A 72,089-nucleotide genomic window follows, 5' to 3' on the forward strand; every position below is an offset into this window, starting at 1 on the left:
ATATTTTTTTTACTTAGCTAAAAGTCTTAGAAGAACATTTCTTTTCCAAATACTAAGTATTTTACAAGGTATTTTTCAAGGTATGTCTAAACATTTTTTCCAAAATCTTTTTCAAATATACCTAAGTACTCTGGTTTCTCCGTTTTACTCTCTTTTTATTTTTATGTATGGCAAAGGGCGAGAGTAGCATAAAATTCAAATAAAATTCAAATGAAAGCTCTAAATAAGGGGGAACCTTAGCTCTAATTAAGGGGGAGCCTTACACTTTAAAGTTTTAGCTTAAGGTTTGTTTGCGTCTACTTATGCTAGCTTATACTAAAACTTTAAAAATTGTTACTTATGCATCTATTTACTTATACATGTTTTTACTTAACTTTGAATTTCAGTTGTCATAATTAAAAAGGGGGAGATTGTTGGTGCGGGAAGCATCCGACGATCGAACCCGTGTTTTGATAATGGCAAAGGGTTCAAAATTAAGTTGTTTTGTGATCTAACAGTTTGAATGAGATTGCAGGAAAGTCCTAAGTGTACTTAGGCAAAAGTCCTAACTACGGTTAGGCAGGTGGAAAATCCTAGGGGGTGGTAACCCTAGGTCATAGGGGGTGGTAACCCTATGCGAAAAGTATTGGCGGGTCGAGGGCTTCAGGCAAAAGTCCTAGGGGGTGGCACCCTAGGTGAAAAGTCCTGGTGTTGCGAACCAGGTGGAAGACTGGACGGGTCGGGGAGCGGACGTCCAGTAGAAAGTCCGGAAACATCAAGCGCAAAGCAAAAGTCCAGTAGATCTGGAGGATCGTGCTAACATCAGGTAAATCTCCCGAGTGGAGTAGGTGAGAATGCGTTCCCCGCAGAGGGAACAGTAGGCATCGGGTCGACCTAGGGTTTTCGGGAGGAAATTCAAAGTCAGACCGGGACAGTCCGGAGACTGTCAATATTTCATTTATAACTATTATGTGCTCTTTATTTTGCAGGGTGTGTGTTTGGGACTAATACATTTTGCAGGAACAAAGGAGCAAGGCACAGCTCGGATGAACAGTGTCCGAGGCGCCTCCATGGAGCTTGGAGGCGCCTCGGGTGCAGAGTGTCAGCTGGCTGCGAAGAGGAGCTGAAGGCGCCTCGGACCAGGGCTTGGAGGCGCCTTGGGCATGGAGGCACCTTGGAGTGGCCATGGAGGCGCCTTCAAGTGGATCAAGGAGAAAAGTTCAGCGCTGATCCACACGGCTGACTCGGCTCATTGGAGGTGCCCTCAAGGAGCTTTGAGGTGCCTCCAACAAGCTATATAAGGGGGTTTCGAGCAGCAAGTCAGATATTCAATTTCAAAGCAACCTTTCTACATCCTACTACTCAAGAGACGCCCCAGAAGTGTTGTAGCAACACCCCGACGATCCGGAGCGTTAATTTTGCTAATCTTGTTGTCAGTATAATTTATTTTGAGTACACTTAATTGTAAATTTTGTATTGTACCAAACTTTCGATATTATAGTTGTTGCCCACTGTAAGCAATCAACAATTGTGGGCCTTGGTGTAGGAGTTGCCACAGGTTCCGAACCAAGTAACCACCTTGTGTTAGCATTCATTCTTTTCTTTTCCGCTGCATTTTAATACTCGATACGTTTTTAAATTGAACGAAATAGCCACGAGCGCTATTCACCCCCCCCCCCCTCTAGCGCTACTCGATCCAACACAAAATACTAGCACATTTCATCTATATATTTATGTTGTGTGATTTGGTATGCTAGTATGCCTATTGATCTTTATTTTCCTATACATAGTAGCATGAAGTGAGCATTGTTATTACTAGAAGAATTTGAATGTTGGCCTAGTTTTAGGAAATCTTCACATTATGCTTGACTTTAATGGTAGATATTTTTGAAAATAGTCATGACTCATAGAACCGGACTAGTACTCTTACTTCTATGGTGACCTCTCAACTACATTTTGGTTACTAGATAAACTCAGATCATGTAAGCTCATTTGGAAAAATCAATCCCAAAAAAAATTTTAAAAAAATGAAAGTTTGTTCAAGTTTGATACTTTGCAAACATAAAAAAAAAGAAGGAAAAAAATAAGGGATAAAAAATATTGGGACCGAAATGTAGCTAGAGGGGGGTGAATAGCTCGGCGCGATCTCGTACTCGTCGTTGCTTGTTTCTTGTGGTGAAATGCAGCGAAAAATACAAAGAAACAACACTCAACACTAACACTAGGGATTTACTTGCTATCCACCTCAAGAAGAGGTGACTAATCCAAGGATCCACACACTCACACACCCTCCACTATGAAAACACTCCTTTACGGTAACTACCAAAGGCGGAGAAGCCCTACAAGCTCACAGTACAAGAAGAAAGGGAAGGGAAATACAATACAAGCAAAAGCTTACAAGATATGCACAAGAAACCCTAACCTTAGCTTCTTCCTCGCCTCTTGACTTGGATGTGCACCAGCACAAGCCTCCAAGAACCTTCAAGATCTGGCGTGAGAGCTGTGGAGAAGTCGTTGTGGTTGCTGTTGTCGCTGGAGAAGAAAGCCGAGAGATTTGTATTGAGAAAAATGCTCGCCGACAGCTAAATACGACGCCAACGGTCGAATCCCAAACAATTGGATTTCTTCCAATCGATTGGGGAGGCTTTGGATCGATCGGTCGATCGATCCAGAGCGCCTCTGTGCTCTCAGGAATTGCCTGGATCGATCGGTCGATCGATCCAGAGCGCCTCTGTGCTCTCAGGAATTGCCTGGATCAATCAGTCGATCGATCCAAGGCTTATCGCACAGAATCGTGACTCCCAATCGATCGGCCGATCGATTGGAGGCTCTGAATCGATCGGCTGATCGATCCAGAGTCATCCTGTGCGATCGCGAGCTTCTCCCACTCGATCCACTAATCGATTGGGAGGAGGCTTGTCGTGGGGACTCACCCAATTGATCAGCCGATCGATTGGGCATGAGCCAATCGATCGGCTGATCGATCCTGCTCAAGGTTTTTGCCCAAAACTAAGTCCAAAGTCCCCTAAACCAACATCCGGTCAACCATGACCTGTTGGTACATCATGCCTAGCATCTGGCCACCCTTGACATGCTAGGACTCTCTCACCAAGTGTCCGGTCAATCCCTTTGACCCACTTGGACTTTTCTCCTCGTGCCAAGTGTCCGGTACTTCATGATCCACTTAGACTTCTCTCCTCGTGCTAAGTGTCCGGTCCTCCATGACTCACTTAGACTTCCACCAGATGTCTGGTCAACCTTGACCCATCTGGATTTCCTGTGCCTGACTTCACTCACCAGGACTTCCCTTCTGCCTAGCTTCACTCACTAGGACTTCTCCTTTGCCTGGCTTCACTCATCAGGACTTTCCTTACTGCCTAGCTTCACTCACTAGGACTTTCACCTGGCTTCACTCACCAGGATTTTCTTCTGCCTAGTTTCACTCATTAGGACTTTCACCTGGCTTCACTCACCAGGATTTTCTTCTGCCTAGCTTCACTCACTAGGACTTTCACTTGGCTTCACTCACCAGGATTTTTCTTACTGCCTAGCTTCACTCACTAGGACTTTCACCTGGCTTCACTCACCAAGATTTTCAACTCTGCCTAACCTCCCAGTTAGGTCTTTCACCTGGCTTCACTCACCAGGATTTTTCAGTCAAGTATCCAGTCAACCTTGACCTACTTGACTCTCCTTCACAATCTCCCCCACATGAATAATTGCACCTACAATCTCCATGTGTCATCTCCATGTATTGTCAAACATCGAAACCCAAACATCAAGACTCGAGCTTGAACCAATTCAAGCTCAGTCAACCAGGTCAACCTTAACCTAGGGAATATTGCACCAACAAAAAATAGTTATCGTGAGTGGAAACTAGCAATTCACCCCTTTGAGACCAAGTTAGGTTACTGGGAAAATGAATGCTATGTTTCTCTTGATACTGAGTATTCCTTTGAGACCTTGTGTAGACGATGTATAGCATTTTTTAGGGGAACGAACCTTGCGTGTGGCAGGTAAGTGCCTATCACCGGAAGTATGAGGAACACGATTAAATGGGAAATTGACTAGGCTTAGAGATTGACACTTGAAAAAGTTAAGCCATTTATTACACTGAGCATGGAGAACTTCTACCAAATAATTTTTGTATCATGCTCATCAATAAAACTATATGATAGGTTTATATTGATTCATTAGGGATTATTACATGTCATCTATGCACATAAATTTAGATTGCGGGTTTTGCTTGAGGACAAGCAAAGGTTCAAGTCTAGGGGTGTGATATGCATAGATCTTATGATCATTTATACATGTTTTGACGCACATTCACTTACTTTATTCACGTATATTCTATGCATGTTTACGTCTCTTAGCATATATTCAGCATAAATACTCTTTTGTTCAGAGATCTGCTCTTTGTGTGTTTTCTTGTTGACAAGACACGATTTAGAGCAGAAACAAAGCTTAAGTGGAGTCTAGAGCTTCCAAGGTGTCGTATCCAGGCTGTGTGAAATTTCTACACTGCAGACTAAAACCAAAATGGCGATAACTTTCTACTTAGTTGGAGTTTTGGGCTGTTCTTTATACCAAATTGTAGATAACTTCAAGATCTACAACTTTGATGAAGACCCCAACTCAAGTCCACATGGCCTTGATACACGGTCGTGTCAATTCTGCAAGGTCATGCGGTGTAACCAGAGCAGAAGGAAGGCACGGCCATACCAATTCTGCACGGCCATGCAGTGTAATCAGAGAAGGAAGGCACGGTCGTGTCAATTCTGCACGGTCGTGCGATGTAACCAGAGCAGAAGGAAGGCACGGTTGTGCCAATTCTGTATGGTCGTGTGGTGTAACAAGAGCAGAAGGAAGACACGGCCATGCAGATCTCGCACAGCCGTGCCACTCAACCCAAAAGGAGGAAGTTGGTCGTGCGAATCTCGCATGACCGTGGCACGGGTCATGCGAATCTCGCACGACCGTGGCACGAGCCGTGCGACGCCCGTGCCCTAACTTATAAAAGGGTCAAGAACGTTATTCTTGGGGGCATCTTTGGTTCAGGACTTCGTCCCTCTCATTGGGAAAGGATTCTCCCCTTCGGGGGAAACCCTAGAGCTTCATCCACCGTCATCCCTTAACGTTCCGTCCATCTCTAGAGTAAGTAGCCATCCCCAAGACATCAGAAACCTCGGCAAGCATCTCTTCTTCCCCTTCTTCTCACATCAAGGGTTGTAAGTATACTTTATTTTAAATTTTGGGGTTGTTCTTCCCTCACAATGGAGTAGATCTCCTTTTTTATGGATGTAAGGAGTAGTTTTGGATAGGGTTTGATGTAAGACTCATGTTTATGCCTTTACTTGTTGGATGATTTTTCTTGCTTTGTTTCTATTTGATATGCATGAGACTCGCTGAGATTATCTCATCTTATTGATCGATTGTGTAGGAATTGCTAATTTCGTAAAGAGTATATCTTAGATTGTATACCCGAGGGGGGGCCCTAGTGTCAGGGGTAACTCGTTCACAGACATCTAGGATACTCCCTTGAAAGGAGAGGCAACTTCTCCATGAGGAAATAAGAGACCAAAGTAAACCCTTATCTCTATCCTTAATGATACTAATTGGATTTGCATTCTTGTGATCTACCGAGGTGCCCTAGTAACAGGGGTTAACTGTAACAGGATTTCACAGGGATCTTCTCCGTTTAGTGCTTAAGGATAGTAGTTTTAACTTCCGGTGAATGCATGTTGATTGACAATGAGGAAAAGATAGAACATGATACATCATGTTCCACCACAACGAAACCAAAATCCTAAAATCCATCTCCTAAAGTTCAATTCCCTCCAAGATTGATTCTCTCATCCTTCTCTTTCTCTCTTCAATCACTCTCGTTAGTTTGCAAGCGCCAAAGTCAACTTTCGACCGTCTAGATAACTTATTTTACGACATCTCTAGTGCTTAATCAATAGTCCCTATGGATTCGACAAATCTTGTATATTACTGATGACGAATCTGTGTACTTACGGAATCGTAACACTAAGGAGCACAAGAAGTCGAGCAAAAGACACAGCTAGCGAGAAGGGTGGCATAGGAAAGAGACGATGGGCTCGGTGAGTCTGAGGGATGAGGTGCTGCGGAAGAGTATGCGGGTAGACGAGAAGGAGGTACGCGGCGTTTTCGAGGAACAAGAAGTCGGAGCGGAAGGTTGCTTGAAAAGGCCGGAAGTTGGGTTCGAGTGAGCCTTATTCTGGTTGGCCGAAATCACCCAAGTGAGCGGAGCCGGAGCGGAAGACCCGGACCGAGGCGAGCAGCACCGGAGCAGAGGGCCCGGATCAAAAAAGTCAACCCTATTGACTTTGTGGGTCCGGGCGCTCGGACCCATTCCGAGCGCCCAGAACCTGATTTTTATCATGTTCGACGTGGATGTTAACCGACGCATCGAGGATAGAATTCTATCCCACTCCAGGCGCCCCGACCAAGGCTATAAATACAGCCTTGGTCCAGAAGCTAAATAACAACAAGCAATTCTTGTTATAACACTTGTGAGCTTTTCTGTTTTGTTTAGCTTCTTCCTTTCTAAGCTTTCATTGCTGTAAAGAGGCTTCTCCACCTGAAGGAGAAATTAATGTGCATCATTTTCTTGGATTAACAACCTCCCCGGTTGTAACCAAGTAAAACTCTCTGAGTCTCTGTCATTCAGTTTCTTTAATTTATCATTTATGTAAGTGTTCTTTTATGTTCGAGAAGGGTTTGTTTGTTTTTGATTTTGTGCAGGGTTATTCAACCCCCCCCCTTCTAGCCGGCCAACGGGTCCCAACAGTGACTTCTTCTGAATCAATTGATGGTTCTAGCTCTGGTTCAGTTGATATTGTAATTAAAGGTGGTGATTCTTGAGACTCTATCATCTCTACTTAAGTTCCTACACATATATCATCGACCAATTTTATTCTTACAAATTCTAAGCATCAATTGGTTGCATGATCAAAGGAGGTGATTTTTGAGATGCTGCTTCCACAACACAACTCCCTACACTTCCTTATACAACTTCATCAATAGCAAGCCCAAGGGAAGGCTCCTCTTGATTATTGACAATAGGAGGCATTGGAATTAGAGCAGTGCACTCCTTTATCAGATTCTCTATCTCATTTGCCCCAAGCTCATTTACATTATCATTATTCATCTCATCTTATTGAGCCTAGGAGGCTTTGAAGCTTTCTTATATTTCCCATATATAATCTATCTTCCAAGGTGTGGGAAGAAGCTTCTATATCTTGTTCCTCAAGCTCATATTCATGTATAATGCCCATCTGCTGAATCAATTGATGGTTCTAGCTCTGGTTCAGTTGGTATTGTAATTAAAAGTGGTGATTCTTGAGACTCTATCATCTCTTCTTAAGTTCCTACATATATATCATCAACCAATTTTATTCTTACAAATTCTAAGTATCAATTGGTTGTATGATCAAAGGAGATGATTCTTGAGATGCTGCTTCCACAACACAACTCCTTACACTTCTTTCCACAACTTCATCAATAGCAAGCCCAAAGGAAGGCTCCTCTTGATTATTGACAATAAGAGGCATTGGAATTAGAGCAGTGCACTCCTTTATCGGATTCTCTATCTCATTTGCCCCAAGCTCATTTACATTATCATCATTCATCTCATCTTATTTAGCCTAGGAGGCTTTGAAGCTTTCTTATATTTCCTATAATCTATCTTCCAAGGTGTGGGAAGAAGCTTCTATATCTTGTTCCTCAAGCTCATATTCATGTATAATGCCCATCTGAGGGTCCTCCTAAGTTGAGAGTAGAATTGGCGTTTCAATGTAAGATGAGTCTATATTGTTGCTTTTAATCATTTTCTTCATATCCCCGAACACCTTCCGCCATCTTTTCCAATCTATCTTCTTGAGATGGTGGTTGAACTTCCAATGTCGGGCCAAAATAATTCATCCTTCCTTCTTGTTGATTATTTTTAAAAAAATTTTGGGGATTCCTCTAGCTGGATATTTGAGAATTAAAATTTGAATAGACCATTTCATTAAACTTCCTTTCAAGCTCTTTCAAGTTCTAATGATTTCACTATATTATTGATCCTTAAACAAGTTGCAATGGAATAGCCCGTTACTTTACAAGTCTCACAATAACCTTGCTCCCACCTCTGATTGTAGTTGGAGAGGGAACCCTACAAGGACGGGTCAAATAATGATGAACAAGTACTTTCCACATAACCTGTTACAAAACAAATATCATAAAAAATAATATAAAAATTCATGTTTTCATTTTGGTTAAACCTATGAATTAGGGCAAACATCTTCACCTTCAAGGAATCCATGTCTATCTGAAAGGGAATGTGTTAGAAATAGATAGACATGAAGTCACAAAATTAAAGCAAGAAAGAATATCTGAAAGGTAATACAAACAGGCTTTTTCAAAGTCTAATAAATTTACCTTTTAAAACGTGTCATACGGACTCCGTTTAAATCTTGAAAAAAAATTAAAAATTCCTAGAAAAATTTATAAGATTATTCCTCCAATAATGCTTATTATTTATTTGTCATATCTTACATCATTAGAGTTACCATGCCTTCAAAAATTTTCAAATAGTCTTCTCCATTGAACTTAATTTAAAACTCTGGTCTAGCCAGTTAGGATTCGTAAGGGGTAGCTTCAGTTAGTTTCACTAAGCCAAATTCACCAAGTCGAAGTCATATCTTCCTAGACATGCATAAGCATAGTTTCCCTAACCTACTATCATCCAAAACTTTACCAGCATTATTTATCAAGTTAAACTTTTGTCCCTATTTAAGCTAGTCTTAATTACCCACCTGGGTAAGTTTTTGATTTTGGACGTGCCAATTAGTTTGGAGCCTCCTCCTAAATTATTGGACTTGGGTTTTAGCTTTGGATTTATGCCAATTTGTTTTATAGTTATAATAGACTTGGTTATAGTCTGGGTTTAGATAATTTCATTTTTATTTAATTTAGGTTTAGTTATTGCTTTGTTCAACTTTATTGAATTTAGGTTAGAGTGTTTAATTTTTGAGATTAAGGTTGAGTTATTTGATTTATTTGGTTTTAGATAGTGTATTTTATTTTTTAGGTACATAGAATTGATTAATTCTTACTTGTATAGTTAGACACGCTTTCGGAACCCAGGCCTTGATTTATTTTTTATTTTGATTGACTAGAGATATAAAGGTTTTGTTAACTAAGCTGGACTTATATCTGAGTCTAAATTTATTATACATAGCCCTTTGTGATCCAAGTATCATATCGATGTACTTAGATCTAGTTATGAATTTTTCTAATAGTTGTTTTAGTTCAACTACTTCACCTTTCAATCTGGAATGGTCCTCCTCAAGTTTTGCAAATTGAGTTGGGATTTTAGCTTGAATCGGCTTGGTCGTTGAGATTGATTTTAGTTGTTCGTTAAGTATTTTATTTTCTATACTTAGTTCATTTATTTGATTTTTAGATATAGTTAATTTCTTATGTAAACATACAATTATTTTAAAAAAACTTTTTTCTTACAATGGTTTATACCTCATCAGAACCTTCAGAAACGAGTGTGGACTAATGGCTCGATTCGGGTTCAGACCCGTGTTCCGATTCACTTTCTGATTCTGGTCTGTTTGCCATCAATGCGAGGTAGTTGGTGTGCTTCGATTCATCGCTGTCTGATTCCTCCACGGATGATTAGTCCCAAGTTACTTTGAGGGCTTTCTTCTTCTTGAGATTCAGGCAGTATTTCTTGTAATGTCTCTTCTTATTGCATCCAAAACATGTGATGTTTGTCTTGTTGTTGTTAGAAGTAGTCTTGATCTTCTACAGATCTCTTTTGGTGAAGTTTTTCTTTCTCCTAGTGAACATCTTCCTTACCAAATTCACTAGGTGTTCTTCATCATCTGAGTCTGGGTCGAACTCATCTTCTAGGGTTTAGGTCTAGATTTTTCTTTTGACGATCCTACAACAAGAGCAATACCTTTCTCAGGTTTGGCATTGTTCTATTCATGTAGCTCTAATTCATAGAAGAGTTCATCTAATTTTAATTTTGATAAACTCCTCAAGATTTTGTAGGTATCCATGATAGATGCCCATAATGCATTTCGAGGAAATGAGTTTAGAGCATACCTTATTAGATCTTGGTTCCCCATCTGATGGTTGATTGTGTGAAGTATGTTGGGGATGTTCTTTATCCTCACATACAGCAGACTAGCGGACTCTCCTTCCTGCATTCTGATGTTAAATAATTTATTTAAGAATAAGTCTATTTTTGTTACCTTTGCGTCATTGATTCCCTAGTGTAGTTCTATGAGCTTGTCCCATAGCTCCTTTGCATTTTCGTGTGGGCCGACGCGGTTTAGTTTTTCCTTCGTTAGTTCGCACTAGATTGTATTGAGGGCCTTGAAGTCGATCTAGGCCTTCTTCTTTATCTCCAGATTCTAATTTTCTGGATCCATTGGAATTTTAGTGTTGTGGTCGACTGGCGCCTTGTATCCTTTAGTGATGCTGAACCACTAGTCAAAGTCGATCTTCAGATATACTTCCATCTGTTTTTTCCAATATGAGAAATCATCCCCATTAAATAGTGGTGTATGAACGGTGATGTATCCTTCATTTTGGGTCATTTATCACTGAAATAGAAAACTTGGAAATATTACCAAGACTTAGTCTTGGGGTAAGTAGTGTGCAAGGGAAAAAAATGATTGGTGTTACACCAATTCAAGATATTGCGGAAAGAGACAGAAAACTTGTCCAATGAGATAATTGCACTAAGTTAGACTATATCGAAAAGCTCAAAACTGAAAAGAGAGATTAAAAGAATGTTTTGAGAATCACCCCCTTCCTGATTAGTGGTTGCACCAATTCAGAGCCAACCTGGCTCTAATACCACTTGAGATTGATCCACTCACATAGACAATCATCTCTATTTTGTTAAGTACAAATAGAAGTAAGACTATTACTTATGGGACAACTAATGAAGTTGTGCATGAAGACATACCTGTAAGTTGGAGTCGCCTTAATTGTTAAATTAAGATGATCTCATTTGTGAATTGATAATGATCAGAGTAAATGTACCCACCATTTACTAAACCTATTGGCGGCCAAATTTAAATTCATGGGTTGAATTCAGGATTAGGCATTGGGAATATCTAGATAAAAAATCTGTACGATATTGAAATTGAGAAAAACATGCATTCTTTATTAATAAAGAGAAATAACATCATAACATATGTGTTACGCCCCGAGGGTATACTTGTCCACCAAACCAGATGGTACCCCCTAATGATAATATAGGAAATAAAATATTGAACCAATTCAAGCCAACATTAAAAAAAACATACCGATGTAGTATAACAACACCAAGTCACCAATGACAATGCCTGCATGTATGCATGTATAGGTGAAACACTCAAAAATTCGAAACAGAAAGAACTATAAGCAATGGAAACAATAAAATGAAGCAACTCAACATAAATCTAACTCAAGCAGGACTGGCAGCTAGGATCTCTGAGTGACACAATACCTCCTCTATTTGTTAACCTGAAAGTCAAGGGAAAAGCAAAGGATAGTGAGTACAACCACTCAGTAAGTAGAAGAAGATAATGTATGAATAACATACTGACAGGAGATCAAAGGATGTAGTTCAAGTAAAATACTTACTAACCAACGTAGGTGTCCCAAAATAATCACCAGCTAACCAAAAGTATAATTAATAGTATAGCACTTTACTAACCTGCTCAACCAAGAATAACCAACAAAATCGGGAGTACATATAGTACCTCCAAACCTGCACGAACAAATATATGACCGACATATAGCAAGCACATAACCAATACTGACTACAGGAGAACGCTCTACACGAATGATCCTGTGGGTAGTCGGGGTAAATGACTAGTCATTGTCCGTGGGAGAATGTTCTACCATGGATGGTCCCGTGGGCGGACAAGGTAAATAATTAGTCACTATCTGTGAGAGAACGCTCTACCACAGATGGTCCCATAGGCAAACAAGATATATACCAATGGTCACTAATGACTCTCAACCACACACGGGGGACAGGATATACTAACGGTCGCTGATAACTCTCTCAACCAAGAATGGGAGACAATGGTCAACATAATATACCAATGGTTGTTGACGACTCTCTCAACCACGAATGGGAGAAAATGATCAACAGGATATAGAAACCAAGGGACAAGTAGGATCCTCAAAAATACTATACCATAGTATAATTCTACTAATGTATAGGCATAAGCCTATATAACAAATAAGGGTCTACTAAGATACTCTGTACCCTATATTACGATATAATCCTACTACTATATAGGCAGATAATAGACAATCACGTCCCAAAGTTACTAGTCACCTAGCATTAATATCTCGACTAATTCTATGGAATCATCTTAGATATAATAAACAACAGGATCAAGATCAAATAATCCTAGGAACTAATTTAAAGGAGAAAGCCTAGTGGAATACACTATCCTTCTACTAGGGAGTGATTTCCAACAAGTATAGGTCAGTGTAATCTCACTATATATATGCCCTCGCACCAGTATACAACTATACTACTTATAACAGTGATCTATAGGCACAAGCCTAAGTATATAACCATACTATAATACAAATTCACGAATATAAGCTATAGGCATAAATAACAACAAGAGTCTATTAGGATACTCAATATCCTATACCATAGTATGAATAACAAACACAGGTTTAACAAGATGCTCAATATCTTATACTTTGGTATGATCGTCCTACACTAGGGTCTGGTTATATATATATATATATATATATAAACCCAATCATGAATAACAAACATAACTACATAGCTATCAATAATAGGTCAACATATAAAGACAACCAATAAAGTATTAACTCAGGAGCAATATAGGATAGATTTAAAGTAGGCGAGTGACTATAACCTCATCAAACATGGCAGTAAACAATCATGTACTATAATCAAAGTTATCAAAAAGATAAGCAGGATCTACCCACCTGATTTGTAGATCGTGCCGACTAACTTCACGTCTGAGAGTTACATCGAACTCAAATCCTACAAGTATATGACTTAAAGTCGATCTAAGGTTCTATAAATCAATATTAATCTATTACTACCCAAATCTCAATCATCTAATTAATTTATCTAAATTAATTATGAATGCTTAATCAATTAAACTTTATTTATTAATCAAACTCTATATCAATCCAATTAATCTCCAATCAAATCCTGACTTAGTTTATCTAATTTAATTATCAATCATACTGATCACTATTTAATCACTAAATCTAAGAAATCTTGTAATTAAACTTATCATTAATTAATCAATTAGATCTGTCGCGTCAATTGTTATCTACTCAATACTTAATCAATGCAAATATTAAGGTTACCCTGGTTCTCAGCTCCTTCTCAGGCAGAGAGTTTTTTTCTGCGGCAGGTGGTCGACGGAGACGCCAAGGTTGGGTGGGTCGACGGATCCGAGCAAGCTGCTAGCGGTGGCAGCGACCTGATTTGTAAAGGGGCGACTGCTACTGTCCACAGCAGTTGTGCATAGCAAGAGAGGAAGGGAGGAGGGCGGCCGACATCGAGGCAGTGGTGAAGAACGCCCAACACAGCGGGTCACGCGTGCCAGTCTAGAGGAAACGCATCTGTAGCCCTTGTGCTCACGATGGACGCCGACAAATGCGATGTGCCCTCCGCGTTTTGGCTCTGGCAAAGAAGTAACGGGACGTTGGTGATCGAGGAGAGGGACACGACGCTGGCTGCTCCCGCCCGGTGGTGCCGAGGTCGGATGCGAAGAGGCAACGAGCGGCGATGGCTGGCCTCTTGGGCAGAAGTGCGGGGCTTCTTCAGGAAGGCTACGATGGTAGGCAACCGTGATTGAAATCCTGATCAAGATGCTCGTCGGCGGCAGGGTCGGAAGCACACGACGACTGCGACTAAGAGCAGCCTGTGATGGTGTCGACACGATGACGACGGCCGTGGGTAGCAACGCGTGCGTGAGGAGGGACGGCGCTAAACCACAACTTAGGTTAGGACATATAAAGTTAGTCTAATTGACATTATCAACTCCTTATTTACATAGGTGTTCTTAAACAAGCTTTAAATCCGGTTCGTTTATCCCATAAAATCTAAAATGACTTTTTTAAAATCTAAAAAAAATTCAGTAAATTTCATACATTCATATCAACTTAATTCCTGATAAATTATTCACTAAAATAATTTTATTAAGTTAAATTTTAATTATTTACATCTTTATATATATATTTTGAGCATATTACAATGTGATTCATACCACATGTATTATAGTGATAATAAGGGTAGTAGCAGAATTGATATCAATTTTTTTTAGTATGTAAGATTCTTAAGATTATAAGTTAATCTCAGTTTTTCTCTAAGTGACTATTTAGCAGTCAACTTGAAGTTGTATTCAATATTTGCTACTTTAGAAATATCTGATAAAAAATATGTACGATGTTGAAATTGAGAAAAACATGCATTTTTTATTAGTAAAGAGAAAAACATCGTAACATGTTATTCATACCACATGTGTTATAGCGATAACAAGGGTAGTAGGAGAATGGATCTCTGTTTTTCTACTATATAAGATTCTTGAGATTATAAGTTAATCGCAGTTTTACCCTAAATGACTATTTAGCTGTCTACTTAAAATTTTATTCAGTATTTGCTATTTTAGCATATATCCTATTGACTATGGATGATTCGGTCTATGGAACATAACTACAAAAATGACCGATTGGAATGAATAGATTCTACCTAAAAAGGAAGATTAAAATAGATTTATATCTTTGACATTTATTCACTGGTCAACCAATTACATTTTGTTATATATAAAATGTAATTGTAAATAATTATATTGATTAGAGATATTAAACGTGCTCTCGACATAATAGTTATTATAAGAGATTAGAGATATTCGTATTGATGTAAAGATTTAATCTGGGATAAATATAAGATATTAATGTCTTTGATTCGTATAATAGAGTAACTAAGTTAAGTATAACAACTTTTAGTATTGATTATTCAATGTGCTTACTGTTGCATAAACTATTTTTTCTTAAGTATGCATTGAATATTCTTATATGATTTTTATGACTAGATAACTTTTGAGAATTAACTTGGACGAGTAAAAAATATTAGAATAAGATGGTAACGTGTAACTGCAGTTGTTGCCAAGAGAGTGGGCATCTTATGCCCACTCCTCTCGTATATATGCATCCAAGAAGATAAGGCTTGAGGGAATTTTTATTTTTATGAAGTCTCAGTGATGGCTAGGAGTGTAAATGAACCAAACCGCTCATAAGCTATTTGAAACTCGATTCGATAAAAACTCGTTTAAGCTCGATTAATGAGACTCGTTAAGATAAATAAATCAAGCTCAAGCTTCACAATATTCGGCTCATTAGCTCATGAACATGTTCGTTAAGTTCATGAATCAACTTTTAAATAAAAAAAATAATTTGATATTAAATTTATAAATTTTATACTCTACTTATGAAATATATAAACAAATATATTAAATTTATTTATTAAAATATAATTATAAATTTTAATAAAAATATTATAATTTTCTCTAAATATATCATTTAATTTTAAATAAATATTTAAATTTATAATTTATATTTATTAAGTTCGTTTAAGCTCGATAAAAATTCGAATAAAGCTTGAGCTTGATTCGATTATAAATTAGTCAAACTCAAATATTCAAAGTTCGACTCGATTAATCCCCTAATGACAACAGACAAGTTCTCCATCCAATTTTGATCCCAAGCACAGAAAGAATTTGCTTATTACAAATTAACCCCTAATGACAACAGACAAGTTCTCCATCCAATTTTGATCCCAAGCACAGAAAGAATTTGCTTATTACAAATTTCCTTTTTCCCAACACCATGTCTCATTATCATTAATTGATTTGATAAATTTAAGACTTGGGTCGACATCAACATAGAATCTTAGACGTTTGGAACTTTAAATTTTGTCAAATACTCAGCTAAAATGTAAATAAACAAATAAATATTTGACAGGTAGTTTTTTTTTTTGTCACCTTGAAACTAGGAAGAAATCAAACACGATAAATTACTCGCAACAGATTGCAGACAAGTCAAGGATTAAACAATCGAGCACTCATCGATCAAGTTAACTTTCATGTTAAAAACCCAAATACGAATCCACAAAAAGAAAGGCAAAATGCTCGTCAATGGACCCAAACCAATCGATGGTTTCGATCACGCGAGAAAGGAGAGTAGGGCAAAATATAACAAAACGGAGAGATTGAAGAGAAGGGTCTAAGAGAGCAGAGTGACGGGTTCAAACTGTCATGTAGCAAGAAGTCGCTTTCTTCTCTCGCAAACCTTGACGAACCGTTCTTTATCTTGCTTCAAGGGTGACAAGATTCTTCCACCATCGGCCAAAGCGTGACGCCAAGCATATACCATTCCTGTTAGCGTTCCACTAATCCAAAGCCTGCCATTGTACTTCGACCTTGTTTTCTTGGCTGCTTGAGGATGCCTTGCCATAATTTTTGCACTATCTTCTCGAGTGCGATAGCAACATGGACTTCCGAAGCACTGACGACATAGAGAAGCCTGCGATTCATCCAACATCCAGTGGGCATTGCAAGGATTCAACCGGGAGGCAAGGGGGCATAGGTTTCTCTTCTTGCCTGCTCAAGAATGCTCGTTGCTCATTGGCGAGACTCTTTCGCCTTCTCGACGTCCAGGCGTGGAGGACTAATCGGCAGTTCATCTCCGGAAGCAGAAGCAGGATGAGGCAGCCAACAGCCAAAGTATCTTGTTCTATCATGACACCGCAGAGACCTGTTGCAGCAGGAGATGCTCACCTGTCGGAGGCCATCGAAGACTGCGTCAAGTTCCTCAATGCTTCATCCAAGAGATCATACTAAGAGGAAACTGAACCTGCATGCAATTTAGTAATCGCTTTATATGACATACCGTATACTTACCACTCTCTTAATTTTAAAAGATCTCCCAGGGCATCTGGGAAACCTTGAATTATTTATCATCGCCATGGAAAGTGGTCACCTGCTGAAGAACTTTTTTATAAAAAAAAACAATAAATTATAGTGCAGGAGAACATGTCGTAGTTCATGTATTACAGTGGTACTAAACACTGATTTTAGACCCTGCTAACTTAGCTGTCATTCGGGTTTCTCTCAAGGAAGAGACTCTCGTACAACAAACCGAATCTACTTAGATCATTCAGTTATCTACAATTCAGTATTCAAAGATAGCTTCTCAATGTCTACAATCCCATGACTCGAAGCTTTCTTCAGTTCTAGTGCTGTTTTGTATGGTGGAGCAATGGGAGGCTGCACAGGATCCAAACTCTTGTAAGAGCCACCCTCTGAAGAACTTGGGAGTGGGTATGATCGATCTGAATCATAGCCATTGAGGTCTCCACATGCTAAGAAAGGAATGTAAACCTTGTTCGGTCCCTCTAACCACCCACTTCGGCAATCTGACAAGAGCATAATGTTATCCATGATTTTGTTAGTTGCATATGCAAGATAAGAAATTACAATTTATTCTTCAATTTAAAATTATTTTCATTCTGAAAGTTTGATGGAAAAAAAAGATAACACATTAAAGTAGAAGATGAAACTCATTCAGCTAAAGGGCAATATATTGTATCAGCTGACTCCTAATCACGAGATAACATATTGTGCAGTGTGAAGGACCCTTCAAAGCAAATTCTATGAAGGGATCCTCCATAAAATGTGTTCCTAATCATTGTGTAAAACAAGAAAATCTTTACATATTGTTTAGTTCTGAGATTAATAGTCTGGTGTTTTCTTACCAGAAGTTGTTCTTGTTAGCAAAAGGAATCAAGTTAGAAAAAGGCAGTGGAGGAAAGTAGGAACTTTGCATATTAGAACAAATTCACATTATTATACTTTACATAGAATAAGTGTTGTCATTTAAAAGAACTATATGCAGCGACAAGTAGGTGTAAGTGGATGAATTCTATAGTTGCTCTCCCATTTCTGGCCAATTAAACAAACTCTTAGTTTGATGAGATCTAAACCAGATATACCTTCTAAAAATATGGGATCATATCTGTGATCAAATGAACTAATTGTTTTGGCATAATTTAAATGCAAGGAAATTGAAGCTAATATTCAATGGAATCATAAGTTTAGCCAAGAAGATATACATTTTCACAAGGAACACTGAGTAACGGGCTTCATGGGGATGAAAATTTTATCAGAAGATTGATATTGAAAATCAAGTTAATAATATCGTGGAGAAGATCATGGTGGCAAAAGGCGAATACGCTCGCCCCCAGCACCCCCGCCAACCCGTCCAGGGCCAACACGGAGGAGGTAAATCACGGACGGCTACTAGCCTTTGGAATAATGACTAGCACATAAGGAAGATATTTATCTCGACTTTGCCAACAACAACAACAACAACCAAGCCTTTTCCCACTAGGTGAGGTCGGCTGTATGAATCCTTTTACGCCATTGAGCTCTATCTCCTATTATATCATCATCTATATTTAAATAAATTTTATCTTGTTTTATTGTTGCTAACCAAGTCTTTTTTGGTCTTCCTCTTCCTCGTTTGATATGCATGTTTATCATAGTTTCACATCGCCTAACTGGAGCATTTATTGGTCGTCTAAGTACATGTCCGTACCATCTTAAACGTGTCTCTCGGAGTTTGTCCTCAATAGATGCAACTCTGACTTTCTCTCTAATGCTCTCATTCCTTATTTTGTCCATCTTCGTATGTCCACACATCCACCTTAACATCCTCATCTCTGCAACTCTCATAATATGCTCATGTGCTCGAGTCATAGCCCGTCATATAACATACCATGTACGATTTTATAGAACTTACCTTTAAGTTTAAGAGGTACTTTACGTTCACATAAAACATCCGACGCTCCCCTCCATTTCACCCATCCTGCTTATATTCTATAAGACGTCTCTCTCAATCCCTCCATCATTTTGTAAAAATGATCCTAAATATTTAAATCTCTCAGGTTCAGCAACTCGTCCTCTCCTATCTTAACAATTGTTTCATTACTTCTAATATTGTTATATTTAAATTCCATATACTTTGTCTTTAATCTACTAAGCTTAAAACCTTTCACTTCTAGTGTTTACCTCCAAGATTCTAGCTTAGCATTTACTCCTTCACGTGTCTCATCTACCAAAATAATATCACACAACATACACCACAGTACTTGAATGTCTAGTTCATCCATAATTAGTGTAAAAAGATAGGGACTTAGGGCTGATCCCTGATGTAACCCTATCTTTATTGGAAATGCTTCAGTTACTCCGCCTGAAGTCTTTACTCTGGTCGTTACATCCTCATACATATCCTTAATTAGTTCAATATATGTTACGCTAACACCTCTCTTTTCTAAAATTCTCTATATAATTTCTCTTGGGACTCTATCATAACCTTTTTCTAAGTCAATGAATACCATATGTAGATCTTGTTTTTGCTCCCGATATTTTTCAATTAATTGTCTAAGGAGATGTATAGCTTCTATTGTTGTCCTTCCAGGCATGAACCCAAATTGATTTTCTGTCACGTCTCCTTCCTTAATCTTTTTTCTATTACTTTTTCCCAAAGTTTCATACTATGACTCATTAGTTTAATACCCCTATAGTTTGCACAATTTTGTATGTCTCCCTTGTTCTTATATAAGGGAACTAGAGTACTTATCCTCCATTGATCAGGCATTCTTTTCGTTTTCAATATTATATTAAATAATTTTGTAAGTCATTCAATACCTTGTTTCCCTAAGCACTTCCATACCTCTATCGGAATATCATCTGGTCCAACGACTTTTCCATTGTGCATCTCATTTAAAGTTTGTTTTACTTCTGAAGTTTGAATTCTACGATAAAAATTAAAATTTCTATGATCATTTGACCTAATTAAATTATCTAAGTTAAGTTGGTCACCTAAACCTTCATTAAAAAGTTGATGAAAATACCTCTTCCACCGCTCTTTTATTTCTCCATCATTTACTAATACCCTATTACATTCATTTTTAATACATTTTATTTGGCTAAGATCTCTTGTTTTCCTTTCTCTCACTTTAGCTATTCTATAAATATCTCTTTCCCCTTCTTTTGTATCCAATTTTTGATATAACCGTTCAAAAATTTCATTTTTTGCTTCACTCACTACTTTCTTAGCTTCTTTCTTGGCTATTGTATATTTTTTTAAGTTTTCCTCGTTCTTACAAATATATAATTCCTTATAAGCTATTCGTTTTTCCTTCACTTTCTCTTGTACTTTCTTATTCCACCACCAAGATTCTTTACTTAGTGGTGCATGTCCCTTTGACTCACCAAGTACACTCTTAGCTACTATTTTCAACTTGGATACCATCTTATCTCATGTTGTATTAGAGTCATCGTATATTTCACCTAATGCTTGTACTTCTACCTTCTCCTTAAATATATTTTGTTTCCCATCCTTTAACTTCCACCACTTAATTTTAAGAATTGTATATATTTTCTTTCTATTGATACTATGTTTGAGGCATATATCCAACACTACTATCCTATGTTGGGTAGTTAAGCTTTCTCCTGGGATGACTTTGCAATCTTTACAAATCTTTCTATCATTCTTCCTAATCATAAGTCAATTTGCGATTTATTATTCCCACTTTTGAATGTGACTAAGTGTTCTTCTCTTTTTTTAAAAATCCTGAGATGGTTTTGCCAAGATTCATATATATATAGAGAGAGAGAGAGAGACGTAATTCCCTATTTCTCTTCCTGTATATTCTGTCCTCTGAATTCTCCTCTAGGTCTTAATTCATTAGTGAAATTAATAGCACGAAATATCCAAGAATCTGATTGTATGAAAGAAATGCAGTTCAGCCACCACTAGATCATAATATATACGCATGTTCAATAGGTGCCAAGGGAATAAAGGTACATCATGCAGAAAGTTCACAGGTGAGCAGCAGACCTAAATCATCATCGCCAGAGGGAGTACCAACTTTTTCCAGAAGGTGATACAAGTCTCTCTCATTAAAACCTGGAGGAGGTGAATAGTTCTCACAAACAGCGAATGCCTCTGCAATGTAAATAAATAATGTTAAGAACCTTATGTGGTAATTAAAAAGAAATTTGCAAAAGAATGCGCTAATGTTTCTTTTATTTAAAAAATCTTAAGTCCGTAGGAACAAATGTAGGGTATCCTTCAGTCTTCATAGTTAATTTTGATGTACTCGTTCAACTTCTTAAGAACTTTCTGCTTCAAACATACTATTAAACCATGTCAAGTTCAGTTTGTTTGAGTGCATAAACCTAACTGGAGAAACAAGCCTGCATTGTACTGACTGAGAAGAAACCTGCTGCTACATCGTGTCCATATATTCATGCAACCGGATCAATATTTCAACATCATTTAAGAGATGAAATAGATAAGAAATTTGCTAACATTCCTTTAACAGAAATAATGATTGGCGTTATCTTTGATTTGCTTGGCAATTATTTCCACATGAAATAATATGTAGCCAGCATGGTAACCAGCATATGAAATAATATAAACATGTAGCATTTTACTTATAGAATCTGTTCCAAATAGCTATTGACTTCAAATTACTGGCTATACAATGAGCACATGGAAAAAGGTAATTCAAAAGTGACAAACTAGCTTACCTATGCTTGAGTTACGACTACTTTTGGGCTTTGCAAATGTAACCTGGGAAAAGAATAATTTCAACTGCAAAAAGGGTTAAAATTGCAACAGTAAGCAGATTGAGAGAGAGAGAGAGAGAGAGAGAAATGATTAGGCATGAACCAATTATAAGGAGCATCCTACTTGGCAATACAGAAGGCTTGTATCTTTACCCCGGAATATTTTTGCAATGAACTTTCCACCTACTCGAAGTACATGAGTAACAATTGTTAGTGCCTACAGACAAAAAAATGGATCACAGATTAGCATATAATATAAGAAAACAAACCAACAGACAAACTTCAAAGTAAATTATTAACTCGGTGAATAGAACAAATCTGGAGTCAGATTAAGAACACTGAAACAGAACTGGAGGTTGTGCTTCTATAACTATAGTGCATTGCTTTGACCATAGTTTAAACTTCAATGTTTTCACAACATTTCATGGTCAAAACATACTAACTCAAGAATTAGCAAAGAAGATTTGATTTGAACCAAGGTTCTAAATATTTACAGCATTTATGAATGTAGAGCAGCCTTAGACAATGGCATTCAAAGAAATGAAAATTCCAAGCAAACATTCACTTTCCTGAACAATCTCTGATGATCTTTGTCATGACTCTCTTATTTAGGTATAATAAATATGATTCAGAATAATGCAAATATTTGGACAAACGCACTTACTGCCAATATAAGTTGACTCTGAACAAACTCATCCATATCATGAAGGCCAGTAACTGCAATAAATTTAGCGATAATCTTATGTAAAACATCAAAAATTCTAAAGATTGGCATTCACCAAAAGTGAAAATGCGAATATATAATCATTCTTACCATCTGGAGCACCATCACAGACAACCAAGTCGGCTTTGCACCCATCAAAATGTCTGATTACCTGACAGGTTCATTCTAGTTAGTTAAATATACAAATTGTTCATTGTATCTACCCCATATGGGGATTTTGAATATAAAAGGAGACTGCATCTAGTAGGCCCTACAAGGAAAGCTAGTCATATATGAAGATTAAAAAAACAAATGAAAAAAACAAAACAAGTAAATATGATTAAGATAAGGGAAAAGTCAATAATGTGATTGTGATCACATATTTTAAGCAATAGAAAACACAGAAAATAGCCACCTAAAAATTTTCCAACACCATTACAAGTTTATTAACATAATGATGGAGGGATAAGATCTTCAGTAAATCCAAATATTTGTTTAAAATTTGTTTTAAATGGGGTTGAAGTTCATCGGGTTTAAAATTTGTTTTAGGAGTTCACAAATCCAGGTTAGCAATTTCATCAGTGATTGCTTTGACTTGGCATTATGCCAGGTCACCACCACATCATCAAGTTACGACATAACAGAGAAAATTCAAATAGGTGATATATTTGATACTAATTTCTAAATATTGTATAGAATTGAACAATAACAATCAAACTTTTTCCCACTAGATGGGGTTATGAATCCTTCTATGCCATTGAGCTCTATCTCCTACTATATCATTATCTATATTTAAATAAATTTTATCTTGTTTTTATTGTTGCTAACCAAGTCTTTTTTGGTCTTCTTCTTCCTCGTTTGATATACATGTTTATCATCGTTTCACATCACCTAACTAGAGTATTTATTGGTCATCTAAGTACATGTCCGTGGCATCTTAAATATATCTCTCGGAGTTTTTCCTCAATAGATGTAACTCCGACTTTCTCTCTAATACTCTCATTTCTTATTTTGTCCATCCTCGTATGTCCACACTGTTAGAACCCCAAGGTTGTTTTGGTGTGATCAACAAGTTAAATTAGGTCCTGTGTGTTTTTAACCTTGTGTCTAAGTGTGCAGGAGCTTAGGAGCACAGCTAGTCGAGCGGAAGACACAGCTAGCGAGAAGGACGACACGTGGTGCGTCCGAGGGACGAGGCACTGCGGAAGAGTACACCGGCGGACGAGAAAGAAACGTGCGGTGGTTCCGAGGGACGAAAAGCCGGAGCGGAAGACTGCTCGAGGAGCAAGAAACACAGCTAACGAGAAGGTCGGCACGGGATGCGGCCGAGGGACGAAGACTGCGGACGAGTACGCTGGCAGACGAGAAGGAAGCACACGGCGATTCCGAGGGACGAGAAGCCGGAGCGGAAGCCTGCTCGAGAAAACCGGAAATTGGGTTCGGGTGAGCCCTATTCCAGATGGCAGAGATCACCCAAGCGAGCGAAAGACTCGGCCTGAGGCAAACGGAGCCGGAGCAGAAGACCTGAGCTGGAAAAAGTCAACGGGGTTGACTTTTCCCTCCGGGGCGCTCGGAACCCTTCCGGGTGCCCGAAGTTGACTTTTTGACCAGAACGCGTCAATCGCGATCTGAACGTTGGGGGATAAAGTTTTATCCCCCCAGGGCGCTCGGAACCCCTTCAGGGCGCCCCGACCAAAGCTATAAATACAGCCTTGATCCATAAACTTTTCAACAATTCCAAACAATTCATTTCAGACACTTGTGCGCTTCTTTTTAGAGTTAAGCTTCTGTTTTTTTTGTACGTCAACACTGTAAGAGACTTCTCTGCCTAGAGGAGATTTGTTAGTACGCTTTTCATCTGCCTTGGATTAACAACCTCCCCGGTTGTAACCAAGTAAATTGTGAGCCTCGTCCTTTCTGTTTTATTTACTTACTCTTTATATGCAAGTGTTAGTTTAAGAAGTCGAAAAGGATTGTGCTTTTTGTTTTTGCAGGCTATTCAACCCCCCTTCTAGTCGGCCACCGCGATCCAACAAGTAGTATCAGAGCGAAGGCGCTTCAGGAGGACTAACCGTCAATCGAAGCAAAGATAATGGCTGGACCAAGTATCTACCCGTCGAAATTCGAAGGGGATTTCGCTACTTGGAAAAAGCGAATGCAGGTATTTTTTACAACAGATGAGTTAATTCTAATAATGGAATTTGGTTTTGTAACTCCAGAGGGCAAAGAAAAATACCAATGAACGAAAAAGAAGGAAGCCGACTACGTGGCGAACAGAAAAGCAGAATACCATCTGCTAAGCGTTCTTCCACCACAAGAAGTCACCGAATCGGCAACTACAACTCCGCGAAAGAATTTTGGGAGAAGTTCCTCGAGCTGCACGAAGGGACGTCCGAAGCCAAGCTCGCTAGACGAGATCTACTTCGCAATCAGCTCACCAGCCTGCAACTTGGGGAAGACGAGACAGTTGCACATCTGCACTCGAGAATTAAAGAAATCGTCACCGAACTTTCGAATCTCTGAGAAAAGGTAAGTAACCGAGATTCACTCAGGTACGCGTTAAATTCTTTCCCGAGAAATTCAAAATGGGTGTCACTAGTAGGTGTCTTTTACATTTCGAAACACTTAGAAAAAATTTCATTAGAAGAATTCTTTTCTACATTTGAAGTGCACGAATCAAGATGTGCAGGTACGAAGGAGCCCAAGAACAACGTCGCCCTCAAAGCATCAAGAGACGAACCTGAGTCGGAGTCTTCTCTCGACGACGAGGAAATGGTAATGATGGTAAGACGATTTAAGAATCTTTGTAAATCTAGGAAATCTAACCATCCGCAGGGGAAAAAGAAAAGGATCATCCGCTGCTACTACTGCGACGAAGAAGGGCACGTCAAGGACAACTGCCCCAAGCTAAAGAACAAGAACAAGGATAAAGGTAAGAAACCTGTCCAAAAGCGCAAGGCCCTAAAGGCGACATGGGACGATACGTCGTCCGAATCGGAAGTCGAGGCATTCTCCGGGCTTGCACTAATGGCGAGTCATCAAGACGACGACTGCAATTCAAGCTCTTCCGAAATGAGCATCGAGAGCATCGCTGAAGGGGGAGCTACGTCGGAAGAAAGCAACACTTCAGGGGGAGACACAGACAACGAGATCGACAAGGTAAGTCAGGTACGATCTCTTCCTCCCGATAAACTCTTTAAATTTGTTAAATTGTTAACAAAAGATTGCTGCAAATTAGAAAAAGAAAATAAAAGTTTAAAAGTAATGCTAGCTAAATCTTGCCCTCTAGAAGATTTAGACAAATCAAAATTAGAAAATGAAAAATTGAAATCAGAAAATAAAAATCTGAAAATTCAAGTAGATAACTTGAAAAACCGTGCATGCTCATCTAATACAAATTTTAGAAGATTTAATAATTTAAATAGGTATTTTCGATATCATAAGGGACAGATTAGAAATATTTCAAAGAAATATGTCCTTAAGAAAGTTTTAGTCAATCCAGTAGGCTGGAACCTATATTGGGTTCCAAAGTCCTGTCTGACTTGAACTTGAATTAATCAGATTTAGAGCTTTCAGCGAGAAAATTAGACATTAAAATTTCTTTATGAGGCTTTGTCTAAGGAAACGGTTGTTGCTCCAATAACCAAGAAGGCCTAGTGTCTCGCCATGACTTGGAAGCCAAAATATTGAAATAAAATATTTAATTAACTTTCTGATAAAAGCATTAAGATGGAAACTTAATAATGCTTTCAAAAGTTTTTAGACATTTTTTTAAAATTTTCAAAAAATTTTCTTAGAAATTTTTATTGCATAAAACTTTTACATGAAAGTTAAAAGTTTTTTGTAAATTTCTGCTTAAAATCTTTACTTAAAAAAATTTTCAAAATTTTTTAAGTCAAATTTTTTTTTAAAAATTCTCTTACATAAAGCTTTACTTAGAAATTTTTTTAAAAAATTTTCTTACCTAAAAAGTTTTAATTAAAGATTGTTTAACTTAGAATATTTTTTGCCTAAGTTAAAAAAAATTCTTCTGAAAATTATAAAATGTTTCGAAAATTTTTTTTTGGTTAGAAATTTTTTTTTCAAAAATATATTTTGCAAATTCTCTAACTTAGAACTTATTCAACTTAGAATTTTTTAAGAAAGTTAGAAATTTTTTTAACCTTAGATTTTTTAGGAACCCCATTTTTTTGTGATCAAAAGGGGAAAAGGAAAAGTATAAGTTTAGGAGGAGGTATACTGGGGAGGTAGACCAAAATTTAACTTTTCTATCTTTTTTCACATTATTGCAAAAATAGTTAGTTTATTTTTTTATGACTATTTACCCTATCTTAACTTGGGTTGCTCACATCAAAAAGGAGGAGATTGTTGGAACCCCAAGGTTGTTTTGGTGTGATCAACAAGTTAAGTTAGATCCTGTGTGTTTTTAACCTTGTGTCTAAGGACGGCACGTGGTGCGTCCGAGAGACGAGGCGCTGCGGAAGAGTACACCGGCGGACGAGAAGGAAGCGTGCGGTGGCTCCAAGTGACGAGAAGCCGAAGCGGAAGACTGCTCAAGGAGCAAGAGATATAGCTAGCGAGAAGATCGGCACGGGGTGCGACCAAGGGACGAAGACTGCGGATGAGTACGTTGGCGGACGAGAAGGAAGCACGTGGCGATTCCAAGGAACGAGAAGCCGGAGCGAAAGCCTGCTCGAGAAGACCGGAAGTTGGGTTCGGGTGAGCCCTATTCCGGATGGCAGAGATCACCCAAGCAAGCGGAAGACTCGATCTAAGGCAAACGGAGCCGGAGCAGAAGACGCGGGCTGGAAAAGTCAATAGGGTTGACTTTTCCCTCCGGGGCGCCCGAAACTGTCCAGGGCGCCCGGAGTTGACTTTTTGACCAGAACGCGTCAATCACGATCTAAACGTTGGGGGATAAAGTTTTATCACCCCAGGGCGCCTGGAACCCCTTCAGGGCGCCCGGAACCCCTTCAGGGCGCCCTGACCAAAGTATAAATACAGTCTTGGTCCAGAAGCTTTTCAACAATTCCAAACAATTCATTTCAGACACTTGTGCGCTTCTTTTTAGAGTTAAGCTTCTGTTTTTTTTTTACGTCAACGCTGTAAGAGGCTTCTCCACCTAGAGGAGATTGGTTAGTACATTTTTCATCTGCCTTGGATTAGCAACCTCCCCGGTTGTAACCAAGTAAATTGTGAGCCTCGTCCTTTCTGTTTTATTTACTTACTCTTTATATGCAAGTTTTAGTTTAAGAAGTCGAGAAGAGTTATGCTTTTTGTTTTTGCAAGCTATTCAACCCCCCTTCTAGCCGGCCGCCGCGATCCAACACACATCCACCTTAATATCCTCATCTCTGCAACTCTCATCTTCTGCTCATGTGCTCAAGTCATAGTCCAACATTCAGCTCCATATAACATAGCAAGTCTAACTGCGATTTTATAGAACTTACCTTTAAGTTTAAGAGGTACTTTACTGTCACACAAAACACTCGACGCTCCCCTCCATTTCACACATCCTGCTTGTATTCTATGTAAGATATCTCTCTCAATTCCTCCATCATTTTGAAAAATGATCCTAAATATTTAAATTTCTCCGTTCCGGACAACTCATCCTTTCCTATCTTAACAATTGTCTCATTATTTTTAATATTGCTAAATTTAAATTTCATATCTTTAATCTACTAAGCTTAAAACATTTTCCTCCTAGTGTTTCCCGCCAAGATTATAGTTTAACATTTACTCCTTCACGTATTTCATCTATCAAAATAATATCATCTGCAAATAACATGCACCACGGTACTGTGTCTTGAATATGCACAGTGAGTTCGTCCATAATTAATGTAAAAAGATAGGGACTTAGAGTTGATCCTTGATGTAACCTATCTTTATTGGAAATGCTTCAGTTACTCCACCTGAAGTCTTTACTCTGGTCGTTACATCTGTTAGGACCCTTCGACGGCCGACTAGAGGGGGTGAATAGCCCCTGCACAAATCAAGCAAACGAAACTTTCTCGGACTTATAACTTAATTAAAATAAACACTTGCATAAAAGAATAATAAAGAAACTAAAAGGAAAGAGGCACCGAGAATTTACTTGTTTACAACCGGAGAGATTGTTAATCCAAGAAAGATAAAGCGCACTAAAAATCTCCTTCAGGCGGAGAAACCTCTTTACAGCAATGAACGCAAAGAAAGACGAAAGTAAACAGAAAAGTAAAAGCGCGCAAGTGTTGTTTGGATATTTCTAGTTGTTGTTTAGCTTTAAGAGTAGGGTTGCTTATATAGCCCTGCTCGGGGCGCCTGGAAGGGTTCCAGGCGCTCGAAGGAGGACCTTCGCAACAGATTACAATGAAACGCGATCCAGATAAAATCCGATTTTGGGCGCCCGGAAGGGTTTCGAGTGTCCGGAGTCCGAGCGCCCGGACCAGGAAAGTCAACCAAGTTGACTTTTTCAGTCCGTACCTTCCGCTCCAGTTTCACTCGCCTCGGTCCGGGTATTCTGCTTTGGTTCTTCTTGCTTGGGTGATCTCGGCCATCCGGAATAGAGCTCACCCGAACCCTACTTCCGATCTTCTCGAGCAAGCTTCCGCTCCTGGCTTCTCGTCCCTCAGAAACGTCGCGCGCCTCCTTCTCGTCCGCCCGCATACTCTTCCGCAGCACCTCGTCCCTCAGACGCACCGAGCCCGTCGGCTCTCTCCCGTGCCGTCCTTCTCACTAGTTGCGTCTTTTGCTCAATGTCCTATGATTAAATACAACAAGACCTAACGTAACTTGTTTGATCACATCAAAACAACCCTGAGATACCAACAATCTCCCCTTTTTTTATGTGAGCAACCCAAGTTAAGTTAGGGTAAACTAACATAAAGTAACAGAGATAAATTTTACAATAAAAGTGCAAAAAATTGAAAAAGGTTAAACTACCTCCCTCTAGACTTAATCTTCCCTTCTCCCCCTTTGATAAAAAAAAAATGGAGTACCAAAAGAAATCTAAGGGTAAATTTTTCAAAAAAATAGGAAAGTTTTTAGTTAAAAAAACATCTGATTTTCAACATTTTGAAAAACTTATCAAGTTTTTGAAAATTTTGAAAATAATTTTGATAGCACTTAAAAAATTGCAATAATTTTAAGAAAAAAAATTCTAAGTAAAAAAATATTTTTGATATCACCAAAAAATTATAACATCAATAATTTCCTAAGTTAAACAAATTTGCAAAAACTAATTTTGTAGAAATAATTTTGGTAAAGTAAAACTGATACTTCCAAAAAAAACTTTGAATCTTTTAAAAAATTCTAAGTTAAAAACACCGAAAAAATGTTTGTGTAACTATTAAAAGCATTATTTAATTACAATTAAATGTTTTATCAGTTAGTCAATTAAATATTTTATTTCATTAATTGGCTACCAGGTTGTGGCGAGACACTAGGCCTTCTTGATTATTGGAGCAACAACCATTTTCTAAACAAAGTCTGTTAAGGAAATTCAAACATTTAATTTTCTTGTTGAAAGCCCTAAGTCTAATTAAAGTTCAATTTAGACAAGACTTTGGAACTTAATATAGGTTTCAGCCAACTGGGTTAATTAAAAATCTTTTAAGAATATATTTTTGAGAAATTTTCATAATTTATCTCTTGTGGTAATTAAAATACCAGTTCAAATTATTATATTTCCTAATATTTTGATTTTTAACATTTAAGCATGCATGATTTTTCAAGTCTTCTACTTATATTTTCAATTCATCATTTTCCAATTTTAATTTTTCAAAATCTTCTAATAGGCAAGATTTGGTTAGAATTAATTTTAATTCTTTATTTTCTTTTTTTAATTTGCAACAATCTTTAGATAATAACTTAACAAATTTAAATAACTTATAGGGAGGAAGAGATCATACCTGACTTACCTTGTCGATCTCGTTATCCGTAGCTCCCCATGAACTGTTGCTTTCTTCCGATGTCGCTCCCCCTTCATCGATGCTCTTGATGCTCATTTCGAACGAGCTTGCTTCGTTTTCGTCGTCTTGATGACTTGCCATTAATACAAGTCCGACAACAGCTTCAACTTCTGATTCGGACGTTTCGTCCCACGTCGCCTTTAGCATCTTGTACTTGTTTGATTGGACAAGCCTCTTGTTCTTCCCTTTGTCCTTATCCTTGATCTTTAACTTAGGGCAGTTGTCTTTAACGTGCCCTTCTTAATTATAGTGGTAGCATCTGATTGTTCTTTTCTTTCTACCCTACAGATGGTTAGATTTTCTAGTTTTAAATAATTTTTTAAATTGTCTTACCATCATTACCGTTTTATCGTCGTCCAAAAAGAATTCTGAATCTCGTTCGTCCATCCTTGCCTTAAAGGCAACATTGTGCTTCGGATCTGCACATCTCGTTTCATGGACTTCAAATGTTGAAAACATTTCTTCTAAGGTGACACTTCTAAATCTTTAGAAATATAGTAAGCATCTACTAATGATGCCCACTTGGTAGATCTAGGAAATGCATTAAGCGCGTACCTTAGTAAATCTCGGTTGCTTACCTTTTCTCCGAGATTTGTGTCTGGTAATTAGTTCCTTCATTCTCAAGTGAAGGTGTGCAACGGTTTCTTCTGCTTCCAGTTTTATGTTGCTTAACTAATTCCTTAGCAGATCCCGTCTAGCGAGCTTAGTTTCGGACGTCCCTTCGTGTAGCTCAAGGAACTTCTCCTAAAGCTCCTATGTTGAGTCGTAGGCGCCGATCCAGTTGACTTCTTGTGGTGGTAGGGCACTCAGCAGATGAAACTCATGCTTTGCCGTTTGCCACGAAGTCGATCTACTCCTTCTTTGTCTACTGGTATTCTTCCTTACCTTCGGGTGCTACAAAACCGAATTTCATTCTTAAAAGTAATTCAAAGTCGGTTTTAAAGAATACCTCCATTTTCTTTTTCCAGCTCGCGAACTCCCCCTCGAACTTTAATGGGCAAATGTTTGGTTTGGCCATCTCTTGTGCTTCGTTCGGCGGTTAACCCTCTTAAAGCGTCCTTGCTCTGATACTACTGGTTAGAACCGTTCGGCGGCCGGCTAAAGGGGGTGAATAGCCATGCACAAATCAAGTAAACGAACCTTTCTCGGACTTATAACTTAATTAAAATAAACACTTGCATAAAAGAATAATAAAGAAACTAAAAGGAAAGAGGCACCAGGAATTTACTTGGTTACAACCGGGGAGATTGTTAATACAAGGAAGATAAAGCGCACTAAAAATCTCCTTCAGGCGGAGAAGCCTCTTTACAACAATAAACGCACAGAAAGACGAAGCTAAACAGAAAAGTAAAACCGCACAAGTATTGTTTGGATATTTCTAGTTGTTGTTTAGCTTTGGGAGCAGGGTTGCTTATATACCCTACTCGAGATGCCTGGAAGGGTTTCAGGCGCTTGGAGTAGGATAAAATTTTATCCCTTTCGCAACGGATCGCGGTCAAATGCGATCCAGATTAAATCTGATTCTAAGTGCTCGGAAAGTCAACCAAGTTGACTTTTTCAATCCGTACCTTCCGCTCCGGTTTCGCTCGCCTCGATCCGGGTATTCTGCTCCGGTTCTTCTTGCTTGGGTGATCTCAGCCATCCGGAATAGAGCTCACCCAAACTCAACTTCCGACCTTCTCGAGCAAGCTTCTGCTCCTGGCTTCTCGTCCCTCGGAAACGTCGCGCGTCTCCTTCTCATCCGCCTGTGTACTCTTCCGCAGCACCTCACCCCTCAGACGCACCGAGCCCGTCGGTTCTCTCCCATGTCGTCCTTCTCGCTAGCTGAATTTTTGCTCAATGTCCTGTGATCCTAAGTTCATGCACACTTAGACACAGGATTAAACACAACATGACCTAACCTAACTTATTTGATTGCATCAAAACGACCCTGGGATACCAACAACATCCTCGTACATATCCTTAATATATGTTACGCTAACACCTCTCTTTTCTAGAATTCTCCATATAATTTCTCTTGACTCTATCATAAACTTTTTCTAAGTCAATGAATATCATATGTAGATCTTGTTTTTACTCCCGATATTTTTCAATTAATTATCTAAGAAGATGTATAGCTTCTATTGTCAACCTTCCAAGCATAAACCCAAATTGATTTTCAGTCACTGTGGTCTCCTTCCTTAATCTTTTTTTATTACTTTTTCCCAAAATTTCATAGTATGATTCATTAGTTTAATACTCCTATAGTTTGCACAATTTTGTACGTCTCCCTTATTCTTATATAAGGAAACTAGAGTATTTATCCTCCATTGATCAAGCATTTTTTTCGTTTTCAATATTATGTTAAATAATTTTATAAATCATTCAATACCTTGTTTCCCCAAGCACTTTCATACCTCTATCAGAATATCATATGGTCCAACGGGTTTTCCATTGTGCATCTCATTTAGAGTTTGTTTTACTTCTGAAATTTAAATTCTATGATAAAAATTAAAATTTCTATGCTCATTTGACCTAATTAAATTGTCTAAGTTAAATTGGTCACCTAAACCTTCATTAAAAAGTTGATGAAAATACCTTTTTTACTGCTCTTTTATTTCTCCATCGTTTACTAATACCCTATTATTTTCATCTTTAATACATTGTATTTGGCTAAGATCTCTTGTTTTCTTTTCTCTCACTTTAGGTATTCTATAAATGTCTCTTTCACCTTTTTTTTATCCAATTTTTGATATAATCATTCAAAAGTTTTATTTTTTGCTTCACTCACTACTTTCTTAGCTTCTTTCTTAGCTATTGTATATTTTTTTAAGTTTTCCTCGTTCTTACAAATATATAATTCTTTATAAACTATTCGTTTTTCTTTCACTTTCTCTTATACTTTCTCATTCCACCATCAAGATTCCTTACTTAGTGGTGTATGTCCCTTTGAAAATAAAATAAAATTTTGTACTATACTTGAAATTTCATACAAATATTGTGATAGATTTATTTAGTAACTAACCTAAAGTTACAGAAGAAATGAAGTATAAAAGTCCAACTTCTAAGAACAGAAATAGATGCCAAATACAAATTAATTTTTACCATTTCTGCTGTTCGAGCATTAGTGATATCACCCTGAACTTGAATTACACCCTCAATAGGAGCCATGGGCTGCAAATCAATTGCAACAATAAGTGGAAGATCACCATCCCTACAAATAAGATGCAAGTATATAGGGAGTAAGCTATAGCAATTATCTGCATAAATGGGAAATGCTCCCTCACCTAAATTGGCTATGTATATTCAATTCTCCTTGAGGGATTGCATCTAAAATTCACTCTTCTATTACAAAATAAAGATAAATTGATGCACAAATAAATTGAGTCACATGAACGGTCAGGGAACTCAGTATAGCAACAGAAATCAATGAACATGATCTTATCCTTCATGAACAAAGATTATTTGATAAAATCGGTGTCATCCAAGTTACCTGTACATGAGTTTAACAAGGCTTTAGGCTCACCACCATATTGATTCACAGAAAAAGCCTTTACATTGAAGGCACAAAATTCACCATGTAAGTTTATATCATAAGGAAAATGTACTGCATAATGTAAATAGAATACGATACTATGTGAACATCTAGTTATTAAGCCATTCTTGGTTATTTACAACTATTGCCTCCAATCTCTACTAGCAATATGTGAACAAGTCTTACCTAGAAGCTGATGACAATTTCGCTGGGACATACAATTTGCGACTCAAGACCTACAGATAAATTAAATAAGATCTTATCACTGATCAATGATTTACAGGATTCAAAAAAGAGCCACATATTATAATGATCTTTTAATTAAAAAAAATCATTGCTAACATTTGGGAAAAAAGTTTATTGCAAATATTTTGTCCATAATAATTATGTACGTATTAAACAAACATCATCTACCACAGATGGCATATTTGGCATGGAATAGTCAAAACATTACATAAGTAGTGAAAATTTGAATATTAACAAAAACAAAATCAAAAGCAATACGAACACCTTAAGAATATACTTCAAATCACGTTTAGAATGTAAGGAGACCAAAGCATATGGTCCTGAAGTGATGATTGAATGGCTAGCAAACACAAAAAGGTTATTTCTTGGATATAGACTACTAGCTAATTAAGTAGGTAAATGTTCACATCACTTCCAAATCTTCAAACAGGATTTTACAACAAGGGTTGATTCTTCTAAAACTTCCTAGGTTTTGTTTGGAATTATATATACAAATTAGATTGTATCAAATTTCTTAAAATATTTCCACTTTTCCTTTTTTGGAAGAATATACATGGTTTTAATTTCCTGCGTCAGCAAGCATAGTGTCAGATGCGGACTTTCTCTCAGGGGAGAATTAATCCATCATAAGTACCTCTATTTCTAAAAATTAAGAGTGCTAAGGTTAATAGGTTATAGACACATACTTATTAAACAATGATTTTACAATGCAAGTTTCTAATATAATGAACTCTCTATAGAAAACACTAGTTCAGAAATAAATACACACGATTTATTCCTTGCATGCAGATTATTACAGAATAAAGTAACATCATTGATTGAAAGTAGGCACTTTATTCCACACCGTCAGAAAAAAAGAGCAGACTGAAACTGACACCGGTAAGGTAACTCTAGGAGGACATGCTAGTATCACATAGAAGGCCATAGGGAAGGCATCTAAATGGAGCTGCATCTAGAAAGTCACAACATGAATATACTGTTGGGCAAGAATGTTAGTCAAGCATCTCTCTCTGGTGCACATCAAAATCCTTGGTACATCACTTCCTTTTCTTGAAGCTCTACTTCTTCCTCTACTTCTTCCTAACTTGCATTTTTCTTCCCCTTCACTTTCTCCATCTTTCTCTTTCACTGCTTCTTTCTCTTTCTCCCTTCCAACCTTCTTTTTCTCCCGCTTCTTCCTTTTTTCCTTTTATTTCTGATCGAAGACAGTATGCACCACCTCATTTTACCAAGACATGCTGATACTAATATGTCCCAATCAACTACCAAAACGCTGGCATTAGTTGAGATTTAAAACCTTCCTAAGATTGATAAAAAAAAAAAATAAACCTACTTAGGAAATAGCGCATGAGCCAAACTACTAACTCCCGCGCATGAGCCAAACTACTAACTCCCACTTCTAGAATCCAGAGTAATTAGAAGAAGCCAGATTTTTTTTTAAAATGCCATCTTGAAAATGATTACAATGACTCGATTCATCCAAATCAAAAGAAGATTTTTACACTAATATGTAGGATCGTAGACGTGCTAGAGGGGGGTGAATAGCACGCGTTACTTTCTCGTTCGTTTCGGAAAATTCAAAGTAAATGCAGCAGAATAAAGAATGAAAAAGACAAACAACGGTAACAAGATTTTTTTTACTTGGTTCGAAGCTTGTCGCGACTCCTACTCCAAGGCCCGCGATCGTTGATCACTTTCGGTGGGCAATCACTAATAGCTCAAATAATGATTACAAGTTTGAAGTACAATTGCAATATAATAAAGTTGCCGACAATACAAAGATGAAGAAACAAGATCATCGATTGTCAGGGCAGTTAAGCGTTGTTGAATCGTTTCGCAGTAGCGCGAAGCTTAGAAGATCGTTCTGAATTCTGTTGTCAGTGTTGTATTGTAGTGCTGGCCGAGGCTCCTTTTTATAGCTTCTTCAGATACTCGAACCGGATCGGTCGACCGATCCCCAAGTTCGGTCGACCAATCCCACCTGAATCGGTCAGCCTTCCAATCCCAGTTCTGCTGCTCGGATAGAGTTTCTTCGTTCGGTCGACCAATCCCCAACTCATCTAGTCCGATCAACTCGGCTCGACCACGTCACCGCTTATCCTCGATTTGGTCGACCGATCCCCTGGTCGAACCTAGTCCACTCGCTGGAACTATGATCTATGATCTTGCTGCTTGGAGGTTCAATCAACCGATCCAGACATTAGTTCGACCAATCCCGATCGATTCTAACCTTGCACAAAGTGTTAATCTCCTGCAAAACAGAGTTAGCACATAACAGATAATATGTAAATAAATAACTTTGACAGCCTTCGGACTGTCCGATTCTGACTTCGGATTTCCTCCGGAAACCCTAGGTCAAACCAGCGTCTACTGTTCCCTCACCGGGGAACGCGTCCTCACCTACTCCTCTCAGGAGAAGTTACTTGTTGTCAGACCGGTCCTCTAGACCGACTGGACTTTCTGCTTAGGGTTACCACCCCCAAGACCTAGAGTTACCTCCCCCTAGGATTTTCCATAACCTAGGATTACCACCCCCTAGGACCTAGGATTACCTCCACCTAGGGTTTTCCAGAACCTAGGATTACCACCCCTAGGACCTAGGGTTACCTCCCCGTAGGATTTTCCACCTGCCTAATCACAACTAGGACTTTCCATCGCCTAAGGTTACCGCCCCCTAGAACCTAGGGTTACCTCCCCCTAAGGTTTTCCATCTGCATAGAATCCACTAGGACTTTTGCCTACAACTTAGGACTTTCCTATAAGATCAATTAATCTTGTTAGATCACAAGACAACTTAACTTTGGATCCTTTGACAAAATCAAAACTCAGATTCGATCGTCTGGTGCTTCTCGCACCAACAACCTCCCCCTTTTTTATTATGGCAACACGATTCAAAGTTAAGTAAAACATAACAATAAATAAAGGAATTTAAGCATGATCATAAATACAATAATTTGTAAAAAAACTCCCTTATGCTCCCCCTTTCATAAAAATTATGTTTAATTCTTAACTTTTAACTTTTCTCTCCCCCTTTGACATATATCAAAAAGGAGAGAAGGTTGTTTGAAACAAAGGCTTTACCTTTTTCAACAAATACTTAGCTGAATTTAAGCTTTGAAAATTACTTAGCTGAAAAAAAACTTAGCTAATCTTAAGTTTTGAAACGGTCTTAGCTTTTTCCAAAAAAAAAAAGCAAAATTTTAGCTTTGAAAATAATTGTGTTGTCAAGGACTTAGCTTTCAAAAGAAGTTGATAAAAACTTAGCTTTAATACTTAGCTTTATAGAGGTTTTGAAAAAGGCTTAGTTAAAAGTACAGAAAAAGGTTTTGATTAAAGCTTAGTTCAAAAAATTTAATAAAAACTAAGTTAAGTACTTAGCTTTAAAAATATTTTGATAAATACTTAGCTTTAAGAATATTTTAATAAAAACTTAGTTTTAAAAAGATTTTGATAAAAACTTAGTTAAGTACTTAACTTAAAAAGAATTTTGATAAAAGCTTAGTTAAGTACTTAGCTTAAAAAAGAATTTGATACAAGCTTAGTTAAGTACTTTTTTTAAAAAAACTATTTTTGAAAAGTTTAACTTTTAAAACCAATGTTTAAAATAAAAATTAATGTCTTAACCTTTCTTTCACTCCCCCTTAATTAATGTCAAAAATGTTTGGGGGTCCTAGAGTCCAAGCATGTAAAACATGAAAGTTATTATTTATTTTCCTGATTTTCCATCTCACTCATTCTATATTGTCAAGCATGTTCAGCTTATAAGTGTGTGAGACGGAGTTAAGTTAAATTGATTTTATCTTTAACTTTGTAAAATATTTAGGATATAGAAGTATATTTCAAAAATAATTTAAGTTAAATTTGAATTTTAAAAATACTAAATTTGAGATTTTAAAATATAAGTTTGAATTTGAAGATTTCAAAATGTTAAGGACAAAAGTATTTTAAATTTGAGTTCCAGAATAATTAAGTTTGAATTTGAAAACATATATGTTTGAGTAATTAAATTTTAAATTTTAAAACCCTTTAAACAATATTTAAAAATAATGATGATTATGATTTTGAAAATTAAATCATTTGAAAATAATTTAGTTTGATTAAGGATTTTAGAATTAATTGAAATTAATTATACTTTTGAAATTAATTACGATTTGAAACTAATTAACTTTTTGAAATTAATTATGATTTGAAAATAATTAACTTTTTGAAATTAATTATGATTTGAAAATAATTATAATTTAATTATGATTTGAAAATAATTAACATTTTGAAATTAACTATGATTTAAAAATAATTATACTTTAATCATGATTTGAAAATAATTAACATTTTGAAGTTAACTATGATTTGAAAGTAATTATAATTATAGGATATAAGTTTAAATTTCTAATTTTAAACTATAAGTTTGAATTTCAAAATATAATTAAAATTTGAAGATTAATTGATCATTTAAAAATACTTAAGATTTTGAAGAGCATTTGAAAATAATTAAGATTTTAAAAATTATTTGAAAATAATTAAGATTTAATTGAGATGACTTAGATTAATTGAATTAATTTTTAGTTGAATTTTAATTAACTTAACTGAGTTTAATTAATTTGAGTTTGGTCAACTATTTTATATTTTAAACCTAAATTCATCTCATCCTTTTCTAGATTTTCAATCAGGGGACCAGATGGTTAATTTTATCTTCAATTTAGATTCCAATCAAAGGATTGATCAACATTTGAATTAAACTAAGGTTTAACAGTTAGTTAATTAAATATCTATTTCAATAATTGGCTTCCAGGTTGTGGCGAGGGACTAGGCCTTCTTGAGTATGGGATCATCCATCACTTCTAGACAAAGCTTTTTAAAGAAATTGAATGTTTAATTTCCTTTCTGAAAATCCTAGGTCTAACTAGTCAAGTGTGGATCAAGCCTAAGTCGTTATCCATCCTAAACTAGATTAAAAAAAAAATGATTAACCAGGCTAGGTAACGTTGAGCTTGGGATGACCGGTTCGGCCTCACGGAAGTTTTCCACCGGCCACTAGGGTAAATCGGGAAGCACTCGCAGCGGGCAACCCAGGAGTCCAGCATCCTTTAGTTGCGTGGCCCATTTGGAGGAAAAATTCCTACAAATTCGCCATAGCTGGGGCTCGAACGTGCCTGGGTGACAACCTGGATGTCCTGCCGATGCACCATAGCCCCGGGGGCATCCTAATCTAGATTAAGCAATTAGTAATCATAAATGACATTTATCAATTAATTACTTATATGCATATTCATGGTAATTATGCATGGATCAAACAAATCAAGCATTTATTAATTAAGTTAACAAGTTACAATTTTAAGTTAATTTTTAAGTTGAGTTATGAATTTACTGATTAATTTAGTGTTTATCGATTGGCTTCATAATTAAAAGGTACTTAATTATAACTTGATTTGTAGAGTTTAAGTTTTACCTTTGACTTGTAATTTAAGTCTAGATTTGTAATTTGGTTAAATTATTAACAATCTTTTTTAATTTATCAATTTTATCTTTTAAAATATTATTCTATTTTTCTAATTTTCTAAGAGTTAATTTCTTATTTTTATTAAATAATTTTGAGTTATTCTTAGATAGATTTTAATCAACTTTATTCATTACATTATTAGCATACATATCTAATTTTTGAGAGAAATCTATACTAGAGCAAACAGGATTAGCTAGGATACCGACATGTGTTGCAAAAATTGGATTTTCATGCAATGTAAATTTACTAACCTTGATTTCTCTCCCTGGATTCTTGGGTCTTCTTTGTAGGCATTGACTTTTGCAGTGACACATTCGTTTACACTTAGAGCATTCAATGTGCTTCTTCCCTTTCCGGATCGATTTCTCCTTTTACTCTGGTTGTGACGGCCAAATCTTACGAGTAGGGCACTGGTTTCTATAGTGCCCTCTCTCCCTACACTTAAAAAAAGTTACGTGAAGTTTATAATTTGAATTTATAATTTTACCTTTTGGATCCATGATAGGATTCTCCCCCTTGACTATTGCTATCTCAACTTCGGACTCAGATTCAGCTATCTCTTCTTTTGGCCATCAGTGCTATGAAATCGATTTGATCTGATTCTTCTAAGTTTGGTTCGGAGGTTGATTCTGGAGATTCATACTCAGATTCAAACTTAGGTTTGACCTGGTCTTCTGGTTCTAAAGGAATCTCATAAAGCTTGATCAATTTCTCTCAAAGTTCCTTAGCATTGTTGAACTTTCCAACTCGATCAAGCTCTGAATTTGTTAGTCCACATAGGAGAGTGCATGTTATTTTTGCATTTGCCTCGATTTTTCTTCTTGTTTGTGCATCCCACTTGTCATAGGCGATGGGCACTCCTTCGGTGGGGAGTATAAATATGATCTGGACTATGGTCCATATCTCCACTTGGGTCTTCAGTTGGTGCCCCATCTAGTCTTTCCAGTATCCGAAATTCTCGCTGGACAAGAGTGATAGGTGTGCGGTGCTATACCCTTCTTGGTAGCCATTAAAGAGGAATCTCGCACACACAAAAAAACAATAACAAATGTTCCAAGATTTGGTCTTGGATTAATAGCAATTCACTAATTTCGAGAAAAAATAATAAAATATTAATAAAAAATGTTATTTCAAATTTTGTTAAGTGTGATATTTTGTCAACACTGACCAATGGTGAAAAAATGAAAATGAATTTTTCAAAAACAGTTTTGGAGGGAAAAAAACGAAAGGCGTAAGGATTTATTTTGAACACAAACGATATTTATTTTTCTTTCAAAAAGGAACCTTGCTCGATTGGTGGTTTCATCAATTCAGAACAGCCTTGCTCTGATACCAATTGTAGGATCGTAAACGTGCTAGAGGGGGGTGAATAGCACGCATTGCTTTCTCGTTCGTTTCGGAAAACTCAAAGTAAATACAGCGGAATAAAGAATGAAAAAGACAAACAACGCTAACAAGATTTTTTTTTACTTAGTTCGGAGCCTGTGGCGACTCCTACTCCAAGGCCCTCGATCGTTGATCGCTTTCGGTGGGCAATCACTAATAGCTCGAATAATGATTATGAGTTTGAAGTACAATAGCAATATAATAAAGTTACCGACAATATAAAGATGAAGAAACAGGATCGTCGATTATCAGGGCAACTGAGAGTTGTTGAGCCATTTCAAAGTAGCGCGCGGCTTAGAAGATCGTTTTGAATTATATTGTCAGTGTTGTATTATAGTGCTGGCCGAGGCTCCTTTTTATAGCTTCTTTAGACCTGATCCAGATCCACTGATCTCAGGTTTGACTCAAACCGGATCGGTCGACCGATCCCCAGGTTCGGTCGACCGATCCCACTTGAATCGGTCAGCCTTCCAATCCCGGTTCTGCTGCTCAGATAGAGTTTCTTCGTTCAATCGATCGATCCGGCCGTTCAGTCGACCGATCCCCAGCTCATCTGGTTCGATCAACTCGGCTCGACCACGTCACCGCTTATCCTCGGTTCGGTCGATCGATCCCCTGGTCGAACCTGGTCCACTCGCTAGAACTATGATCTTGTTGCTTGGAAGTTCGGTCAACCGATCCAGACGTTCGGTCGACCGATCCCGATCAATTATAACCTTGCACAAAGTGTTAGTCTCCTGCAAAACAGAGTTAGCACATAGCAGATAATATGTAAATAAATAACTTTGACAGCGTTCGAACTGTCCGGTTCTGACTTCGGATTTCCTCCGAAAACCCTAGGTCAAATCGACGTCTACTGTTCCTTCACCGGGGAACGCGTCCTCACCTACTCCTCTCAGGAGAAGTTGTCAGACCGGTCCTCTAGATCGACTGGACTTTCCGCCTAAGATTACCACCCCCTAGGACCTAGAGTTACCTCCCCCTAGGGTTTTCCAGAACCTAGGATTACCCCCCCCCCCAGGACCTAGGGTTACCTCCCCTAGGGTTTTCCACCTGCCTAATCTCAACTAGGGCTTTCCATTGCCTAAGGTTACCGCCCCCTAGGACCTAGGGTTACCTCCCCCTAGGGTTTTCCATCTGCATAGAATCCACTAAAACTTTTGCCTAAGACAACTTAGGACTTTCCTGTAAGCTCAATCAATTTTGTTAGATCACAAGACAACTTAACTTTGGACCCTTTGACATAATCAAAACTCAGGTTCGATCATCTTATGCTTCCCGCACCAACATAATCTTACCAATTATCATGTTGGGCAATATCTCAATTTATAAGGAATAAACCTTGATATAGTTTTTTTATGAGGACCAATGCTTTCAAACCAAGTGCAAAGGCAATTCGCTCGCCCCCAGTGCCCCCGCCAGTCCGCCCCAAGACCAACATAAAGAAGATAAATCACAATAACTGAGGAGGTAGGTGCAGGGTGAGTTATATGGGATGCAGGGAATTACGCCCTGCTAACCCCGCGGTTCGACCCCTCGACCTCAAGTGGTAGACCACCATCTAGTTACCACCTCAACTGAGCCCGTGGGGTACCAATGCTTTCAAACTAGGTTCTGAACAAGGTTGCTCATGGATCATGAGCCCCAAAATTGACAACATTATTAGGTCCAGTTTTAATAGCCACTGAAATTAAATGCAATTGCATTCCTACAAAACTGCTTTATGAAATTAACAGAAAAAAAAAGTTCTATATCAAACACAAACCATTTATATTATACCCTAAATTTCATTCATCAATCCTGCTAACCACTAACAAAAGGAACCTCTTGAAAGTGAGCGTATTGTAATAATATTTTAGTAAGAAAATTAAACAAAAAAAATTACATAAATATTTTATAGAAAGAAAAAACTTAATAAAAGGCAACAACTTAAGTGAGGAGATGTAATGACTGACAGTGAATCAAGAAAGATAGGTTGGCAAAATTAAGGATAGTGACTTAGGGATTGGAGGACATGTTAACATAGAAGGATAAAATAATACCTAAAATGGGCTGCATACTTTAAGGAGTGTAGCTGCAGAGGCCGCAAGAAAAAGAAAAAATGCAGTGAAACTAAGAGGGGCAAGTGTTGAAAGTCTGTTTGTCTTTTAGTAGGTTCCACTCCCATTGACTACTTAGCACACTATGTCAGGTGAAGTTACCTTTAGGGAGCAGACATTAAACTTTACTTCTTTATCTACCCAATAGACCAATGACAAATCTAAAATCTGAAGTAGGTTGTTGCATAAGTCAAATAGATAAGTTGGACTAAGCAGACAATAAACAGAATAATATAACTTAAAGCCAGATTTTAGCACCTGATTCATAAGTCAGAAAAAGGCATGGGACTCATGTTTATCTGAGTGAACCATTCTGACATATTATCTAAGTGCAGGTGATCAAATTCTAAGGCATGCAGGAAAGGTTCCCAAGGAATAGATATGAGGAAAAGAGGACTACGCGTGATGGTAGTTACCAGAACTATAGCAATCTGTGTTCATTGAAGAGATAATAGTTCAATATTGACAAAATTCATGCAAGTGGAGAAACGTGTTCATTACATTCAATTGTGCATCACCAACAATAATTAATGGGTTAAAGAAAAGAAAATCAATCCAATTAGCCGATTTCCTAGAAGAAAAGGTCATCAAGAGGGTATATCTTAAAACATACCTGACTCCAGCTACCAGGAGCAGCACAGAGATCAACTACACGTTTTACTCCTGACAACAAAATGAGTTGAACATTATGAGTTTTGTATTTTTATAAAACAAAAAACAAAAAAAAATGTTGATCCTGAGATTGATTTTATGATATACATCAAATTAGTGTCTAAATTATTAGCTAAAAGTTCTGATAAGCATCAAAAGTATCATGACTTTCTGATAGGAAATAATTGCATAGATCAAAGCCTTACATGCAGCAATGGCAGCAATTGCAGCAGTATCTACAATGAAATTTTATTTTCCTAGTGCCAAGGCATAATTATCTTCTTTTAGCCTCTCTTTTCATTTTGCCAAACACCCCGAATCTTCCAGTTTATAACTATTTGAGAGAAAAGAATTCAATGCCTTTTAATTATTGACAAGAAAAGATAGAAGTTTCAAAGCATGAGGTGAAAATTTCACTTCCTAGTTTCCTAAACCAGTATTTGCTTATCTTCTCTCCTACAACAGAAACAATACTAGTTAAGAATTGTCATTATAAATAAGAATTATAAAAAGTGGAAAAAATTCTTAAACAATCCGTGAGACGGTGATATCCTTTTTCAAAGCAGAATCTCCAATAAAAATTGTATATATAAATTGAAATTGAACTAGTTCTATTTCTCAGTTGCTAACACCAAATGATCAATATCAAATCGCGATTAACATTTGTATTCTGTAATTTTATAACAAATTAGTGGCATTGCTAAGTAGAATTCTCCATGATAAAGTCAAGCATAAGATATTAAAAATAAGGATTTCAAATAACAAGTGTCTTGCTCTTGCACTACTTGCCCCATGGTATATCCAATAATAGAGAGATATCTTAGTCATCTTTTCTAAAATACAGGCTCCTGCTAGAGCTAAGTCAATAAAAGAAAAGATAATAATGATAAATAAAGAGGTCAATTGCAATCCCAAACACAAACTGATAATAAAGCCCCCACACTCATAAACCACTGAGAATAGTTTCCCGTTGTTCGTGGAAAGGAGTATCAGGAAATGCTCACAGCAAGTCAAATATAAGGACAAGGAAGTCTTGAGAGCTCAACCTCCTCAATTAGTGAAGGACATTTTTAAAAGAAAGCTCGGTCTCTTCAATCATCAATGACCCCTGTTGCAAATGGATTCAGACCATTTAAGTTTGGAAAATCTGGTCCAAACAAACAATTGGGCCTCTTAAGAACAGTTGTCAGCTGAAACAAACCTTCCTGATGTCTTATCCTAAACTGATCTGGTAATACATGTTTACCATATAAAAAACATTGTACATCACAATTTTAATACTTAATTATTTTTGTGGCACATTAAGTAATGCAGTTGGGATTTTCAAATCCAATTTATAATCATTTAAAGTTATCTAAGTTGTTTAAAATTTCAGAATTTGTTATATATTTTAAAAAATTGGTTGGAGAAATTCTAAACATTGTATAAATTTTTTAGAAAAAGCTTGTTAGAGTTTCCTTTGGAATGAACTAAAAAGTATTCTTTTATAAAGAATCAGGCCTTATTTTCAGTCTAGAGAAGGGATTAAGATACTATGATTTGAATTTATCTTTAGTTAATAATATCATTCTTCTTCAATGAGTTGATTTATTCAAATTTTTTGCAGTGCAATTTTTCATGTTGCATTATTGAGAGACAAAATTTACTATATCCACCGTGTCTGTTGAACAATACCAAGTACAATTTTTCATTCTACACATAATATATAACAGTTCTGTTTGTGACAACAAAAACTCCCTTGAATGGTTGTCATAAACAGAAGCAATAGCTGCAAAAAGAAAGTCATTATCCCATGAATTGATCAAATTTTAATGAACTTCTAATACCCTGCTCAGCTAATAACCTCAGAGCATAAATTCCACTCTACAGTTTGGTCACATGAAATTTCTCCAGCAACGAAGAAATTTAGATTGCATTCGACAAAGTTTCAATCAACAATCAGAACCAGAAATCTTCAAACAAACCAAACAACAAGCTTAAGGGATGAATAGAGTTTCACAAATAATTACTTGAAAGAATACAATAACATGGACTAGCTTTCGGTCACCTTCAAAGATGTTGAATTCCTCATCGATCTGGAGAAGTTTGAAAGCACTTCGCGCACGCCAACCCTCCTCCTTCGCCTTCCGGTAATAGATATCCTGCAACACATACATGGCGCACGATGCCAAGGAGAAATAAGCCAAACGAGCAAACGAAGAAAATGCATAGAGCAAAGAGATTTGAATACCCTCTTGTCCTTTGAAGCTTTTCCCATGACTCCGCCAAGCGAATACGTCTATCAGATCTCCGCCGGACTGGGAAAGCCGAAGAGGTATTAAGCAAAGGAACTCGGATGGCGGCGACGGCGGAAGAATGAGGCGGAAGGGCTGGCTAAACTGGACAACCTCATTTACTGGCCCGGCCCATATTACGACTTGGGCCACAACCTACTTTTGACTTGTTCATAATATGCAACTCTTTGATTCATTTCACTATTTGACCTTTTAGAAATCTGAAATTAACAGGAAGTAGACACGCAATTGTTTATATGGTTGATCATTTTCAACCGTCAATAATAGTGAATGAGAAAGCTATCTTTGATGCTAGAAAAAAAAATTATTATGTAAATTATTTTACCAAATGAGATGACTATGTAAATTTTATATGCCATTAAATTTAATTCTCTTTTATATACTCGTGTATATTTAAATAAATTTTATTTTATTTTATTATTTAAAAATTTATTTATAACTAAAAACATTAAAAGACGGAAGAAATCTAGGAAGTTGCAAATGGTGTTGGATTGTAACATGTATCAATCTTATCACATAAAACAATTAAATTATTCTATTGAAGAGGAATTGTAAAGTGATTTATGAAGACTAAGAGGGTGTTTGGTTTAAAGGAATAGGAGTGGGAAATAGGAATAAAAGGGAATGATTGCTAATGTTAATGTTTGGAACATGGGAATAAAAATACAGATATGAGAATCATTACTTAAAATTGGACGAAACTTTATTCTCTTGTCCCCCTCTTCTATCGATTCATTCCTAAATTTCAGGAATAAATTTTTTTTATAATGTCAAAATAGCTCTTACCCTAATTTCACGATTTCCTTCTCCTCCCTTTGCCGCGATTTCCTTCTCCTCTGTCGCGATTTCCTTCTCCTCCCTCAGCCGCGATTTCTTTCTCCACTCTCTGCCGCGATTTCCTTCTCCTCCCTCTATCATCGCGATTTCCCTTCCGCCGCAATCTCCTCCGTCAACCGCAATCCTCCGCCACTGGTTCTTGGTCTTCTCCGTCAGCCCAACTCTTATCTTTAAAACCAGCCGGCATTTTCCCTTCTCCTCCCTTTGTCGTGATTTCTCTTCCGCCGTGATCTCCTCTGTCAACCGCAGCCCTCTGCCACCGGTTCTTGGTCTTCTTCATCAGCCTAGACGAACTGGTATAGTTTCCTTTTGTGTGTATTTATATTTCCTCTTCCTCACTCGGCCTCTCACTTTGTATTTCTCTTGTTCTCTTGTTCTCTTATTCAAATTTCTCTTGTTCTCTCTCGGCCAGGTTCTTAGATTTTTCTCCGGCCAACCTTCCAACGTTGAGGTTCATCGAATCGATATTCTTACACGGTTGGTGATTCTTTTCATACCTAATTTTTCAAATTAATGTGTATTCTGAACTGTGTAGTATAGTTCTAGGTTGTGTTCTAAGTTTCAAATTTATCTTCTTTCAATTTCTTGAGAATTTTGTTTTGCTAACAAGTTCTGGAGAATTTTGTAGTAAAATTTTGAACGTTTCCTTTTCTTACTTGGTCCATCTATTTGAGCATTAATCGGAGAATAGATTGCTTATGAAATTATGAAAAACACTCTAAATTCACCTAATTGCTTTTGTACCAATTTTCATACTGTTAGTATGTTTTTCTTGCATAAAAAAATCCAATGTTTTTGAGTAAAGTTATATTACTAATTGGATGGCTACATTACCTGTATTTGAATACTAGTCTTGGAGTTTGATTAGGTTCTTTACTATTTAAAAAATTTGTTCATTAGTACTAATGTTGTTTTTGGTAATATTTTGAATATGTTACTTGATGTGTTGAATTTATTACATTTTTTGGATAGATGGTTTGGAGACAATTCAAATAAATGAAGGCTTTTTTGGCTGTCTGATTATTAGCATATTGGTAATTACGTAATAACTTAACTGTATATGTTGGTCAAGTTACACAGCAGTATCAATTGGAAAGTTAAGTGGTGGTATAAACTCACAATTTTTCTACATGATCAAGAACATTTTCATTTGAAGTAATCTTTGTTGCTGCCAGATTATCTTATCTATCCATCCTAACCTTCTTTGGGAATGGTTGATTATTTTTTATACAATTTCCTAAATCCATCAATCCTCTTTGTTAGCTTAGGAAATTGAAATTTCTATGACATTGTTTGTTCCTTAGTGACATGATTTGAACACAAGCTTTGTTTCCTTGTAGCAGGTCTTGAAGAAGGCAACAGAACACCTTGTGCTAATCCTGATTTTGAAATTCCAACTTTATCTTTCTTGTATCAAACAAGACCTGAATAAGAGAGATATCAGTCAAACTCTTCCCATTGTTGCAGTTGTAAAATAGAATCTCACTTTAAAATACTGTGGTAATTGGTAGTCTCAGAACTTCCCTTCAACTTGAGAAATGCTTGCGCTTGTCTGTCCGCTAGTGCTAATTTTTCAACACTTGTTTTGTTGTCATCTTTGGTTTAGTCTGAGTCATTTGTTATTTGGTGCATTAAACATTAACAGTTTGAGATGCTGACCCATCAATCCCTATTAACCATGAAGCCGATTGACTAGTTCTGATAATCTTATTAAATTGGATTCTATATTTCAAACAAAATGAAAATAAATCTTATGCATGTAGGTGCTTGGAAAATTGCAAAATGTTGTTTTGAGTTTATCATCTTTCTTGAAACAGCATTTTTACGTATGGTTTATTGAAATCCTTTTATTTGCTCTCTTTATCATGCTTTATTTGGAATTTGAGCAGCTTATGCTTGTTTTTAACCTGAGAATATTAGGTAGCGTATTATCTGCGAGAACTATTGCAATATCTGTAGAGAAGTAAATCAGAATATTTTATGTTGGCTTTATTGGGAATCAATTCTTATTTATTTTTACAAATCTATTAATCATCTCGATTATGCTCTGGGCAGGACTCGCAATATAGGTAGTATAGACAATGTAAGATGGAAGAACAAAGAAATATTGGTACAAATTAAGTGGTTGACACTAATGAAGTTGTATGAAGGACAGGCCTATTCTTGACGGTGGGAGCATACTGGGTGTGCTTCGACTAGCTCAATTGAGTGGGAGAAATGAGGACGAAATTGAAGACAAGTACTCTATTATGATGAATTTGAAACTATCAAAGAGATTATGAATTGGATTTTCTAACTATAAAATTCATTTGAATTCGGAAGTGCATCAAATAAAAAGAATTAAAAATTTAAAAAAAAAAATAGAAATGCATCAAATCAAATACGTTTTAAATTTGAAGTGTTTTTATTTCTAATTTAGGAGACAATATTAATAAATAAATATAAAAAATAATAAATTAATTAATAATAGAACACATCGAATACATAAATAATTAACATGAAAAAATGCTAAAATGTCTTTAGTGATAATTTTAATATGTATGTTATTTAAAATAATAAAGAAATTATTTTTTAAAATATTTTTTAATGTATTAACTAATAAGGGTAAAATTGAAAATTTGTTTGATTCCCATTACTGATGATTCAAAACAAATATTATTAATTATAATCATATTCATTCTAGACTTTGAACCAAACATTAATAATGCAATCCTGATTCTCATTCCTATTGAGCCGTAATCAAACCCATTATTATTCCGATTGATAAATTTGAATCAAACGCCCCTAAGTTTAACATTGACCGTCGTCTGTTAAGGTAAAGGCATCACGAGAAAATATAACCATGGGTGATACAATTATACTGATGGATTTTTTTTTTTACTTCGTACTTTCACTTGCATCAAAAACTCCGCCATGATGAATCAGTTATCGCAAGTCTTTAAGTCGGGATAAAAACAAGAGTATTACGTTAAATTATCAGTCAACATTAAAATTATGATAAATATTTAATAAATAGATTTATTAAATTATTATATCAATATTAAATTATTCCTTGAAAAGAATGTATTGTAGGATCCGACTGTAACATCTTGGCAAGGACTGTTACATCTCTAAAACTCAGGTGTAGCGTTAAATATGCAAGAGTTCGTGTTACAGGATCCGACTGTAACGTATTGGTAAGGACTGTTACATCTCTATGAGAACTTGGGTATATTCTTAAATAGGCAAGAGTTTTCACACCATAGATTGGATAAGAACAAATATGATAGAAAAATTAATAATCTAATATTTGGAACATGAAATATAGGGGTCCTCACTGGTAAATCAATAGAGATAGTAGATAGGATGTTGAATTAATATTTTGTATGTACAAGAGACAAAATGGATAGGCGATAAAGCAAAACTGATAGAAAACTCAGGTTTTAAGTTATAGTACACAGGAAAGAGTAAAGCAAAAAAATAGAGTATGTATTGTTGTAGATAGTTTGTTAAAGGATGAAGTTGTAGAATTAGTTAGAAAAAGGGATAGAATTATAGCCCTTAAGATAATAGTAGTGAAAGAAACTATAAACATAATCAACATATATGTTATAGGTCCAAGTGAAACCGGCTAAATGGGATGAATAGCCTTGAAAATAAATTAGAGAAATTCGCTTGTTTTTTGAACAGAGGAAGGACCCAATATTAATTAAGCACAATAATAAAAAAATAACATAAAATACGTAAGATGACAAAAAAAAGTTTATCTGGTTATAGTCTAGATGGTTGTTAATCCAAATAAATGAAAGTTCAATTAAAAACTCTTTTATTGAAGACAGAGAAACCTCTTATATACTTTGAATGCTCAAAAATAGGTAGGAAGATTAATACAATTGTTGTGTTTAATTTCTATCATCTGAAATGAAGTGGTTGTTGGTTTTCATCGCTTTAAGGCACCTCCAAAGAGTTTCAGGGTGCCTCCAAGAGGATAGAGTTTATCCTCAATCTGATGGAGTTTTATCTTCTCCAACGGGAGCTTAACGACTACTAGTGGCACCTCCAATCAGCTTGAGAGTGCCTCCTATGAAAAGGCACAAGGGCGCCTTCCATGAAAAGACGCAAGGGTGCCTTCCATCACCTTGAAGACACCTTCCACCAGCTAGCTCGAATAGTCAACCTTCAAAACTAGTTAACTTTTCCTCGCTCTTCTTTGGGTGATGCTCCGATCGTCCGGAGTTGAGCTCACCCAAACCTAACTCCAATCTTCTTCTCGAGCAGACTTCCTTCCTAGCTTCTCATCCCTCGAAGGCTCGCGCGTATCCTTCTCATCTACCGGTGTACTCTTCAGTAACTTTTCGTCTCTCAGATGCACCAAGCCTATTGACTCGCTTTCCATGTCAACCTTCTCGCTCACTGCATCTTCCGCTCAATTTCTTGTATTTCTAAGTTCCTGCATACTTAGACACAAGGCATCAAAATAACGCATAACCTAACTTAACTCGGTTCCTAAGCTCCTGCCTAATATTTTCATTTTTCAAAGAAAAAAATTTGGTCAGAAAATTTGAACAGAGAGCCTACAAATTGATTAATTTTTGCCAACAATATTAAAAGTAAAATTAAATTTTAAGCATGCATTATAAAAATTATTCTAATCAGGTTATAAGTATTATTTAGGAACTCAAAATAAGTTCCTACCCGATGGATTTATCAAAAAATTATGGAACATTATTTTTAACTACTTTTATAATTTGGCCCCTATGACGACTCCTAATATATCAATTTAGTCCTTTATTATTTCTAAAATTTGAAAACTTTGAGCATGCATCATTCTTTTTCAATCTTTCTACTTGCTCTTTTAATTTATAATTTTCCATTTCAATTTTGTCTAATTCTTCTAGTGGGCATGCTTTAATTAAAATCGTTTTCAAATCTATATTGTCATTTTTTAATTTAGTATTCTTAGATCTAAGTTTACATAAAGATCTAGACATGAGTTTAATACCTTCATATAATTAGTGAGGAAATACAAGTTATACCTTACTTACCATGTCAAATTCAAAGTTGGATGTTCCCCCTTCACCGTTGCTTTCCTCTGAAGTAGCTCCCCATTCATCAATGCTTTCTTCTTTGTAGTTGGTTGCAAGTGTAATTCCAACATATTCTTCATTCTTGAATTCTTCTGTTGATGACTCATTCCACATTACTTTAAGGTTCCGTTGTTTGAACTTTCTTGTCCCTTTATCTTTGTCTTTTTTTTTAGTCTCCGGCTTTGGGTAGTTGTCTTTGATGTGTTTCTCTTCAGTACAGTTGTAGCATTGACATTTTCTTCTTCCATGAAGGAACTTCTTTGCATGCATCTTATTAAATTTATTAGTCTTAAAGGACTTATTTAGCTTTATTACCACGTATACTTGCTTGTCTTCGTCCACTGATGAACCTGAATCTGGTCTGGTTTGCTTGGCTTGCAGTGCTAAATTCTAATATGGCCCCTTATCTATTCTCAGTCCTACATATCAAGTTTCACGTAATTCTAAGGTAGAAAACAAACTTTCTAAAACTTACCTCAAGATCCTTAGAGATATAGTAGAAATTGATTATCGATGTACAGTCAAGGGTCCTCAGGAAAACATTAAGTGTGTATCTTAAGGTGTCTCAATTGGTTACCATTTATCCAAGATTGGTGAGTTCGGTGATCAACTCCTTAAGTTTAGCATGTAGCTAAGCAACCACTTCTCCTTCTTCAAGTCGTAGGTTGCTGAATTGATTCTGGAGCAGGTCCCGTCTTACAAGCTTCGCTTCTAAGGTCCCTTCATGTAATTTTAAAAATTTCTCCCAAAGTTCTTTTACTAAATCATAGCTGCCAATCCGGTTGACTTCTTGGGATGAAAGTATGCTTAGTAGGTAGAATTCAGCTCTTCCGTTTGCTACGAAATCGTTTTGCTCCTTTTTGATTCACATATGCTCTTCCTTTTCTTCTCCATGTTAATCTTTTGGCACTACAAAATCATATTTAATTATTAAAAAAATGTCAAAATTGATTTTAAAAAATACTTTTATCCAACATTTCCATAGTACAAACTCCCCCTTAAACTTTAGCGGGTAGGTATTTGGTCCGGCCATCGTTTCCTTACTTTAGCAAGTGGTCAGTCCGTCTAGAACGGTTTGGATCTAATACCACTTGTAGGTCCAAGTGAGACCGACTAGAGGGGGTAAATAGCCCTGAAAATAAATTAGAGAATTTCTTTTGCTTTTTGAACAAAGCAAGGACCCAATATTAATTAAGCACAATAATTAAAAATAATAACATAAAATAAGTAAGAGGATAAAAAGGTTTACTTTGTTACAACCTAAATGGTTGTTAATCTAAGACAATGAAAAGCTCAATTAAAAACTCTTTCATTGAAGGCAAAAAAGTCTCTTACAATATTTGAATGCTCATAAACAACTAGGAAGATTAATTATACTGTTGCGTTTAATTTCTAGCACTAAGAGGCTATTTATAGCCTCCTATGATGAAGTGGCCATTGGTTTTCGACACTTGGAGGTGCCTCCAAAGAGGTCCAGGGCACCTCCAAGAGATAGAGTTTATCCTCAATCCAATAGAGTTTTATCCTCTCCAATGGGAGCTTAACGGCTACTTGAGGTGCCTTCAACCAATTTGAGGGTGCCTCCCATGAAAAGGTGAGAGGATGGCTTCCATAAAAAGGCGCGAGGGCGCATTCCATCACCTTGAGGGTGCCTTCCACCAGCCAACTCGTATAGTCAACCTTCAAAACTAGTTAACTTTTCCTCGCTCTTCTTTGGGTGATGCTCTGGCCATCTGAAATTGAGCTCACCCGAACTCAACTTTAACCTTCTCCTAGAGCAAACTTCCTCCCTAGCTTCTCATCCCTTGAACGCTCCACGCTCTCCTTCTCGTCCACCAATATACTCTTCAACAGCTTTTTATACCTTAGATGCACCAAGCTAGTCGACTCACTTCCTGTGTCATCCTTCTCACTCACTGTGTCTTCCATTGGACTTCTTGTGTTCTTAAGCTCCTGCATACTTAAACACAAGGTATCAAAATAACATAGGACTTAACTTAACTCGGTTGATCACATCAAAACTAAGTTGGGGTGCTTACGTATGCATTGCAAGTAAGATTAGATGAAGCTACCAAATCAAGGTTTTGGGATGACTTAGATGAAATATAATAAAATATTCTACCAAATGAAATAATTTGGAGGTAATCTAAATGAGCATATCGGAGTAAAAAATGAGGAATATGAAAGGGTACATAGGGGTTATGGGTTTAGAATGAGAAATAATAAAGGAAAAACTATATTAGATTTTACGATAGTATATGACCTTATATTAGCTAATATATTTTTTAAGAAAAGATAAGAACACTTAGTTACATTCAAAAGTGAGAATAATAAATTACAAATTGACTTTCTTATAATTACGAAAAATGATAGAAAGATTTATAAAGATTACAAGATCAGTTTTGATAAAAGCTTAACTACCCAACATAGATTAGTAGTGTTGGATATATGCCTCAAATATAGTATCATTATAAAGAAAATATATATGACTTCTAGAATTAAGTGATAGAAGTTAAAGGATGGAAAGAAAAATATATTTAAAAAGAAAGTAGAAGTGCAAGCATTAGGTGAAATATATGGTGACTCTAATACAACATGAGATAAAATGATATCAAAGTTAAAAATAATAGTTAAGAGTGTACTTGGTGAGTAAAAGGGACATGCACTACTAAGCAAGGAATCTTGGTGGTAGAATGAAAAAATACAAGAGAAAGTGAAGGAAAAAATGAATAGCTTATAAGGAATTATATTTGTAAGAACAAGAAAAACTTTAAAAATATATACAATAACCAAGAAAGAAGCTAAGAGAGTAGTGAATGAAGTAAAAAATGAAACTTTTGAATGATTATATTAAAAAATTAGATACAAAAGAAGAGAGATATTTATAGAAAAAACTAAAGTGAGAGAAAGGAAGACAAGAGATCTTATCAAAATAAAATGTATTAAAGATGAATGTAATAGGGTACTAGTAAACGATGAAGAAATAAAAGAGCGGTAGAAAAATTATTTTCATCAACTTTTTAATGAAGATTTAGGTGACCAACTTAACTTAGGTAATTTAAGTTGGTCAAATGAGTATAGAAATTTAAATTTTTATTATAAAATTCAAACTTTAGAAGTAGAACAAACTTTAAATAAGATGCACAATGGAAAAACCATTGGATCAGAAGATATTCTGATAGAGGTATGGAATTGTTTAGGAAAATAAGGTACCACTTATAAGATCGTTACGCATGTGAGAGGGGGGAAGTGAATCACGTGGTTTTAGAAAACTTATCTTTTTCAAATTTGAAATCAAAGTGCACAATAGAAATTAAATGAAAACAAAATCAAAAAAGCACAAGTACACAAGGAGTTACTTAGTTCGGAACCTTCGACGACTCCTACTTCAAGACCCAAGTCCCTCGGATCTAACGATGGATAATCCATTAAATCCTCTTTCAAAACTGCCAGAAGAGTGATCGAATACAAAGAATGAAATAGGAAAGTGTAACAATCCTACACTTTCCTTTTGTAAATATGTAAAGTAAGTACAAATTTAAAACTAGTTACCAACACTTGAAGTTGTGAGTCTAAGTGGACTCATGTGCCAGTGTCAGTCTGCCGGTAGCAGTCAGAAGTTCTTGGAGTAGTTGCGTAGTGGTAGAGTGTAGTCGAAGCAGCAGAAGAGTCATTGAAGCTCGTAATTGAATTGTCTTGAAATTGTTGGTCGAACCTTCCTTTTATAGCCCCATCCGGGCGCCTAGATCCCTCCTCAGGCTCGTGGAGTGCGCTGACATGGTGTGCTCTCGTCAAAACTTCATCCAAGAAGTTTATCCATGATCAGGCGCTTGGACCACCTCCGGGCTCCTGGACTGTTGACGTGGGTCGACCAACCAACGCGTGACAATGCAGCTCGAAGATAACATTTAGCTAGTTCGAGCTCCTAGAGCAACTCTGGGCGTCCGGACCATCCTGGTGCCTGCAGTGACACCCGGGTGCTCCTTCAATCCCTGGCTCCTGGAGCAACCCCGGGTACCTGGAGCAACTTTAGTGCCCGGATGTCCTTGTCCTAAACCAAAGTGCAAAAAGGCTAGAAAAAGGGCTTCGTGCATCTAGAACCCTTTTTTTTTAACCATTTTACAACTTTGGTTCCCTGCAAAACACGTTAGTTGAAGCAACAAAAATTACTCTGCAAAACAGAGTTAGCACATTAAAAATATGATCAATTTATGACTTAGATCCTGTCCGTCCAAGATTAGGATCTAGTCAAGGTCTCAGTTTAGGGATCAAAAATGGACCTAAAATGCACATGTACCTAAAGTCCCTAATTGGGACTCGTCTACACTGGAACACTCTCCTCCAGTGAATTACCTTACTTACCATACAACATCTCTTAGCTCCCTTACAGTCCACCAAATCTTTCTGCTAGTTGTTAGGTCCACAGACTTAACTGGACTTCGAATAGCTGTCAGGTCCCGCGTGTTGGTCCCTTTGGAGGTCGGCAAGAGGGGAGAGGTGAATTGCCCTACAAAAATTAAACAAAAACCTTTCTCAGATATTCAACTAATTAACAGATACTTGTAATAATAAAAAGAAGAGACTAAATTAAAAGATCAGACACAAGAGGGTTTACTTGGTTTGCAATCAGAGGATTGCTAATCCAAGACAAAGATGGCGCACTATCTGATTCTCCTCTGGGCGGAGTAGCCTCTTACAGCGTTGACAGTACAAAAGAATAGAAAGCACAGAAAGAAATGAATTACAAGTTCATTGATTTAATTGTGCAGATCAGTGCTATATTTATAACACTGGTCGGGGCGCCCTAGGGGGAATAAAATTTTATCCCCCAACGATCAGATCGCGTTTGACGCGATCCTGGTCAAAATCCAGGTCCGGGCGCCCCGAAGCCCAAAGTCAACAGATGTTGACTTTTTCATCTCCGGTTCAGCTCGTCTCGGTCCGAGTCTTGTTCGCTCTGGCTCCGCTAGCTTGGGTGATCTCGACCATTCGGAATAGGGCTCACCCGAACCCAAGTTCCGGCCTTCTCCTCGAGCAGCCTTCCTTCCCGATTTCTCGTCCCTCGAACACCGCACACGTTCTTCTCGTCCACCGGTGTACTCTTCCGTGGACACCTCGTCCCTCGGACGCACCGAGCCCGTCGGCTCTCTCCCTGTGCCACCCTTCTCGTTAGCCGCGTCTTCCGCTCGACTTTCTGTGTTCCTAAGCTCCTGCACACTTAGACACAAGGGTTAGACAACGCAGGACCTAACTTAACTTGTTTGATCACATCAAAATACCTTGGGGTTCCAACAATCTCTCCCTTTTTGATGTGAGCAGCCCAAGTTAAGTTAGAGTAAAACAGATGCAATAAAAACAGTTAATATTAAAATAAGTCCAAATATTTTTCAATTGAAAAATTATATTACCTCCCTTTAGACTTAACATACTTCTCCCCCTTTGATCACATAAAAATTGGGGTTATTAACAAGTCTAAGGTAAATTCTTAAAAAAATCTTAAGTGTAAAAAAAAGTTTAAGCAACATGTTTAAGTAAAGACACTCTTCGGAATTTTTCTTTCGAGAATAAGTTAAGTAAAACATTTTTCAGAAAAAAAACAGTCATAAGTGTTAACAAAAATTTCTTAAAATTTAAGTTTGAAACTTAGTTCAACATTTCTTTTTTAAAAAAAATCCATAAGTAAAAAAAATTCTAAGGTAAATTTAAAAAAAAAAAACTCCAAGGCAATATTTAGAAAAATTCTAAGTTAAAAACATGAAAACAAATTTTTAATTTCTAAAACAAACATTTTCTAAGTTTAAACAAAATTTTCAAAACAAATGTTTAACAACTTTTAAGCATTATTTAATTCTTACTTTAATACTTTTTCCAGAAAGTTAATTAAACATTTGATTTCAGTATTTTGGCTTCCAGGTCGTGGCGAGACACTAGGCCTTCTTGGTTATTGGAGCAACAACCACTTCCTTAGATAAAATCTCATAAAGAAACTATCTGTTTAACTTTCTTGCTGAAAAGATGCTAAGTTTAATTTAAAATTCAAGTTAAACATGTTTTCGGAGCCGAATAGAGGTTCCTACCTATAGGATTAACCAAGTATTTCCTAGGTACATAAACTTTTGATATATTTCTAATTTGACTTTGATGAAATCTATAATACCAATTTAAACCTCTATAATTTCTAAAAGTAGAAATATTTGAACCATTAGATTTTTTCAATCTTTCTATTTCTTCTTTTAGTTTTTCATTTTCAATTTTCAATTTTTCAAAATCCTCTATAAGACATGATTTTGCCAAAATTCTTTTTGTTTCTAAAATTTCATTTTCTAATTTGGTATTTTTATTTTCTAATTTATACATGGATTTAGCCATTGCCTTAATACCAAAGTAAAATTGATTAGGGGGTAAGAGGCATACCTCACTTACCATATCAGACTTGAAGCCTGAATCTCCCCCTCCTTCGCTACTTTCATCTGAGGTCGCTCCCCCTTCATCGATGCTGGGTTCTGATGTACTTTGTCCTTCGTAGCTTGCCATCAGTGTTATCCCGACATATTCTTGAATCTCGGATTCAGATGAAGAAGTGTCATCCCAAGTAAATTTTAGGTTCTTGTGCTTCTTAGGAATCTTGCCTTTGTCCTTCTTTAGTTCTGGGCAATCTTCTTTTAGGTGTCCTTCCTTTTGACACTGGTAGTAACGCATTCTTCTTCTATTTCTTGGATTCTTTTTACTCTGCATTTCTTTAAATTTATTAGATCTAAAATTTTTTTTAAAGTTTTTTACCATGTACGCTTCCTGATCATCTTCTGAGTCTGACTCGGGTTCATCCCTTTTGGTTGCGTTTAGTGCGATCATCTAACTTGATTCCTTTATTCCTGCACACCTGGTTTCATGCAATTCAAGAGTGGAGAACAGTTCTTCTAAAGTACTTACCTCGAGGTCTTTCGAAATATAGTAGGTGTCGACAATTGATATCCATTCTGAAGTTCTGGGAAACGCGTTGAGTGCGTAGCGTATGCTGTCCCGATTTGTTACCATTTTTTCGAGGTTCTCGAGACCAGTAATTAGTTCTTTTACCTTCGCGTGTAAATTGGCTACATTCTCACCTTTTTCCAGACGTATGTTCATTAGCTTGTTCCGGAGGATGTCTCTTCTAGCGAGCTTCGTTTCGGACGTGCCTTCGTGGAGTTCCAGGAACTTCTCCTAGAGTTCTTTAGCAGATGAATAGCTTCTGATGCGGTTGACCTCTTGAGGTGGTAACACGCTCAGCAGATGATATTCCGCACGGCTGTTCGCTACAGACTCATTCTGCTCCATCTTTGTCCAATGGCTCTCCTCTTTTTCTTCTCCATCTTGATTCATCGGAGCTACAAAACCATACTTCATAATAAACCAAATTTCAAAATCAGTTCTTAGGAATACCTCCATACGTCGCTTCCATTGCCTTAATACTAAAGTAAAGTTGATCAGGGGGTAAGAGGTATACCTCACTTACCATATCAGACTTGAAGCCTGAATCTCCCCTTGCTTCGCTACTTTCATCTGAGGTCGCTCCCCCTTCATCGATGCTGGGTTCTGATGTACTTTGTCCTTCGTAGCTTGCCATCAGTGCTATCCCGACATATTCTTGAATCTTGGATTCAGATGAAGAAGCGTCATCCCAAGTAAATTTTAGGTTCTTGTGCTTCTTGGGAATCTTGCCTTTGTCCTTCTTTAGTTCTGGGCAATCTTCTTTTAGGTGTCCTTCCTTTTGACACTGGTAGTAACGCATTCTTCTTCTATTTCTTGGATTCTTTTTACTCTGCATTTCTTTAAATTTATTAGATCTAAATTTTTTTTAAAAGTTTTTTACCATGTACGCTTCCTGATCATCTTCTGAGTCTGACTCGGGTTCATCCCTTTTGGTTGCGTTTAGTGCGATCATCTGGCTTGATTCCTTTATTCTTGCACACCTGGTTTCATGCAATTCAAGAGTGGAGAACAGTTCTTCTAAAGTACTTACCTCGAGGTCTTTCAAAATATAGTAGGCGTCAACAATTGATGTCCATTCTGAAGTTCTGGGAAACGCGTTGAGTGCGTAGCGTATGCTGTCCCGATTTGTTATCGTTTCTCCGAGGTTCTCGAGACCAGTAATTAGTTCTTTTACCTTCGCGTGTAAATTGGCTACCTTCTCACCTTTTTCCAGACGTATGTTCATTAGCTTGTTCCGGAGGATGTCTCTTCTAGCGAGTTTCGTTTCGGACGTGCCTTCGTGGAGTTCCAGGAACTTCTCCCAGAGTTCTTTAGTAGATGAATAGCTTCCGATGCCGTTAACCTCTTGAGGCGGCAATACGCTCAGCAGGTGATATTCCGCACGGCTGTTCACTACAGACTCATTCTGCTCCTTCTTTATCCAATGACTCTCTTTTTTTTCTTCTCCATCTTGATTCATCAGAGCTACAAAACCATACTTCATAATAAACCGAATTTCAAAATTAGTTCTTAGGAATACCTCCATACGTCGCTTCCAGTCTGCGAAGTCCCCCTCGAATTTTGGTGGAACAATGCTTGGTCTGGCCATCTCGTTGCTTCGATCGACGGTTAGTCCTCCTAAAGTGCCTTGCTCTGATACCACTTGTTGGTCCCTTTGGAGGCCGACAAGAGGGAGGGGTGAATTGCCCTACAAAAATTAAACAAAAACCTTTCTCGGATATTCAACTAATTAACAGATACTTGTAATAATAAAAAGAAGAGACTAAATTAAAAGATCAGACACAAGAGGGTTTACTTGGTTTGCAATCAGAGGATTGCTAATCCAAGGCAAAGATAGCGCACTATCTGATTCTCCTCTGGGCGGAGTAGCCTCTTACAGCGTTGACAGTACAAAAGAATAGAAAGCACAGAAAGAAATGAATTTACAAGTTCGTTGATTTAACTGTGCAGATCAGTGCTATATTTATAGCACTAGTCGGGGCGCCCCGAAGGGGTTCCGGGCGCCCTGGGGGGATAAAATTGTATCCCCCAACGATCAGATCACGTTTGACGCGATCTTGGTCAAAATCCAGGTTCGGGTACCTGAAAGGGTTCCGGGCGCCTCGGAGGGCTCCGGGCGCCCGGGAGCCCAAAGTCAACAGATGTTGACTTTTTCTTGTCCGATTCAGCTCGTCTCAGTCCGGGTCTTGTTCGCTCCGACTCCGCTAGCTTGGGTGATCTCGGCCATCCGGAATAGGGCTCACCTGAACCCAAGTTCCGGCCTTCTCCTCGAGCAGCCTTCCTTCCCGGTTTCTCGTCCCTCGAACTCTGCGCACGTTCTTCTCGTCCACCGGTGTACTCTTCCGCGGACACCTCGTCCCTCGGACGCACCGAGCCCGTCGGCTCTCTCCCTGTGTCGTCCTTCTCGTTAGCTTCGTCTTCCGCTCGACTTCCTGTGTTCCTAAGCTCCTGCACACTTAGACACAAGGGTTAGACAACACAGGACCTAACTTAACTTGTTTGATCACATCAAAACACCTTGGGGTTCCAACACCGTGGACCCAAAAGGATTTTCCCCCAAATATAGGGTAACTCCTTGACCTGTTTAGACTTCTACACCAGCTGTCAGGTCCTCTAGACCTAGCTGGATTTCAGCTCGGTGTCAAACTAGTTAAGTCCTATATACTTGGTAGAAATGTTAGATCACACAACATTTAACTTTAATTCATTTGTAATTCATCAAAACTTAGGTTTGATTATTAATGACAAATGTACCAACAACCTCCTCCTTTTTGATACAATGACAACATGGGTAAAGTGTAACGCCTGAAAATTCTCAAACTTGCATTAGAATTATTCTATGATTTTTCTGGAATTTTTAGATATTTTTCCGGAATTTTCCGAGTAGCGGAAGTAGCAAAAATAATTAAAAGAATAAAATAGCTTAGGCGGGAATCGAACCCGAGACCTATGGTGTAAGGGATAATGCTAGTAACCGGTGAACCCAGCAGGGCCGTGCTGAAAGGAAAGGGAGACGATTTAATTTATATTAGAGTTGGGCCGGAATTACCACTTAATATAAATAGAAGGTTTAAGTGGGGTTTGGGTTATTTCTTTTATTGGTTCGGCAAAACCCTTCCTCTCCAAAGCCTCACGCCGACACCTTCCTCTTCCTCCTCTCTCGGCGCCCAAGCCCCAAGGACTCTCGGGTCATCTTCCGGCGATGACTCCAACACGAAAGAGGTTCTTCTCCGCGAGAGGAACGCAAAGACGTGAGCGGATCGTCGAGAAGGTCATCTCCACCGGAATTCTAGCGAATAGAATCGTAAGAAATTACGAACAGGAAGTAAGAAACCCCTCACCTACAGTATAATAGCTACCGTTTGATTTTCTGTGCATTAGTTTAGTTATATGCGTATGTTTTCGACATATAGGGTGTATTTAACCTTCCTCGCAGGTTTAGGGATTTAGTGAGTACCTTTAGATGGGTCGGACACGTCTTTTCTCCTTCAGTTGGAGGTTTAGATATTGTTGGGTGCCTAAAGGTAGTCTCCCTAATAGAGAGGGGAGTTAAAGCACACTAGGTGGTCGATTAAATAACTAGCTTAGAAAAAAATGCAACCTAGGTATTTTTATTAGCACAGTTGAATGCATTAGAAGCATCTAAATCAGTAAATCAGTTATCCTAGTTTATATGGGACTACAGTCCAATGGGTGGGCTCCCACAGTCGCCTCTAGGTTCAGACAACCTAGCTCTAGGTTCAGATAACCTAGAAATAGCTATTTAGAACAGTTTAGCTATACTCAGTATTTTACTTTTCAGTTGGCACTCATTGGGCTGGGCTCCCATAGTCGGTCCCTAGGTTTAGATAACCTAGTAGCTCTACTAAATTCGGGATTTGCAACCCCGGGTCTAGTTAGAGATGCGCGCATAGCAAGTACAGTTGCCGGGCCCAAACAGCAGCATGATTACTATTTTCACTTATTATGATATTAGCTTTCAAACTCTTAATCTAATCCAGTGATTATAGTTTAAGATCAGTTTTGGTTTAGTTCAGTTTCAGTCAGTATCATGCTCCAGCTTAGTTTTTCCGTGTGAATATGCATGATAACTTTATATGTTCAGCTTTAGATATGTCATGATTGTATGCTTATATGTCATGCCATGCTTAGTTTATTCAGTATATCCAGCATAGGTTTTAAACAGCATGATTTAAAATCATATTTGCATCGTTGCATGTTTTTATGAGGTAGATGGTTTCTTACTAAGCTTTTTAGCTTATAGATACTACTTTTCTTATACTGTAGATAAAGGTAAAGGAAAAGTGGACCAGTAGCGGAGGCTGGATGCAGATCAAGATGTGTGTGGAAGGAACTGGAATAAAAGATCCTCAGGGGTTTTAGCAAGCTTAAATAGTAGAAGTCTTAGTATTTCTTCTTTTATGCAATTTTGAACCTTAGAGTGTTTAAATCATGGGAGATTCATTTAGTTTGTTAGTAATTATGTTAGAATGCTGGTTAATAGTTGTTAGAATGTATTTCCATTGATTTTAGAATTGTTTGTGAGATTTTGGCACGCCAAAGTGCTGAAATCGAGTTGAATCGAACTCGATCGGTCTGCACCGATCGACAAGCGATCTGGTCGATCGACCGATCGGATATAGATGTTATCTCTCCCGGATCGGTCACCGACCGATCCATGATACGATAGCGATTGCGGTGTTTGGTGCCGGATCTCGGCCGACCGATCGACACACCTGGATCGGCCACCGACCGATCCATTGGGAACTCTCAGCCGATCGATCCGTAGATCGATCAGAGCCTGTAGGTAGTTGGGAAGTTAGTTTCTAGCCCTCAGTTGGGATGTTCAGTTTCCTCCTTAGCATATATACACCGAAAGAAGGTCTTTAGACCTTTCTTATCGATTGTATCCGTCATTAGTAGAGTAAAATTTTAATTAGCCCGACAAGATAGTTTAGCATGACGATCGGCCTTACCCAAGGCCCGTATAAGGCGGGTCGTTACTGAGTGATATCGAGTAGTGTTCCATACTTCCTACACACACATCGAGATTGTACCACCTTCCAAGTAAGAATACCTCTACTTTATTTATGCTCCTTGTTTTGTTATTACAGCTCATGTTTTTATACCTGCCTGTTGGTATGTGATAGTCTTTAAACATGATATCATTAATTATATAACCGTGATAGTATTAGTTATACATATGTTCTCTATGTCCTTAGAAATGGCACGGGACGCCCGACTAGAAGGGCACTAGCCATCGAGCCCTCAAAGAAGAGGCGATTCGGTGCCTCCTCCGGACTTACAAAGATTAGTGGCTCATTCATACAGCAAGTGAACAAAGACAGAAATAACCACCTTAAAGGCTAATCAGCAGAATACCAGTCACCCCGGAACCGAATTTGACGACTCCGGTAGTCTTAGAGGTTCCACCACCAGCCTACGCACCAGCAGTCCCAGCAGTTGAGCCAAGAAAGGAAGCCTATCTCGATCCAGTGGCAACGAGTCAAGCCAGAACTTCGTGCACTAGTGAACCATGGGATGCACAAGCCCGGTTCAAAACACCTGGAGAGCACGATGGAGCTCCTAGCCGTAACACGAGAAGGTGAAGTGTGCCTCCTTCCGCCTGACAGAGACGCACGCATGTGGTGGAAAGAATCGAACGAAGCGCCTCGTAAACCGATGTTATGGGCTGACTTCGAGAAGGAGTTCTTCGAGGAGTTCTTTCACAGTCACAAACCGCCACTACGACGAGTTCATTGAGTCGTGGCAACCTTTCAGTTGAGGAAGCCGTGAAGAAATTCAACAGTTGGCTCGTCTATGCCCGGAGCTAGTCACAGAGAAGGAACGAATCCGGTTGATGCTCAAGATGCCGAGGCCAGATATAGCAGTGGTGGCATACATAGGCCACAAACCACGGAGGAGTTAGTGAGCAGTGCCTTGACCAGAACAGCACAAAGCAGCAGAAGCAAGTCTCCTCCGAGTCCAAAGGCCAAGGAAACCCTCACACTCAAAAACCATGGCTCTAACTGGAAAGGGAACTCCAACAGAAGCGCAAATCGGGGAGTGACCCAAAAGGAGGACCATCTAGCAAGCGACCCAGTTATCCAAAGTGTGCTACTTGTGGGAAATTCCACCATGGTCGTGAGGGCACACGAGAATGCTTTGAATGTGGACAAGAAGGGCACATGGCAAGCAAAGGTTCGAACAAGACCGGTCTTCCTCACCACAAGAGATTCAAGATGCAGCCACCACTGATTATATTAGATGCAGTCGCCTAGAAGGTCTACTTATCGGCCAGGGTTAGAAGCCCCTACGATGCGAGGATCTACTCACTCACCGGAGAGGACGTAGCCAATGCCTCGACAGTGGTCACAGGTTCGATTAGCATTTTCAGATAGTGCTACTGTTCTATTTGATACTGGGTAACCCATTCATATATAGCCGTGGTGTTCTCCAAAATTAGAAATACCCTCGGAGGTACTCAGTGGTCAGTTTACTTTCTTGGAGAGATCATGACATCCACGCTCTGGCATTATAGCAGCAGGGAACTCTTTTGTGATCTCGATCCTGCTGAAAACTGACTACGACGTCATCCTTGGAATGGACTTCCGATCGATACGGTGCTTCCATAGAGTGCCGAAAATAGAAAGTCGTATAAACACAATTCGAGTACATCGGAGAACCAAAGAGAAAAGCAAAATTTCTCTCAGCCATGAGTTGATGGATTCGGGTTGTACGGGTACCTAGCATATGTAGTCAATACCACCAGACAAGGACCAACTAGGTGAGTCCGAGTTGTATGTGACTACCAAAGATTCTTCCCCGAGGAGTTACCCTAGCACGGTGAGATTGAATTTGAGATAGAGCTCTTCCCGGCACCAATCCTATTTCCAAAGGGCCATATCGCATGGCTCCAGCAGAGCTGAAGCTGCTCGACAAGGGTTTCATACGCCCTAGTCACTCACCATGGGGGTGTTATTCGTGAAGAAGAAGGATGGAAGCATGCGATTGTGCATAGAACGCTCAACCAAGTCACAATCAAGAATAGGTATCCCTTCCCGAATCGATGACTGTTCGACCAGGGAGCAACAGTGTTCTCCAAGATAGATCTCAGATCAAGTTATCATTAGGTCAAGGTTAAAGAAGGGATATACCCAAGACAACATTCGGAATACGGACATTACGAGTTCGTAGTCATGCCCTTTGGCGTGACCAACAGCTACATTCATGGATCTCATGAACAGAGTATTCAGGAGTATTTAGATAAGTTTATTATTGTGTTTATCGATGACATTCTTATCTACTCAGAACTCAGGAAGAAAGCAGTATTGCAGACACTTTAGTAGAACCACTATACGCCAAGTTCACGAAATGTGAATTTTGGTTAGATCAGTGTCCTTCCCGGTCACATCATCTCCAAGGATGGTATTATGGTAGATCCCAACAAGATAGAGGGAGTAACTCGAAGAGACCTAAGAACGCCAATGAAATCAGGAGCTTTTAGCAGGATATTATAGAAAATTCATAGAGGACTTCTCCAGATAGCCTCCCCACTGACAGAACAGAAATTTCAAAGGTGAGGATGAATGAGCTAAAAGGAGATTGACCAGTGCTCTATTTTGGCTCTACCAGACAACACCAGCAGCTTTGACATCTATAGTGATGTCTCTAAGTTGGGACTAGGAGCAATATGATGCAAACGGCAAGGTGATCGCCATGCCTCTAGACAACTCAAGGATTATGAGAAGAATTACCCTACTCATGACCTTGAGCTTTCAGAGTGTTCGCTCTCAAAATTTGGAGACATTACTTATATGGCGCGTGCAGAGTGTATATAGATCATCGGAGTTGAAGTACTTCTTCACTCGAAGGATCTGAACATGCGACAGCAGATGGCTTGAGCTGGTCAAATACTACGATATAGACATCCTCTACCATCCGAGGAAAGCCAATAAGGTAGCCGACGCACTTAGCAAAAAATCCCTTATTATCTCTTACAGCCATGTCACCGTCCCTACAGAGGGAGATCATAGATTTCGTCTCGAACTCATCGTTGGACAGCTCTCTACTATGACCTTAGAGTCTACCTTGCTTGGTGATATTCACTCAGCTCAGGACCCTCGAATTATAAAATCAAGCAAGGGCTAGCGGAATCAGAAAGTAGAGATAGCGGGGTGTTGTATTTCGATGACTGGCTATGTGTGAGGAGCTACGAAGATGATTTTAGATGAGGCTCACAAGACTTATGCGATGCATCCAGTTCCACCAAAATGTACCAAGACCAACGCTTTTGGTGGCCCGGATGAAGCGAGACATCGCCAGATATGTTAGCATCTGCCTCACCTGTCAGAGGGTCAAGGCGGAACATCAGCGACTAGGACAGAGAATTCTGATTCCAGAGTGGAAGTGGGAGGATATCTCTATGGATTTCATAGTGGGGCCCGTAACCACGAATGGTTTTGACGCCATCCGGTAATAGTCGACGTGTTGACTAAATCACCCACTTAGCTATCAAGATATCCTACTCCATGGAGAAGCTAGCCTAGTTGTCTCCAGGAGATCGTTACACTACATGGAGTCCCACGAACCATCATTTCGCAGACAATGATTCACATCACACTTACGGAGTGTACAACTCAGCACTAAGTTAAAGTTCAAGACAAGATTCCATCCTCGGTGATGGTCGACGAGAGAGTAAACCAAGTATCAAGATATGCTCCGAGCGTGTGCCCTAGACTTCAAGGAAGTTGGTGCAAATATCCGAGTTTAGCAGAATTTGCATACAACAGCTATCGAGCCACTATCGGCATGGCACCTTACGAGGCTCTCTATGGCGGAGGTGTAGGTCTCAATCCATGGTATGAGAGTGGTGAATGAAGGAACTAGAGCTTGATGATCTAGTCGCAGATACCACAACACAACACAGATCCGCCAGAGGATAGAGATGTAGTCGCCAAGAGCTATAGCCGATACACACGCACCCTTAGAGTTTTCGATGGGACACAAGTGTTCGTAGTAGCTCCCATAAAGGAGTGATGCGTTTTGGGAAGAAAGGCAAGCTTAGTCCCGGATATGTGGGACCATACCTTATCAAGAGAAGAGTGGGCAAGGTAGCATATGAGCTACCCCAGAAATGTCAACTGTCCACAACGATTTCATGTCTCTATGCTAAAATACCCAGATGCCACCCAGGTGATTGAGCCCCAGTCGGTACAGATATGCGAAGACCTCAGCTATGATAGTCCACCTATTCGGATAATAGACCGAGCGGTTAGGAAATTGCGAAACAAGGAAGTACCATTAGTCAAAGTCATTTGGCACACCACACAGCAGAGGAGGCAACTTGGGAGACAGAAGTGAGAGTTACCCAGAGCTGTTTTAAGTTCGAGGACTAACTTTTATAAGGTATGGTAATGCCCGAAAATTCTCAAACTTGCATTAGAATTATTCTATGATTTTTCTGGAATTTTTAGATATTTTTCCGGAATTTTCCGAGTAGCGGAAGTAGCAAAAATAATTAAAAGAATAAAATAGCTTAGGCGGGAATCGAACCCGAGACCTATGGTGTAAGGGATAATGCTAGTAACCGGTGAACCCAGCAGGGCCGTGCTAAAAGGAAAGGGAGACGATTTAATTTATATTAGAGTCGGGCCAGAATTACCACTTAATATAAATAGAAGGTTTAAGTGGGGTTTGGGTTATTTCTTTTATTGGTTCGGCAAAACCCTTCCTCTCCAAAGCCTCACGCCGACACCTTCCTCTTCCTCCTCTCTCGGCGCCCAAGCCCCAAGGACTCTCGGTCATCTTCCGGCGACGACTCCAACACGAAAGAGGTTCTTCTCCGCGAGAGGAACGCAAAGACGTGAGCGGATCGTCGAGAAGGTCATCTCCACCGGAATTCTAGCGAATAGAATCGTAAGAAATTACGAACAGGAGGTAAGAAACCCCTCACCTGCAGTATAATAGCTACCGTTTGATTTTCTGTGCATTAGTTTAGTTATATGCGTATGTTTTCGACATATAGGGTGTATTTAACCTTCCTCGCAGGTTTAGGGATTTAGTGAGTACCTTTAGATGGGCCGGACACGTCTTTTCTCCTTCAGTTGGAGGTTTAGATGCTGTTGGGTGCCTAAAGGTAGTCTCCCTAATAGAGAGGGGAGTTAAAGCACACTAGGTGGTCGATTAAATAACTAGCTTAGAAAAAATGCAACCTAGGTATTTTTATTAGCACAGTTGAATGCATTAGAAGCATCTAAATCAGTAAATCAGTTATCCTAGCTTATATGGGACTACGGTCCAATGGGTGGGCTCCCACAGTCGCCTCTAGGTTCAGACAACCTAGCTCTAGGTTCAGATAACCTAGAAATAGCTATTTAGAACAGTTTAGCTATACTCAGTATTTTACTTTTCAGTTGGCACTGTACTGGATTAGATATCCATTGGGCTGGGCTCCCATAGTCGGTCCCTAGGTTTAGATAACCTAGTAGCTCTACTAAATTCGGGATTTGCAACCCCGGGTCTAGTTAGAGATGCGCGCATAGCAAGTACAGAAACAGCAGCATGATTACTATTTTCACTTATTATGATATTAGCTTTCAAACTCTTAATCTAATCCAGTGAATATAGTTTAAGATCAGTTTTAGCTTAGTTCAGTTTCAGTTTCAGTATCATGCTCCAGCTTAGTTTTTCCGTGTGAATATGCATGATAACTTTATGTGCAGTTGTTATACATGTTTATATGTTCAGCTTTAGATATGCCATGATTGTATGCTTATATGCCATGCCATGCCTAGTTTATTCAGTATATCCAGCATAGGTTTTAAACAGCATGATTTAAAATCATATTTGCATCGTTGCATGTTTTTGTGAGGTAGATGGTTTCTTACTAAGCTTTTTAGCTTATAGATACTACTTTTCTTATACTGCAGATAAAGGTAAAGGAAAAGTGGACCAGTAGCGGAGGCTGGAGGTCAATGCAGATCAAATGTGTGTGGAAGGAACTGGAATAAAAGATCCTCAGGGGTTTTAGCAAGCTTAAGTAGTAGAAGTCTTAGTATTTCTTATTTTATGTAATTTTGAACCTTATAGTGTTTAAATCATGGGAGATTCATTTAGTTTGTTAGTAATTATGTTAGAATGCTGGTTAATAGTTGTTAGAATGTATTTCCATTGATTTTAGAATTGTTGTGTGAGATTTTGGCATGCCAAAGTGCTGAAATCAGAGTTCCCGGGCGAAATCAGAACTCTGATCGGTCTCCAGACCGATCAGAGCCTGGGCAGTGCCACTGGATCGGCCACCGACCGATCCGATAGATAAGATATATCAGATCGATCGGCCACCGATCGATCCGATCGATGCGATTGCGGTGTTTGGTGCTCGATCGGCCACGATCGATCCGATACCGGATCGACCGACCGATCCAGCCACCGATCGGTCACCGACCGATCCTGGAACGAAACTTCTCATCGATCTCGTAGATCGATCACAGCCAGAGGTAGTTGGGAAGTTAGTTTCTAGTCCCTAGCTCAGTTGGGATGTTCAGTTTCCCCTCCTTAGCATATATACACCAGCAAAGAAGGTCTTTAGACCTTTCTTATCAGTTGTATCCGTCATTAGTAGAGTAAAATTTTAATTAGCCCAGCTTTCCGCACAGTATAGTTTAGCATTATTGTGACGATCGGCCTTACAGCCAGTGCCCAGAAGGCGGGTCGTTACATAAAGTTAGAAAAAAATATGCAAACAAAAATAACAAAAAAATGATTCAAGAGAAGAAAATAAATAAGTTCAATTTCTATTTTCTCTTGATCATTTTAGGGTTAAGATTTTCCTTTAGTTTTTCTTACTAATCCTTACCCTCCCCCTTTGTTATTCATAAAAAAAATGGTAATATAACAAGTATAAAGTAGGTAAATAGAGCAAGTAAGTAGCAATAAATTTTTCAAGGTAAAGTCTTTCTCATAAAAACTTGTGGTTCTATTCCAGGGAGAAATTAATGAGTTTAAGAAAATTTTCAAAATTCATAAAAGTTTTTCTGAGTAATTTTGAAAGAATTAAATTTATAAAACTTTGTGAAATGCATTTAAGTATTTTTCAAAAATATTTTTAAAAACTTTGTAAGAATTTTGTAAACCATTTTTCAAAGTATTTTTAGAAAAAAATTTCAAGACAAATTTCAAAACACTTTGAAACAATTTTTAAAATAAGTTGCAAAGTAATTTTTGAAGTTTAATTTTTAGGGTAAGTTTTGAAAGAAAGTTTTTGTCACGCCCCCAGAGGAGACCCTGTCCGATAAAATTTCGGCAGCATCTCCCCTGTACGACGGACAATCAAAAATTTTCTACAAGCACTAAATACTCAGCCACATGCGGCTGGAATCATAACAATAATAAAAATCAATCACCACGCAGTTTATATATATATATTCAGCCTCTGGCTGACACAACCACGCAGTAATAATACTCTGACTCAAAAACCACCCTACTCAACTACACTCATAAAGCTCAAAACCGACGAACTCACCTCTTCTGCCATCCAGGCAGGCATGTAGTAGAATAAAAACCAAATCCAAATCCATCAATATAATAAAATCTATATCATGTCCATAAGCAAATAAATCCATAACATAACGAGTTCAAACAGTCTAGAACAGAAAGAAACCAAAGAAAACCAAACATATCCTGAAGGTCTGCAGGACCAGCACTACGTGCAGTGAGGACTAGCGACTGGAACTCCCTCCTGACAGCATCAACCTGAAAATATCAACAATGGAGGCGGGTGAGTCCAACACTCAGTACAATTGATATGCAAAGTAAAGAAATAACACCTAACACTAATCATGCGTATAGTCTGATATAAGAAAGATATAAATATGCATCTGAAGTAAACAGGAGAATCTCCTATCAGGAGTATAAGGTCATCAGACCGAGGGTATAGGAATCCTGTATGCATGTCAAACATAGGTATCCAAACAATACGCAGCATATAAATAAGCACACAAACACAAACAATAAATGCATCATGCATATGATGCCAATGATGCGTCCTGGACGCCAATCGATCATCTCATACAAACGTGAGGCCGAGTGGGTACCATGCACTCTGTCGTCACTACTCCCGATGAGTGACCGAGTGGACGGATGGAGTACACCTATCCTCCTACCCCAAATC

At 37.9% G+C, this 72,089-nt stretch overlaps 1 protein-coding gene across 1 annotated transcript; it reads right to left on the minus strand.

Annotated features, from left to right (window-relative positions):
* Positions 1 to 17,050: 17,050 nt before the first annotated feature.
* Positions 17,051 to 46,137, minus strand: LOC122051561 (putative tRNA (cytidine(32)/guanosine(34)-2'-O)-methyltransferase). Its single transcript, XM_042612756.1, has 11 exons — positions 45,983 to 46,137; positions 45,800 to 45,893; positions 43,715 to 43,764; positions 34,060 to 34,109; positions 33,444 to 33,552; positions 22,522 to 22,582; positions 22,372 to 22,424; positions 21,832 to 21,924; positions 21,669 to 21,732; positions 20,974 to 21,081; positions 17,051 to 17,485 (listed from the first exon to the last, which is right to left on the minus strand). The coding sequence occupies exons 1-11, from the start codon at positions 46,007 to 46,009 to the stop codon at positions 17,235 to 17,237; spliced, it is 960 nt and encodes a 319-aa protein (XP_042468690.1). The 5' UTR covers positions 46,010 to 46,137; the 3' UTR covers positions 17,051 to 17,234.
* Between the last annotated feature and the right edge of the window lie 25,952 nt (positions 46,138 to 72,089).

Source organism: Zingiber officinale, chromosome 1B, assembly GCF_018446385.1.
Source record: "Zingiber officinale cultivar Zhangliang chromosome 1B, Zo_v1.1, whole genome shotgun sequence".
Lineage (NCBI taxonomy): Eukaryota > Viridiplantae > Streptophyta > Magnoliopsida > Zingiberales > Zingiberaceae > Zingiber > Zingiber officinale.

Bases quoted from the DNA above. Each gene is read 5' to 3' on its own strand.
- LOC122051561 (XM_042612756.1), bottom strand. From the start codon at position 46,009: ATGGGAAAAGCTTCAAAGGACAAGAGG. The intron at 34,110-43,714 runs GTATGTTTTAAG...ATTTATCTGTAG, and splicing joins CTCCTGGTAGCTGGAGTCAG to GTCTTGAGTCGCAAATTGTA. The intron at 21,925-22,371 runs GTAAGTGCGTTT...TTTTGTCTGTAG, and splicing joins AGAGTCAACTTATATTGGCA to GCACTAACAATTGTTACTCA.